General features: G+C 42.2%; 1 protein-coding gene across 1 annotated transcript; it reads right to left on the minus strand.

Moving 5' to 3' along the window:
• Positions 1–15,669: 15,669 nt before the first annotated feature.
• Positions 15,670–54,828, minus strand: tnpo2b (transportin 2b). Its single transcript, XM_080722128.1, has 24 exons — positions 54,666–54,828; positions 53,321–53,420; positions 52,872–52,947; positions 52,567–52,716; positions 51,944–52,050; positions 51,278–51,411; positions 51,067–51,148; positions 50,438–50,560; positions 48,439–48,557; positions 47,293–47,353; positions 45,753–45,927; positions 44,756–44,908; positions 41,967–42,192; positions 35,743–35,914; positions 30,078–30,272; positions 28,531–28,689; positions 27,425–27,512; positions 26,239–26,337; positions 25,474–25,569; positions 23,049–23,124; positions 21,443–21,542; positions 20,101–20,175; positions 17,888–18,012; positions 15,670–15,807 (listed from the first exon to the last, which is right to left on the minus strand). The coding sequence occupies exons 2-23, from the start codon at positions 53,417–53,419 to the stop codon at positions 17,905–17,907; spliced, it is 2,673 nt and encodes an 890-aa protein (XP_080578254.1). The 5' UTR covers position 53,420; positions 54,666–54,828; the 3' UTR covers positions 15,670–15,807; positions 17,888–17,904.
• Between the last annotated feature and the right edge of the window lie 17,261 nt (positions 54,829–72,089).

Here is a 72,089-nt window from a genome sequence, read left to right on the forward strand (position 1 = left end):
AGACGTCATTGGCACACAGGGCTATTGGAAAAAAACCGTCATAAGCAGTCATTGGCACAAAAAAGGCCATAATTATGGGTTTGAGACAAATCAGATACTCCGTGTGCGGGTTGTTGGAGCTCTGGCAGACATATTGCTGCTGGACCACATTGTTTATGTATTCCTGGTCACTATGGAGACTAGAGAGGGAGGTGGAGAGAAGTAGAGTGGGAGCCAATTCAGCCAAACACATTGCACACACACATGTGTGTGTGTGTGTGTGTGTGTGTGTGTGTGTGTGTGTGTGTGTGTGTGTGTGTGTGTGTGTGTGTGTGTGAATATAGCAATATCCCAAAATCTGGATGAATACTGACCATATATATGGTCAGTATTATGGCAGTATCATGTCAGTATCATGGTCAGTATTATGTCAGTATCATGGTCAGTATCATGTCAGTATCATGGTCAGTATTATGGCAGTATCATGTCAGTATCATGGTCAGTATCATGGTCAGTATTATGTCAGTATCATGGTCAGTATTATGGCAGTATCATGTCAGTATCATGGTCAGTATCATGTCAGTATCATGGGCAGTATCATGTCAGTATCATGGTCAGTATTATGTCAGTATCATGTCAGTATCATGGGCAGTATCATGTCAGTATCATGGTCAGTATTATGTCAGTATCATGGTCAGTATCATGTCAGTATCATGGTCAGTATCATGTCAGTATCATGGGCAGTATCATGTCAGTATCATGTCAGTATCATGGGCAGTATCATGTCAGTATCATGGTCAGTATTATGTCAGTATCATGGTCAGTATTATGGCAGTATCATGTCAGTATCATGGTCAGTATCATGTCAGTATCATGTCAGTATCATGGTCAGTATAATTGCAGTAATTTGTGAGCTATAAGTAGATCTGCTATTTTCTGCTTTAGGGTTAGGGTTGAAACAACTGTAACAATGTCATTCATGAAATCGCCATCCTTAAGTCCTAAAATCCATAGATGTCCTCGCAAGTATAGTAATACGTGTGTGTGTGTGTGTGTGAGAGAGAGAGAGAATGTGTGTGTGTGTGTGTGTGTGTGTGTGTGTGTGTGTGCGTGCATGCGTGCGTGCGTGTGTGTGTGTGTGTGTGTACGTACATACTCTGAGTTAAAATTGGATTTTATTGTGTATACACCCACATTACACTGACTGGAACTGGGAGGGGCTGTGTCTTTGACATTATTACTGAAAAGGAATCCCCTTCCCTTGCAGTACGGGCTGCTTGCACACACATAACCACCATGTCAAACCTGCATACAAAAGCCTTCTAAAAGAAAGTTGTTCAGACCAGCCATAAACCTGGAAAAGACTTGTGGGGATACAAAACTATGATGACAACATTTAGATCTGACATATCTTGAACTACTGAACTAGTGGTCTCAGTGGGCCCATCTGCTCAAAATAAGGTAAGCGGATGAGACTAGCATTGATTTTTAAACAATGCTAAAATTATTTATTTTACAGACTTATGCTCGTGGAGAATGATCTTATTTCTACCTGCTAATGGAATAATTCTTGGAATACCACCCTTATTTTGACATAGATAGTGAAATAGATTAGTCCTCGCAATAAAGTAAAAGTAAAAAGATCATTCTAAGCATTACTTTGCAAACAAGTACCTAGAAGTCATTCTAGAGCTTTTTTAATATGAGCAGGACAGTGGAATCATTGTAACTTGTAAAGTACAGTACTTTCATTTACAGCACAAAGTGGTATAATCTTTTCTTGTCTTCAATGAACCAGGATGGTTTATGCATCTTGCCAACTTCATCAAATTCTTCTGAGGATTTCTGTCTCCAGGATTGATTTGTTCATATTATTCAGATTCTTCTCGCTTAGTTCTGCCACTGCAGATTCTATGGAGACAGATGGACTGCTGCCCAGTATAATGCCTCTGCTCTGCTCTCTGTCACAGCTACTTACAGCAGGGGTCTTCAACGTTTTCAGGCCAAGAACCCCTTAGTTGAGAGAGAGATGAAGCAGGGACCCCCCACAACCTCCATATAGTTTCATTGTTTGACAGCACAATCGTCAGTGTATTTTGGATTCATGTCAATTTGTGTATTCAGATATTTAACGAGTTGAACTGTCAATACTTAATAAATTGACCTTTCACTCTGTACTTAGTCTGCTCTTTTCCCCCTCTACATCAAAGCTCTCACAACGCCTCGCGCTGCGAGGCGTTTTGAGCTTGTAGATCAGCTATTTTCGGCTAAAGTTCTCTGAATATGGACAGTAGGGTTAAAGTGGTTAATATAAAAAAGAAGAAAATAACTTTCTATCACTCAAAGATTTGGAGGACCCCCTGTAGTAACTCTGAGGACCCCCTGTTGAAGACCCCTGACTTACAGTGTATGTCAGCTGACATGGAGTTGATATACTGTAGAACACGCGCGCGCACACACACACACACGCACACGCACGCGCACGCGCACACACACACACACACACACACACACACACACACACACACACACACACACACACACACACACACACACACACACACACACACACACACACACACACACACACACACACACCTATATAACCTTGACCTCCAGTGTGTTCGTCTGTTCGTGGGGGTTCCTGGTGAGGTGATTTTGGGATATTGCTGACTCAATCACATTGCCAGGGATTTCCCATGGCTGGAACGGGAGACCACACATCTTGCAGGACTTGGCAACTACGTTTGGGAGAAGATTCAAGAGGTTTTATTTGTCTTTATGCTCATAAATGTGCAGTGAAATCAATGTTAGTGTGGTACGCTACTAACAATGTTCGACATATCATAAAGAACTATGATAATACAAGTACTGTAGGTAATAAGGATATAATACAAGGGTACTAAGCAGTAAAGGGTAAAGCGTATCAAGTGTGGGTGTGCAAAGAATGTTAGCCGCATGGTGCCACTGCCATTAGTAAATGGAGACCCTTTTAAATAATGTAATTATGTAAATATACATATCCAGAGATGTATATCGGACCAGTTACCCATATATGGAGACCCCTGGTGGTACCCATATATGGAGATCCATGTACTGTATATGGTAGGCCTACATCCCTTTTATGCCCATACATGGAGATCCCTGTCCATAATATGGGCATTCCCATATGAAGTCAGAAGTCCTGTTAGATATGGGCTTACTATTGATGACATCAGGGATCTCCATACTGGAACTGAACCAAGCATAATCAAGTAAATACTGGAGATGTGGTGTACGGCATGGATTTCTGCATGCATAGAGAGGGCAGAGAGGGAGAGTTTGGACAAGGCAATTCTCTTGAATGTTGCCTTCAGGTATGGCATGAAAAGAGAGAATTTGCATTTCTTTCACCATAGTAAAAAGTGCATTCATGGTCTGGAGAGGGCAGTTTTTTAAAGATGGGTAAAGGGCAAGGGCTCAAGCCCTCTTTAATGTCTATGTGTGCACGTGCCTGGCCTTGAGGATAGTGCAAGTGGGGGCCCAAACAATTGAAGAAAAAAAAACAAGAAAAAAAACAACCCTAGAAGATTGTAGCTTATATTGATAATATAACATAATATAAAATGCATCACATGTCCTTTTCAGCAGGCATCATGGTTTTTCTGCATGGGCACACTTTTCATTTACTGAATGTCCCCCTTGGGATAATAAAGGTATCTATCTATCATGTCCCAAGAATCCATGGGCACACCAACATAATACGGGGGTGTAAATATCGTCACTGTCGGGAAGAAACCATCTCCAAGTTTCAAATGTGTACGCTTTTTCGCAAAGTAAAGCCCTGCTTCATCATACAAGGCTGTCACACAACAGCAGTGAAAACAGCAGATCTACAAGCACACCGCGAGGCGTTGTGTGCTTGTAGATCGGCTGTTTTCACTAGTTTAAATCATTTTTAAAATGATATATACAATACTGGCTTTCAAGCAGTTTCAAGGGGCACACTTGACCCTTCTCAGGGGCACACCAAAGGTCCCCAGGCACAGTGGTTGAGAAACACTGGTTTAGGACATGGTCCCTGGGTTATGGGACTTAGTCCATGTGTGAACATTGTGTATGTGTTCATCATCATGTTCACAGTGGTTAGGTTCCATTGCCTGAGGGCTTCTGGCTTCTAGAGTCCAAATCCTTATACAGTCATGTGAGTTTCCATGAAGACCAACCAGAATACCTCAGTCTGCTTACCAGAAGCTGTGAAGCATTGGGTTTCAAATAAAGGCTATGTGTTGAATGAACAGTACCACATGATGCATATGATCTCCCTTCCTTGTTATTTCTATATAAATCTTTATTGTGTACTCGTCCTTCCTAATAATCACACACCAAATTTCTGGGCCCTGGGTACAAGGATTCAGTGCAGGCCCCCCATGAACGTTAACTATTGAAAAATAGCAGATATACAAGCTCACAGCGTGGCACCGAGTGCCGCGCTGCGAGCTTGTAGATCTGCTATTTTAGAAAAATCGTGAAAATGTGTGCAAGAAACATATGTTTCCATGTCAGTAATGGTGCTCAAACATTTTCATGTGAAGGACCCCCCAAGATGATATGTATTTGGCCACGGACCCCCATCTCAAAATATTTAGTTCCAGGGACCACCCAGAAGCTAAATTTGAGTTACAAATGTTCGCTTAAAAAATGCATATATTCAAAGATTTTCACACATTTTCACGACTTTTCAAAAATAGCAGATATACAAGCTCACAGCGTGGCACCGAGTGCCGCGCTTAGCTATTTGTCAATAGCTAAAGTTACTAAAGTTACTAGGGCCCCTCCACCTTGGGCCCTAGTAACTCAGTAATCAGTAATTCTGGGTCTCATTCACTTACACATAAGGGAAAAAAATCACTCCCAAAAATATGCTTTAAGTAGCATGTTAGGGGTCTAACTAGGTGTTTTTAATTATTCTGAATCCATTGCAAGCATTTGTTTTGCACGAAAAACATTCATTGGGCCAAAATCAGACGCAAAAAAACGATGGTTTAGTGATGAGTCATCACTTTTCACAAGGTGTATGGGGTCCATTTTTGGCCCAAGGAATGTTTTTCGTGCAAAACAAACGCTTGCAATGGATTCAGAATAATTAAAAACACCTAGTTAGACCCCTCACATCCCACTTAAAGCATATTTTTAGGAGTGATTTTTTTCCCCCTTATAGTACAGTGTATAGTAAGTGAATGAGACCCAGAATTACCCTAGCTGTAAAACATTTTGCTAGGGATGTTGAATTTCAATCTTTGTTAGATATGTTACTAGACACCTTTACAAACACATTGGTGAAGAAATTGTTTGGTAAGGAATTTATTCCCAGATTTGACAGGATTTCTGCTAACTTTCCCTCACTAACATACACACACCTTTATGAAATAACAATAGCTCACACAATAAACTGAAAGTTTTTTATTTTTATTTCCATTCTCGTACTAGAAAATGGAAAGTTTGATTGGCACGAAGTCCACAGAACCTCCCCCCCCCCCCCCCCCAGAAAAGTACCAAAGTACGGCAAAATGCACATGCTCGTTATTACATCAGAACAGAACAAAAGAACAACTTGTTTTATTCTTTCTCACTTTTCATTCCTCTCTTGTTCCCTCTATAAACCAGCCTACTATAAATAGACTCACCCCTTCTGTCACTGATTGCATTACAATAATGAAGGGGTGCAACAGTTAATTGTACTAATCGATTCAATCGATTATGCAAAGATTATCGATAATCACGCATTACAATAATGTAGGGGTGCAACAATTAACCGAATTCATCAATTTAATTGATTGATCTGTTAAAGAAATATGTTAATTGCTATTAAATGTCATTATAGGCTCCAGAAAAATAACAATAGTTCAAATATTCAAGACCACGTGTAGCATTTTCATGAAATATTTTTCACCCTTGTGCGATGAAGTATACAAAATAAAGTGGTTAATCAATTTGTTGATATATAAAAAAGGAAATAAGTTCTTCTCGCTTAGTTCTGCCACTGCAGATTCTATGGAGACAGATGGACTGCTGCCCAGTATAATGCCTCTGCTCTGCTCTCTGTCACAGCTACTTACAGCAGGGGTCTTCAACGTTTTCAGGCCAAGAACCCCTTAGTTGAGAGAGAGATGAAGCAGGGACCCCCCACAACCTCCATATAGTTTCATTGTTTGACAGCACAATCGTCAGTGTATTTTGGATTCATGTCAATTTGTGTATTCAGATATTTAACGAGTTGAACTGTCAATACTTAATAAATTGACCTTTCACTCTGTACTTAGTCTGCTCTTTTCCCCCTCTACATCAAAGCTCTCACAACGCCTCGCGCTGCGAGGCGTTTTGAGCTTGTAGATCAGCTATTTTCGGCTAAAGTTCTCTGAATATGGACAGTAGGGTTAAAGTGGTTAATATAAAAAAGAAGAAAATAACTTTCTATCACTCAAAGATTTGGAGGACCCCCTGTAGTAACTCTGAGGACCCCCTGTTGAAGACCCCTGACTTACAGTGTATGTCAGCTGACATGGAGTTGATATACTGTAGAACACGCGCGCGCACACACACACACGCACACGCACGCACACACACACACACACACACACACACACACACACACACACACACACACACACCTATATAACCTTGACCTCCAGTGTGTTCGTCTGTTCGTGGGGGTTCCTGGTGAGGTGATTTTGGGATATTGCTGACTCAATCACATTGCCAGGGATTTCCCATGGCTGGAACGGGAGACCACACATCTTGCAGGACTTGGCAACTACGTTTGGGAGAAGATTCAAGAGGTTTTATTTGTCTTTATGCTCATAAATGTGCAGTGAAATCAATGTTAGTGTGGTACGCTACTAACAATGTTCGACATATCATAAAGAACTATGATAATACAAGTACTGTAGGTAATAAGGATATAATACAAGGGTACTAAGCAGTAAAGGGTAAAGCGTATCAAGTGTGGGTGTGCAAAGAATGTTAGCCGCATGGTGCCACTGCCATTAGTAAATGGAGACCCTTTTAATGGGTAAAGGGCAAGGGCTCAAGCCCTCTTTAATGTCTATGTGTGCACGTGCCTGGCCTTGAGGATAGTGCAAGTGGGGGCCCAAACAATTGAAGAAAAAAAAACAAGAAAAAAAACAACCCTAGAAGATTGTAGCTTATATTGATAATATAACATAATATAAAATGCATCACATGTCCTTTTCAGCAGGCATCATGGTTTTTCTGCATGGGCACACTTTTCATTTACTGAATGTCCCCCTTGGGATAATAAAGGTATCTATCAGTATCTATCATGTCCCAAGAATCCATGGGCACACCAACATAATACGGGGGTGTAAATATCGTCACTGTCGGGAAGAAACCATCTCCAAGTTTCAAATGTGTACGCTTTTTCGCAAAGTAAAGCCCTGCTTCATCATACAAGGCTGTCACACAACAGCAGTGAAAACAGCAGATCTACAAGCACACCGCGAGGCGTTGTGTGCTTGTAGATCGGCTGTTTTCACTAGTTTAAATCATTTTTAAAATGATATATACAATACTGGCTTTCAAGCAGTTTCAAGGGGCACACTTGACCCTTCTCAGGGGCACACCAAAGGTCCCCAGGCACAGTGGTTGAGAAACACTGGTTTAGGACATGGTCCCTGGGTTATGGGACTTAGTCCATGTGTGAACATTGTGTATGTGTTCATCATCATGTTCACAGTGGTTAGGTTCCATTGCCTGAGGGCTTCTGGCTTCTAGAGTCCAAATCCTTATACAGTCATGTGAGTTTCCATGAAGACCAACCAGAATACCTCAGTCTGCTTACCAGAAGCTGTGAAGCATTGGGTTTCAAATAAAGGCTATGTGTTGAATGAACAGTACCACATGATGCATATGATCTCCCTTCCTTGTTATTTCTAAATCTTTATTGTGTACTCGTCCTTCCTAATAATCACACACCAAATTTCTGGGCCCTGGGTACAAGGATTCAGTGCAGGCCCCCCATGAACGTTAACTATTGAAAAATAGCAGATATACAAGCTCACAGCGTGGCACCGAGTGCCGCGCTGCGAGCTTGTAGATCTGCTATTTTAGAAAAATCGTGAAAATGTGTGCAAGAAACATATGTTTCCATGTCAGTAATGGTGCTCAAACATTTTCATGTGAAGGACCCCCCAAGATGATATGTATTTGGCCACGGACCCCCATCTCAAAATATTTAGTTCCAGGGACCACCCAGAAGCTAAATTTGAGTTACAAATGTTCGCTTAAAAAATGCATATATTCAAAGATTTTCACACATTTTCACGACTTTTCAAAAATAGCAGATATACAAGCTCACAGCGTGGCACCGAGTGCCGCGCTTAGCTATTTGTCAATAGCTAAAGTTACTAAAGTTACTAGGGCCCCTCCACCTTGGGCCCTAGTAACTCAGTAATCAGTAATTCTGGGTCTCATTCACTTACACATAAGGGAAAAAAATCACTCCCAAAAATATGCTTTAAGTAGCATGTTAGGGGTCTAACTAGGTGTTTTTAATTATTCTGAATCCATTGCAAGCATTTGTTTTGCACGAAAAACATTCATTGGGCCAAAATCAGACGCAAAAAAACGATGGTTTAGTGATGAGTCATCACTTTTCACAAGGTGTATGGGGTCCATTTTTGGCCCAAGGAATGTTTTTCGTGCAAAACAAACGCTTGCAATGGATTCAGAATAATTAAAAACACCTAGTTAGACCCCTCACATCCCACTTAAAGCATATTTTTAGGAGTGATTTTTTCCCCCCTTATAGTACAGTGTATAGTAAGTGAATGAGACCCAGAATTACCCTAGCTGTAAAACATTTTGCTAGGGATGTTGAATTTCAATCTTTGTTAGATATGTTACTAGACACCTTTACAAACACATTGGTGAAGAAATTGTTTGGTAAGGAATTTATTCCCAGATTTGACAGGATTTCTGCTAACTTTCCCTCACTAACATACACACACCTTTATGAAATAACAATAGCTCACACAATAAACTGAAAGTTTTTTATTTTTATTTCCATTCTCGTACTAGAAAATGGAAAGTTTGATTGGCACGAAGTCCACAGAACCTCCCCCCCCCCCCCCCCCAGAAAAGTACCAAAGTACGGCAAAATGCACATGCTCGTTATTACATCAGAACAGAACAAAAGAACAACTTGTTTTATTCTTTCTCACTTTTCATTCCTCTCTTGTTCCCTCTATAAACCAGCCTACTATAAATAGACTCACCCCTTCTGTCACTGATTGCATTACAATAATGAAGGGGTGCAACAGTTAATTGTACTAATCGATTCAATCGATTATGCAAAGATTATCGATAATCACGCATTACAATAATGTAGGGGTGCAACAATTAACCGAATTCATCAATTTAATTGATTGATCTGTTAAAGAAATATGTTAATTGCTATTAAATGTCATTATAGGCTCCAGAAAAATAACAATAGTTCAAATATTCAAGACCACGTGTAGCATTTTCATGAAATATTTTTCACCCTTGTGCGATGAAGTATACAAAATAAAGTGGTTAATCAATTTGTTGATATATAAAAAAGGAAATAAGTTGTTTTAAATGTGCTTCTTGATTATTCAATTCATCGGAAACGTAATGTTTAGAATAATCGCTTTCGATAGTTGCAGCCCTACAATAAAGTATCGGTCGCTGGGTTTTGACACAATTCAGGCGGAATAGCAGGAAATTATGTCACCCAAACCAGAGGTCCTTCAAATACAAATAAAGAACAATTGTTACAGCTTTTCATAAAAAAAAAAAAAAAAACTTACAATAAATTTAGTGACTAAAACCATCCAGTTACAAACTTAGAGATTGATGTAGATTGGAATAGTAGATTGTCTGTATTTGATTAAAGGCAGGGTAAGTTTTAGTTTTTTGTTAAAACATTTTCATTGTGTGTGTGAAAAGGTTAGAGCTCTATATTATTATAGTAATAATCATTGCTGTCAGGACCCACTGATCAGTTTAAATTTGAGAGTGTTCCAGATTCAATTTTAAATGGGATATTTCACTTTTGTGACTCACAAAAGCCTGAGAACATTAAAAACTGTCTGGGTGAGCACAGGGTGACAGTTTTTAAAGGTGCTCGATTCAGTATTTAGATACGTTATTCGTTTTGTCAGACATGCCCACTTCCTATACAACAGGGTTCCCCAATAGGCGGCCCACGGGCCATTTGCGGCCCGCGGGGGGCTACTGTCTGGCCCCCACCAACCCCAGTAATAATGGTGGTATAAGAGCAGCAACAACACTAGTATATCGTCGTTGTTGGGTGGAAACCTCGTATCTCCAAATTTGTATGTTCTTTCGCAAAGTAAAGCCCTGCTTCGTCGTGAAAGGCCGTCGCACAAAAGTAGTGAAAACAGAAGATCTACAAGCAAACAACACCTTGCGGTGCGAGGCGTTGTTTGCTTGTAGATCGGCTGTTTTCAGTAGTTTACATTTTTAAAATGATAAATGCAAAACGAACGGTTTTGGACATACAAGATTTTCACCCGACAACGACGATATCTGAACTGTCACTGGAGTAGCGGGAACGCCACCGTCGCCCCCAGCAATGTTGTGGCCCTCGGCTTGGTATCCTAGACATAATTCGGCCCTTGGGGAAAACTAATTGGGGAACCCTGCTATACAAACCCATATTAACTTCAAACTCAATTTTAACCGCGTTAGATTCATCGAAAACACCCGTCCTTGGTTCTGGACTCATACCGCCCTCCTAATACGTGAGGGGACCATATTTTTTTAATGACTTTTTTTCATTTAATTATTTTATTTAAATTTTATGTTTTCATTTCCCCCACCCCAAAAAAAACACGTTTAAAATAATTGAAGGAAAACGGCCCCCTCCCTATTAGGAGGACAGTGGGAGTCACCAGAAACAAGGACGGGTGTTTTCATTGAATCGATAAAAGTTACAATGGGTTTGTATATGAAGGGGGCGTGTCTGATCAAATGAATATCAAATATCTGGGGCATCTGCTGGCCTAGCGGTCCAGGTAGATACCACATATTCTCTGATGCATGACTGCGTGTTGCGGGTTCGAGTCTCGTCCCCGACGACCTTTGCTGCGCGTCACTCCCCATTTCCTATCAGTCTACTATCCCATCAATAAAGGCATAAAAGCCCCAAAAAACTAATCTTTAAAAAAAAAAAAAGAAAAGAATATCAAATATCTAAATACTGAATGGAGCAACTAAAAAACTGTCCGGGGTGTTCACGAAAGCCTGATTAGATCTAAAATGAGCCCCAAATTAACCATTTAAGAGTCATCACTTCCAATTTCACGTGTCCTATAAGTCAGTGGTTCTCAACCTATGGGTCTTAACTTAACGTGCAACATTGTTTTCTCACTAAACCATAAACAAACCAGCACAAAGTGAATTTCCAAAGTGACAATCTAAGGACTTTTGAATACTTCTAAAATGACACATTGGACAAATTGTCAAATATTAGAGGCAGAAATTGTGAAAATAGCCAATCTACATGCTCTGAGCATGTAGATCTGCTATTTTCACAATAGAGCCGTGTTATATAAAATGTAATACCTCAACTCTTAGTGCTCGTAGGAGTTCCCAGTTAAAATATGATTCTTTTGGGGGTCACAGCCTGAACAGGTTGAGAACCACTGCTTTAAATTATGGGTTCTCCCTCCCTAATGGATAAAATTGGTATCCCGACTGGAAAATCCCTTTAATGTTTAGCTACTAAAGAGAGACGGGGAGGACGTTGTTACTGAAAAACGCTCTCAATGATTATCTGAATGTAGAGCTACTGAACACTTATTTTAAACAAAATAACAAAAAATAAATAACTTACTGCACCTTTAATGCAGATGATCAATGGTCACAGTCTAGGTCAGATTATTTGCCAACATTTGTTGTTTCCGAATGTCTTAACTAAACTTAATTCACCAGCAGTGGCAATGGAAATAATACACATCCCTGTAGATGATTTGGCCAGCAAATTGTCATTTTATTTTATTCTATGCCTAAGCCCTAATAGCCTTTTCCCTGACTGCCTGGACTTTTGTTGCAATGTTATCACTATGAAACTATTCACAAGCCAGAAGAAATACTAAAGCAGCAGCTTATTGTGTGTACAAAGTCAAATCCTCAGTTTTAAAGGAGTAGTTCACCCCCAAAATGACTTTTTTTTCTATCGATTACTCACCCCATGGAGACTTGAGTTCAATAATATTTTAGTTTTTGTTGCATTCCTAAGACAATAATTTGATTATAATAAATTGACCCCCACTGATTCCGGATGGAGACCCAAATGCATTTGGTTCTCCATCTGGAATCAATGGGCCTACAAAGAGTTTCCTCAAATTATTGGCTTAGGAATGCCATAAAAACTAAAGAATATTATTGAACTCAAGTCTCTATGCCTGTAGAAGCGAGATCATTTAGCAACCTACAACCTGGTCGCAACCTGGTCGGTAGTTTTCACCGACCGGGTCGCTAAATCTACCAACCGGGCTGCAAAATCACCGACCAGGTCGCTAAATCTACCGACCGGGCTGCAGTTTTAGGTCGGTAGATTTAGCGACCCGGTCGGTAGATTTTGCGCCCCGGTCGGTAGATTTAGCGACCCGGTCGGTAGATTTAGCGACCCGGTCGGTGGATTTAGCGACCCGGTCGGTCGTTTTAGCGGCACGGTCAGTGATTTACCGGCCTGGTCGGTTGTTTTAGCGACCCGGTCGCTGAAAACTACCGACCACGTTGCAACACGGTTGTAGGTCGCTAAATGATCTCGCCCTCTCTCCTCCATGGGGTGAGTAATCGATAGGAAAAAAAGGTCATTTTGGGGGTGAACTACACCTTTAATGTATCCATTTGTAACACAAATGGATAAATGTAACCCTTTAAGGACCACTCCATCCATCGTCACATAATTAGTTCTCACTAATGCTCATTATAAGATGGCACCATTTCTGTCTACTAGCTCAATCTTAATTATATGAAGAAGAGTTCAAAAATGGTGACATGCTCCTTATACTTAGTTGAGCATCAGTGTTGCGCACCAAAAATAGCTGATCTACAAGCTCACAACGCATTGTGGTATGACAGCACGCAACCAAGTATAACTGGGATAATTTGGTTGCATCTGCAGGCTCGAGAGTAAAATTAACATTGATGATTTGAGGCTGTACTAAAGCTCGAGTCTTTTTCAATCGCCATTACTCTTTGGCAGTGTCCTAGCTCTTGGTTTGTAAATTGTGCTCTTCTCATTGAGGTTGATTGTGTAAAGGGCAGTCATATTTTGGAATATGCACCACGCACGCACTAGGGCATTCACGAATAGCGATTTTTAGTATTCGAATTATTCGACCTCAAAGTATTCCAATAGTCGAATATTCGACAGGACTGGCCAAACAAAAGCAAGAGGCGAACATTGTGAAAATAGCAGATCTACATGCTATTTTCACAATATTTATCTGCGGAACCGAGTCACATTAAATGTAATACCTACAATTCCAAGTGCTTGTCAGGGTGGGGGTACCCAGTTCAAATATGTTTATTTTGGGGGTCACGCCCTAAAAAGGTTTGAGAACCCCCGGTATAGAGCATTAACACATTCATCCACCAGGTGACTTCCTATCTAGCCAAGCTTTATAAACTTATATTTTTATATAAGAGAAAACCAAAAATAAAAAAAAGCGAATATTCGACTTCGGTGAACAATGTCGAATAGTGACTTTGATATTCGAATATTCGGTGAATGCCCTAGCACGCACGCACACACACACACACACACACACGCACGCACACACACACACACACCGGAAACAGAGAGCATGCACACAAAGGATGCCGGGGTCACCCCTCTAGCTCTAAACAAAACATTTGCAACCGTATTGTGCACGTGGCTTACGTACACAATCTTACTGTCCAAAACATGCTTGTACTTGTGCACGCCTGATCACATGCAATTTCTCACAGACACACGCACACACACACGCGCATACATCAGCAATATGGCAAGGTTAGTTATTGTAAAAGTGCGGATTAGTCGCAGTTTCACAAAGTTGTTTTTATTTGCCATTTAGTATTGGGATATTTTTTGCCAGTCAAAGACACTTAATTTCACAGTGCAACACAGTATGACAAACACTGACATTAGGGTCGACACATACTCTATGGGTGAGGTTTAAAAAAAAATCCATACAAAAACAAATTTAAAAGTGCAAAAAACAACTTAACAGTCACTGAAAGTAGCATCAATCCAGATATTCTTTTTTTGCGTTAATTGTGCGAATTTAAGTTCACTATGGAAACAAAACAAAAAAAAAATCAGTAGCAGCAAAGAAAAAACATGGACCATTCTCTTTTTTAAAAACGTTATAACAATCACAATGACATTGCCAATCACTGTTCACTTAAGATATCAATATGGCATCAAATGGATATCAGTACAAATGTAGGCAGACAAAGACACATACACACACTTGTGCGTGCACGCAAGCACGCACGCACTCACACACACACAGGTCACAGTTAACAGGTGCAAAAAGGACATTGGGGTAGGAGTCAAGTTTTTAGCATTGTACCATTATCAAAACAATACATTGTTCACACACCGTTAACACAGAATGCCAAAGTAAGGGTAACACAAAGACATGCACACACACACACGCACGCCACGCACATACACAGAAAACCTTAGGGTTTTAATATCTATATATATACTGTATATATATAGATATAAACAATTAAACAGATAGTAGATTCCTCTCCTTTCTGGTAAGGAATCCAACGTTAATAGCCCTAATCCTTGAATGAATGACTCCTGTGAATTATTCATTCCTGAATGAATGATTACTGTGAAGCCTACAAGAAGACGTTTGCCTTTTATAGTTTTTGTTTGTTTGTTTTTTTGATCAGGTAGAAACTGTGATAGGAATATGTCTGACAGATGGACAGGCTCTGTGAAGCAGCACTCTGGTAACCACAAATAAGAAAAAAAGAAAAAAACAGAATGAAATGTAAATAAACATTGATGCGAATAGTGGATAGGATTATCCCACAGTCAGCGAAGAGTTCAGTGATGAAAGGATAAATTCTAATCGAAGCCTTTTTCCCCCCATTAAAGAAAGTTATAGATAATATCTCCCAGAAATAAACAGAGTTTAGACACCTGCCTGTCCCTAACTACATACGTATATAAGGTCTGAAAAAGTCTAAATAACAGTGCCACACACAGTCAGTTCTATGTACTGCATATGCATCTGTATGTGTGTGTATACATTATGTCTGTTTGTGAGTCAAGCTATCAGTTACTCTTTAGTTTTATAGTCCCATTAAAATCTGATCAGTCCCTGGTCCTCCCAACAAACTAACTGACCTCTCTATAAATCTCCCTACATCTCTCTTTCCCTGTCTTTGTTATACAATTGAATACCCACTCTTTCCCTGCCTCTCTCCATTCCCCTCCACTTTTCTGTCCTACTCTCCCTGCACTATTAGCTGTCCCTCCCTTTCTCTCTCTTCTCTCTCTCTCTTTCTGTCCCTCTCTCTATCTGTCCCTATACCTGTTAGTTTTTCTGTGTCGGGTCCCTGCCTAGTTAATCTAAGAGGTGTTCCCCGTCCCTCCCCCCCTCCCGCCCACCCTCCCTCTATGGACAAACACATAGGGCGTGGGGGCCGTCCGTCAGGGGGAGTAGTGGCCAATAGCGTCCCTCTCTCCCCCCTCCCAGATCAGATCAGGGCAGTGCAATACACAGATGGATGAGTTTCCCGTTCACCCTCCTCCAGCTGGCTCACCTGCAGGGACAGACCGGGAGACACAAGAAGAAGAGGGGAGGGCCAAAGAGAGGAGAAGAAGAGTGGTCAGGAATCGTTTCAAAGTGCATGGGGTGCAGTGTTGTTTTTGACAACAAATTTTGATTTAGTTTTAGTCATAGTCTTTTTAATAAAATTTTCATTTAGTTTTAGTCATAATTTAGTCACCTGAAACGTTTTAGTCTAATTTTAGTCGACTGAATATCATAAGATTTTAGTCGACTAAATCTACAGTTGATTTAGTCAACGAAAATGTATTTTGGCAGGCCTTGATGGCATCGTAATGACTGATTTTACACTTGGTTCTGTGCTGAAAATAGCAGATCAACAAGCTCACAACGCGTCGCAGCGTGCAAGTTGTGAGCTTGTAGATCGGCTACTTTCAGCATGCAACACTGGAGAGCAACCAAACATAAAATTACTCTTCTCCACTAGTCTCTCCCTAACGTTTTAGTCTAGTTTTCATTTTGTTGCCGAAATTGTCTGTATATTTAGTCTTAGTTTTAGTCATCACAGCTTAGCTTTTATTTAGTTTTCGTCAGTGAAAAAAACGCAGTCGACAAACATTTTTCGTCATAGTTTTAGTCGACGAAATCAACACCGATGGGGTGAACAGTTCGAAGTTAAAGGTTGTATTTTATTGTTACATCTTTTGTACAGGTACGCAAGTGTAAAACTTGTTTTTGTTTGGAATCCTTCAGACAATGCAGTGGTATATATATCAGTGTTTCTCAAATGGGGTTACGCAGGGGTACTGCGTGAGGAAAACTAGAAAATGGGAACATGTAGTTTACCGTTATGGTTAATGATAAAACATCGACAGTTTGTGTGAACCTTCTCATCTGTCATTTCTTTTTTTAATTACATCAATAACTTGACTAGTAGTAACAGTTATTGAATAGAAAGCAATGTTTAATTGCCATTTTGCGGTTTTATTTCGCTGTGGTCAGGTGAAGGGGTACTTGGCTTTCGGAAAATCAGTATAAGGGGGTAGGTACTCCAGCCAAAAAAGATTGAGAACCACTGGTATATATAATAACAGCAAACAATATAAGAACAGCAAACAACATCTAAAAATCTAATCTTTCTACTATAATAGACAGGCCAGCTCCAGGTGTTGTTTAAGCATGTCATTGATAGACTCTCACACCACTCCTAGAGATTCCTCCTTTCACACATACATCGCTGCATTTCCCCCCTACATTCCTAGCTGCTTTCCCTGAACATATTGTACTTGCACAATGTACAATTAAACAAAACAATAATTTAATGCTATGACGCGAATTACATCATAGTACGTCCATTATAAACCTTCCGGCCGAAACACAGACTTACAAATTGTTCCACGCTGCAGTGTACTGATGAGTGTAGTAGGCCTACTGTGTCCCCTGGTGGCAGGACAGTGTAGTGCAGACATTATGATCTTTCCCAGTACGGGACAGTAGATTATACACTGCTACTTTAAAACAGTTCTGTGTCTTCAATGACTATGATCAAATGTGAGCGCCCGTCAGGGCGCGATTTCTAGATATGAGCGGCCGCGTTAGCGGCCGCGAATTTCTAGTAATAATAAGACGTAGAGAAAACTAAAAGAGCATCCTCAAATGTACATGCAATGTGCATGGGGGTGTGAGGAGTAGGGCTGTCACACTTATTACATAATCGTCTAATCGTGATTATTTGACATTATCGCAATTATTTTGTCATAATCGTCATAATCGTGAATGTTGAAAAATAGTGGAAAATAGTGGAAATAGCCGATCTACAAGCTCACAACGCGTCGCGATGCGACGCGTTGTGAGCTTGTAGATCGGCTATTTCCACTATCAAAGTAATTTTTTAAGTAGTAAGTTGTCAAATATGTCAGTAATTTCTTTGTATATTTAGGTTATGTGTCATATCTACCATGTACAACTTCAAAGCCTAAAAGCCAAACAGAAATGTAATTATCGACGACAAAAACACAATTAAATCGTTAATCGCCAATTATTTGAGTGACAATTAATCGTCATGTAAAATGTCATATCGTGACAGCCCTAGTGAGGTGGGTCTGTGGGGGTACCTCTGAGGTGGGTGGGTCTAAACGCCGTAACAGGCCTGAAGTCTTTCCTTCAACAGCGGCGGGAACTGTTCTGAGAACTGCTGCCAGTTGTCTTCCCCAACCTGCTCCTTGAAACCATGCAGGATCTGGGAGAGGTGAGAGGAAAAACAGCAAGTTAGGGCAGGGGTCTTCATCGTTTTTCAGGCCAAGGACCCCTCAGTTGAGAAAGAGATGAAGCAACTTTTTCAGAGATTCCATATAGTTTTGATTGTTTGACAGCACTATCCTCAGTATATTTTGGATTCATGTAAATTTCAGATATTTAACCCCTTGAACCATCAATACTTAATAAACTTGACCTTTCACTCTGTACTTAGTCTGCTCTTTTTCCCCTCTACACCAAACCTATTTGCCGAAAATAGTCGATCTACAAGCTTGTAGATCTGCTATTTTTGGCTAAAGTTTTCAGAATATGGACACTAGGGTTCAAATGGTTAATATAACAAGGTTTCTATCACCCTGGAGTGACTCTGAGGACCCCCTAGGGGTCCCGGACCCCCTGTTGAAGTTAGGGTTTGTGTGATTGATGCGATTTATTGTGCCCATGGGTGTCTGAAGCCACCATCCATGAATGATTATGCATTTATCGATTGTAAAAACCATCACTCCATAAACATTCAGGGGAGTTGTGACAGTCCGTCTCTCCTTAACTCATTTAATGCCAGCCTATCACCACTAGAGGGCGCCCAGTGACCAGAGAATAATAGAGATATGCTGGTAATGCATGCCCAAGCCCTGGAGCCATGACTTGCCAGAACACTTTCCTTTGTGCATGTACAGGAAGAGGATGAAGTTAGCTTGAAGTTAGCTATTGGCTACCAAGCATTTTAGATTTAGATTCTCGTCAACTTAGCCATGATTAAACCTTGCACACCTCATGCATGGGAGAAAAAACAGAGAAAATGAGCTCTAAAGATCCTGGATTGCATTGGAGTGGATGGTAAATATCAGCAAATATCGGCAAATATCGTCCTCTGTAAACAGAGGACAAAATTTAAAAAAAGAAAAAAACATTTTTTTTTTTTTTTAATTAAAAAGCCGAACTAGTTCGGGATTGGCACTCTGGGATGCGATAATAAAGCCGAACTAGTTCAGGATAGGCACTCAATGAGTTAAAAGTGTTATTGCCGGTTGGAAGCGATTTACTGTATCTCAAACACTGTTGTTGACCGCATCAGGGATTGTATGTGTAGGCCCACATTCTTGACTTCCGTTAGCACCACTTTTAGTTGGTTCTATTGGACTTGAAAATAGAAAGAATCTCCACGTCAGAGAAGTTTCTCTTTTTGGCTGTATTCCACTTCCTTCATGTCATGAACTCTTGGGGCGAGATCTATTGGTATGATATCAGACTCCACACCGGACCATTCTTTGATTGGGGAGATATGACCATTTTATCTCTATATACATTTTGGAACTGACAGAAAAGCGCATTCGATCGACGACCCAAAAAACGAAACGAATGCGCATGAGAGAGCGAGAGAGAGCGAGACACAGCGCGCGCGCGAGAGAGAGCACTGCCTAGCGCAGTGCAGTGTCATTTCCATGACAACGATGTGCTGATTGGCTGGTTACATGGGTCACACACAGTTCACAGCCACGCAACTTTTTGGCAGCAGCAGCCTAATGAAGTGACCACACAGAGGGCCTAATGAAGTGACCACACAGAGTGCCGTGAGTTTTGGATAAGCACAAGAAGCCATTCTCTGATGCTGAAATAATTAAAGAATGCTTGACCTGTTTTATTTGAATATTATTTAAATATTAACATTATTGTTGTCTGTATTTATAGAGAAGCTTTTTTGTATTTTCTTGACAAAAGTTCCACACACATGGATTAGGCGTACTTTTAGCTTTTTCATGGATCCTATAGTAAATCCAGCTACAAGTTTCAAAACATTGTGTGTGTTTGTCAGGCTGCTCCTCGCCTGTCTAGATGTCTCATTCAGAGCTTTTCGCGTTAACAACGAGGCGAGGGGGGCTAGATGGGAGCGGCGCGTAGCGCCACGACATTCTAGTAAATTACATGTGAACCCTGTTGTGTGTGTTTGTCTTGTCATCCCCTCACCTTGTAGAACATGTCCTGTGTGTGTGTGTGTGTGTGTGTGTGTGTGTGTGTGTGTGTGTGTGTGTGTGTGTGTGTGTGTGTGTGTGTGTGTGTGTCACCCCCTCACCTTGTAGAACATGTCCCTCAGGTCATCCTTGGGGCTCACCCACGAGGCCACCGCATCGCAGAAGAAGATGAAGTCCTGGAGCAGAACAAAGATTTAATCCATTTAGGCCAGAATTATTGAATGCGTTAACTATTGACAAATAGCAGATCTACAAGCTCGCAGCGCGCTGTGAGCTTGTATGTCTGCTATTTTTCAACAGTTAAAGCATAAAATAATAACACCCGGTATAAATGGGTTAAAGCGTGTAAGTTTTTCTTTTTCCACATCACTTCCTGCGACGTCCTGCTTCAATCCAAGAAGACTTAAATAAGGAGAAGACACGCCCACACCACGGCTATCTGCCATGACATTTTCGGTGGCAAAACTCGCACTGTCGTTCGATGAATAACATTGGCGTCTATGAGCACCAGCTGGGACAGCGCATGAACAAAACAATATTCTTAACGATAGAGACCTTTGTTGTATAATCGCTCCAGGAATATAAAAGAAGACATATCACAGGTATTTTTACAATCACTTGCTTTTCGATGTGCACGGTACATAATGTTATTGAGGCAGCTAAACAGCGGCAAGTATAGTTTCTGTCTCAGAGATATAGCGAGATTTGGATTCCAGACAGGGAATGGTGAAGAGTCTTGCGATACTAGCTAGTTCAGAAACGTAAATTGTGCTCTTTAGATGCTTCTATAATGTTATACAGTGTACTCACCGAAAAGCAACACAGCAGAAAACAATGTGTGACATGTCTTCTTTTATATTCCTGAGCTGAGTATTTTATAAAGGTCTTTATCGTTCAGATTTATTTTTTTGTTCATGAGCTGCCCCAGCCGGCGCTCAGACTCCAATGTTATTCACCGAACTTCCGGTGCTAGTTTTGCCACCGAGAGTGTCGTGGCGCATTGCCGTGGTGCCTTTCTTGCTGAGACATTTTTTGCTTCAGTCAGACACACTGATTAAAAGAAACAGTGTGTCATGTACCTGCACCACGCCCCCTGGGTTCACACCAATCATCATGCAGTGTGCCATGTACCTGCACCACGCCCCCTGGGTTCACACCAATCATCATGCAGTGTGTCATGTACCTGCACCACGCCCCCTGGGTTCACACCAATCATCATGCAGTGTGTCATGTACCTGCACCACGCCCCCTGGGTTCACACCAATCATCATGCAGTGTGTCATGTACCTGCACCACACCCCCTGGGTTCACACCAATCATCATGCAGTGTGTCATGTACCTGCACCACGCCCCCTGGGTTCACACCAATCATCATGCAGTGTGTCATGTACCTGCACCACGCCCCCTTGGTTCACACCAATCATCATGCAGTGTGTCATGTACCTGCACCACGCCCCCTGGGTTCACACCAATCATCATGCAGATCCCACGGAAGGCAGAGTCCTTCTCCTCGTTGTCTCGGATGTTGCGCAGAGAAGTGCACCTGTCAAGATGATAACAATGACCATTAGTTAACAACCTTCAGCCTAGTCACAGTGTTGTGAGCTTGTACATCTTTGACCGTTTTGAACAGGTCTTTAACTCATACCCCGCCATTTGCAAATACCTTCGTACTCTCATATGCCTCTGTCTCCATAGACTTCCATGTAATTCATAGTGCACTGATAATGTCATGTCCATGTTCATTGCTCACAGCTTTCAAACAAAAAAATCCGAATGGAAATCCGTTCAGGCATTCATGAACTAGCAGCCATTATGTTTTTCTAAAATGTAAACAAAGATGGCTGCCATGTTAGAAAGATGGGGTTGCTATGGGGGTTAAACATGCAATTTCGCGATTGCCATCATGCCTACTACATTTTTTGGGGTCCAATTTTTTGAAAGATTTTTTTTTTTCAAAAACGGGAAATTCTCGGGACTATCGGGCCTGGCGGTGAGAGACATTAGCATATTTCCGTGACTATCAGGCCTAGCAGGGAATGAGTTAAAGGACAACTTTCTTTTTTTTACAACAAGGGTTCATATTTTAGATTGTAAAGTAAAGAAACTGCTTTCTATCATTTTAGCCATTTTAGAGAGTTTGATTTCAGTGCATGGGGGCACGCGTGCAAGTGGCTAAATATGTCTTTTTTAGACACAATGAACCGACACATTCTTTATCATTTACAGCAATAATAAACTACTAGCCCCCATATGTCACTCCTAACCATGAAAGGAAACCATGCGGTGCATGTAGGGGATGGGCTTATCGTGTCTAAAAAGACACTTTGCCACTTGTACGTATGCCCCAAACCACTGAAATCAAACTCGCCAAATTGGTTAAAACGATACAAAGAAGTAAATGAAAATATTTTAACACTCATCTTTTCTTTTCTCTAATTACAATCTAAAATATGAACCCTTGTTGTAAAACCAAAGTTGTCCTTTAAGTGGTTAACTCATTCACTGCCTCTCATGTTTCTCATGCATTATACTTTTTTTGTGTCAAATAAATCCCACGCTGTCAATTGTCTTTTTTTGTTTGTTTTTCATTTCTGCCTGAGTTGTCTCTCAGTTTTCTGCAGTAAGGGCGAGTGCCAAGAGGTAGTACCTCGGACGGCCGCTAGTAAATTCAGACGGCCGGCCGGTACATTCGGCCGACCGGTACATTAGGCCGGCCGGCCGGTAGATTCTGCCGGCCATGAACTATATTAGGCCAGCCAGCCGGTATATGGCCGGCCGGACTTTGGCACTCGCCCTCTCTCGTTTTCTGTCTCTCTACTATCCTATAGTATAGAGCGTCGCAGTAAGGTGCTGGAAGTAAACTGCATTACCCATGCTGCTAAAAATGTACATCCGCTTGCGGTTACCGCGGAAATAGCTACTGCCCCCTGTCAGCATAAAACAATTATGTCCCAATACATTTTAAAGGCTACGGTACATTCCCAATCCCCCCCCACAAAAAAAGAATGGGCGAGATAGAAGAGATAGAACATTGAGAGGCTCTCACCAAGGTCTGATGAACTGCGGTAACAAGGGAGCAACCTCCTGGGGGCACACATAGCCAAGCCGACCAATGGTGATGGCTGAGGAAGGACAGAGACAGAGCGAGAGAGAGAGAGAGAGAGACACACAGACAGACAGACAGACAGAGGAGTCAGGGTTGCTAGATGACAAGAGATGAAGCAGGGACCCCCACAACCTGTTCATGGATTCCATATAGTTTCATTGTTTGACAGCACAATCATCAGTGTATTTTGAATTCATGTCAATGTGGGTTTTCAGATATTTAACCCTCTGAGCCGTCAATACTCAACTTGACCTTTCACTCTGTACTTAGTCTTCTCTTTTTCCCCTCTACACCAAAGCCCTTTGCTAAAGTTCTCTAAATATGGACACTAGGGTTCAAGTGGCTAATATAAAAAAAGTTTCTATCACACAAAGATTTGGAGGACCCCCTCTAGTAACTCTGAGTACCCACTAGGGGTCCCGGACGCCCTGTTGAAGACCCTTGCTGTAGAGAATGTGTCTGCCATTGGTCAAGTTCAAGACAATCAGAGTACAGTTGAATTAGCCAGTAGCTATGCCCCTCCCAAAAAGCTTTTGTCCAATGCTAGCTTAGAATAACTTCCTGCTTGCCAAGGTTTGCCTTGGCAACAGCCTTGGCAAGCTGCCAGTTGCTAAGCTAGCATTGGACAAAAGCTTTTAGGGGAGGGGCATAGCTACTGGCTAATTGTAATCACTATAGGAACAACATTTGATAAAAAAAACAGCATATAAGGGGCGCCCGCTGGCCTGGTGGTCAAGGCGCGTACCATATACTAGGCTATGATGCCTGCTGGCGTCGCCGGTTCGATTCCCGATCCGGACGACCTTTGCCACATGTCATTCCCCATCTCTCTCCCCATTTCCTGTCAGTCTACTGTCTTATCGAATAAAGGCATAAAAAGCCCAAAAACAAATCTTACAAAAAAAAAAAAAAAAACAGCATATAAGTTATTGACCCTACATTCACAAATTAGTACAGCATGCAATGTAATTGGTTGTAATCATTGACAGAGGAAACCACACACACACACACACACACACACACACACACACACACACACACACACACACACACACACACACACACACACACACACACACACACACACACACACACACACACACACACACACACACACACCTGTTTGTCGCAGTTACTATCAAAACCTCCACCGGCTGTCTGTCAGTCAGTCACGTCACACTTTTTCCCTACTCATATCTCCGATTTTGCCCTAAAATCACACAAAGCGGTAGTAGCGGTACACAGTATCGCTACAGTCATGTCATCAACATGGATCTGTCCCACCTAGTGCCACCATCAGGCCGATTTTTTGGACACTGCTCCTACAGATTTGCCCTAAAATCACGCAAAGTGATACACAGTATCTCTAAAGTCAGGTCATCAACATGGATTTCTCACATGCCCCTCTTCTAGCGCCACCATGAGGTTGCTTTTTGCAGACAACATATATCTCCCGATTAGGAGTCTTGCTGGTTCTCTTATATGCCCGCACAGAATGCAAATTCAAGCGAATAAGGAGCCGACCCATCGGCGCAGTAAGTGCACTCTGTCTGAGAGCAGGAACCTTTTGAGGGGATCACTGCCGACCATTGCCGTAGGTGCAGGGTACCCCTGCTGTCAGGGTTCCCACAAATTTTTACCAATTAATTTCCAAAACTTTTCCAGAATATTTAACCCAATTTCCAGGGCTATATAAAAATAATTCAGCTCAATAACAAGTCGCTTACTTCTATGCGCAATGCCCAAAGACAGGTAGTGTATGCCAGTGGTTCTCAACCTTTTCAGGCTGTGACCCCCGCAATAATCATATTTTAACTGGGGACCCGGCACCCTGGCGAGCACTAAGAGTAGAGGAATTTTGTGTAACACGTTTCTATTGTGAAAATAGCAGATCTATATGCTCACAACGCCTCGCGTTGCGAGGCGTTGTGAGCATGTAGATCGGCTATTTTCACAATTTCTGCCTCTAATATTTGACAATTTGGCCAATGTTTAATTTGTCATTTCAGAGGTATTAACAAAATCAATAACCAAAGACAATGCATAGCTATTTTTCCAGGACCTTCCAGGACCCTTGATCAATTCCAAAACCTTTCCAGTACTGGAAAAATATTTCCGTAATTTCAAAATATTTCCAGGAATTTCATGACCGTGGGAACCCTGCCTTTAGAGGGGATCACTGCCGACCATTGCCGCAGGCGCAGGGTACCCCTGCTGTTGTAGAGGGCACGATTCAACATTTCTTATCGTTACATCTCATAGTTTTGGTTCTTAAAGAGTGGAGCAGCCATAACAACAATTACAAAGAACCAGGAGGTGATTGAGTTTGTGTTGGGGTGTGGAAGCTATAGAAGTGTTCACCCACCAGTGTTTTCCAGCAGGGTCTTGGGTGTGTTGGGCCTGTTGATAATCTCCACTAGCTGACTGAGAACCATGGCAACGTACGGCTGCATCTCCACTCCTGAGTAAAACATGACGTAAAGGGGCACAGAGAGAGAGAGAGATGCCATTGAACAGAGAACTTACCTCATTTAGACCAGTGGTTTTCAACCTTTTCAAACCGTGACCCCCAAAATAATCATATTTTAACTGCGGACCCCCCACCCTGACGAGCACTAAGAGTTGAGGCATTACATTTTGTATAACACAGTTCTATTGTATCTACATGTGAGCATGTAAATTAGATCAGCTATTTTCAAAAATTTTGCCACTAATATTTGGCCAATGTTTAATTTGTCATTTTAGAGGTATTAAAAAGTCCTTAAATTGTCACTTTAGAAAAGTGCAGATACCTCTATACACTTAAACTTTATGTTGGTTTGTTTACTATTGAGTGAGAAAACAATGTTGCACATTAAGTTAATCATCTGGGGACACCCCAAAATCATTCGGGGACCCCCCTGGGGATTCTAACTACTGACCCAGGTTTTCTGAAAAAGATAAAAAATTATGTTTCTATATGTATAGCAACAGCTAATGTGACACAGAAGTGTTCCCAGCTTGAAAGGTATAACAACAAATAGGTTTTCAAATACGTTTTTTAAATGTTAAGAGTCATCACAATAAACCCCTCAAGAGCGTGAAAATGTAAAGTGTATCCACACGGAGAGTAGAGAAAGCTAAGACTCACCCATCTGCATGCAGATCTCTCCTATGGCCCAGGTAGCATTGTTGCACACAGAGATGAACTCTGGGTTGAGGTTTGTGCCCAGGATTGGCATGAACTCAGCTGCAACGTACACACACACACACACACACTATATATACGTCACCGCTAGATTGAGAATCAGTTAGATCGAGAACAGGAGCGCTCGTCGTGCGGGGCGGAAACAAGCTGTCGCTTTGATCCACAACAACGACAACGTAGCGTCGGCAGGAATGATAGCGCCTCACCCCACGGAGGTTAGGGTTAGGCATAGTTTTACTGAGGTTAAGGTTAGGGTTAGAGTTAGGCATAGTAAGCTAATGGCTAAACACAGCTGAGCTAGCTAGTAGCTGATAAACAAAGAGAGGGGTCGCAAACGAGTGACGTCAGCGACTACACAAGTGAATGGCTGTTGTCGCCATCTCATGGTGAATACGCAGAATTACACAGGTGCGCTGATAAGAGACTATCAAAGTGAATTGATCCAGGTGGTGGTAGGGGTGTGTGGTGAACGACAAAACGAGTGCTCTTACCACGATCTAACTGAATTACCCAAACTAACTGTAACATATATAAACTAGAAAAGATGCAATTGGAAATTACAAGCGTGGTTGCTGACGGTTGCTGACGTGACTATATTCAACAGTAACAAAACAAGTAGGTCGGGAGTGGCTTATTGTCGGTATCAGCCGGTAACACGCGGGAGTCTGTCCCCGTTACAATGCGCTAGACCCCTGGGAGATGGACTGCTGAGGTGGAGCGCCACACCTACCATCAGCTCCCAGTACTTGCCGCACGACTTGCCAAGCCGTGCTACTCATACGCTGAGTTGGCGGTGCCCGGAATCGAACCCATGACCTTGCGGTACAAAGGCAAGAGCTCTACCGACTGAGCTACCCGGGCACAACAGTAAACTAACTGTTATTTGAAGCTTGACCAATTAATTCCCTACTGATTCCCACTCCCATTGATTCCCTATTGATTCCCTATCCCTGACAGATGTCTGTCTGTCTGTCAATTTCCAATGGCGGCAGAGAAGTTGCCCTAGTAATAAATGAAGTTTCCCCAGAACTACGGTGTGTCGCCCTGTCGGGCAACCACACTAAAGAACACTGGTACATGCAGGCATTTAAAGTGTAGGTGATAAGGAGTGTGGGTGTTGTATTGTTACCAATGCAGGGTTTGACATGAGGGAAGCAGGCCTTCGTCAGATCACCCAGTAGAGCAAATGAGCTCTGTCTTACTTCTGGCATAGTGTCCTAGAGAGAGAAGAGGTGTTAACAACCTGAGCTCTATTATATTGTATTGTTCACCAATTAGATTACCCCCCCGGCTCCACCGAGCGTGTCGAGCGTCGCGTCAACGTCAACGTTGGGAACGAAAATTGCCCCGGTTAAAATTTTTGACGGCGTCCACAACGTCCAGTCATGTACAAATTATGATTAAATGTAATTGCATTGCATATTTAAATGTATATACGTGCCTTTCTGCTGTTGGATATCCATCCACGTCATTCACAAGGGTGAATAGATGTCCCAAAATTCCTAGCATATTTTAATGTAATTACAGTGGTCTTCCCACTTGATAAAATTATGTATAGGAAAATCACAACAGGCTAGGAAACAACTTTCTCAATTCTTCCTCCTGAAAACAGGTCAGCAGTGAGTACAGAAGACAGATTTTTAGGCTATACATTATCGTGTCTGCTTCAATGACGCCGTCAAGACGCAGAGCAACGCGACGCCGCCAGTGGAGCCCTGGAGTAAGATTGCAATACGCAATTACAACTATGCTAACCAATGATAATAACTGTTTGGGGATTGCTTAGAGAGGCATGTACTGTGGGGGGATTAGAGGATTCTGATTACAAAAAGTTGTCTTTTACTTTGGATTGAAAAGATTAAGGAATATCTTTACTCGGAAATTAAGTAAATACTTGCGCAATAAGGCCTATGGTTTCTTTATTTTGTCTTCCAATCAAATCAGATAGTGATCTACACGCTCAACACGCTGCGATATCACCTTATGTGCCCAATTTGTTATTTTTTTTAATGTATACGTTATTTAATGTTTCACAGTAATTTATTTGTAAACGATAATTTCACTGGGCAGATATGACAATTAAAATACAAAGCCTGAAAGGCAGACAGAAATGTAATTTGTATTCATAATGTTCCAATGTTCAATGCCAAAGAAAACACAATCAAATTGTTAATAAGCAATTATTTGCATGACTATTAATGGTCAAGTGAAATGTCCTGAATGTGCCAGCCCTACCTGCATGCACTGGAAGAGCAGGGTCATGATGTTACTGCGAGCCACCAGGGTGTCCACGTGCCCCCCCAGTCCCTCAGCCAGGCCACTCAACAGATCCAGAGCAACGATCATGAAGTCTTTATCTGGTGCCTCGTACTGGTCTGGCTGCTGGCTGTACATCTGGAGGGGGAACGGGACAGGGGGAAAGACAGAGACCATTTTAAAACAGGTTTTGGCAACACACATCTCCAGCGAGAATCTAATCGAACAGACAACGTTGTTTTGGGGTCATATGATCAACACAGTAACACGTCCTGTCAAGTCATCTTTATTCAACTGGCGATCTAAAAGCACACAACGCCTCGCGGTGCGAGGCGTTGTGTGCTTGTAGATCTGCTGTTTTCACTGCTGTTGTGCGACAGCCTTGTATGATGAAGCAGGGCTTTACTTTGCGAAGAAACGTACAAATTTGAAACTTGGAGATACAAGGTTTCTTCCCGACAGTGACGTTATTTACACCCCCGTATTATGTTGGTGTGCCCATGGATTCTTGGGACGTGAAAAGTGTGTCCATGCAGAAAAAAGGTTGAGAAACACTGTAGTAGACAACCCAGTGGGTTATGTCATCATACGCTTGTCACTCATAAGCGAAGTAGGAGTGTGTGTGTGTGTGTGTGTGTGTGTGTGTGTGTGTGTGTAAAGAGAGGAGTCTAAGAAAGGAATGGTTTGCGATATAAAATTGGGAAAGCTGACATTCAAAATAAGGCATTAAACACTACAATTCAAACAAACTTCAAGATCGAAAGAGAGAGAGAAACACAGGGTTCCCACACATTTTTACCAATTCATTTCCAAAACTTTCCCAGAATATTTAACCTGATTTCCAGGACTATATAACAATAATTCAGCTCAATAATGAGTCGCTTACTCCTATGCGCAATGCCCAAAGACAGGTAGTGTATGCCAGTGGTTCAACCTTTTCAGGCCGTGACCCACAAAATAATCATATGTGAACTGGGGACCCCCCACCCTGATGAGCACTAAGAGTTGAGGAATTTTGTATAACACGTTATAAAAAATTCCGTTGCGAGGCGTTGTGAGCATGTAGATCTGCTATTTTCACAATTTCTGCCTCTAATATTTGACACTTTGGCCAATGTTGAATTTGTCATTTCAGAGGTATTAACAAAATCAATAACCAAAGACAATGCATAGCTATTTTTTCCAGGACCTTCCAGGACCCTTGATCAATTCCAAAACTTTTCCAGTACTGGAAAAAAATATTTTTATAATTTCAAAATATTTCCAGGAATTTCATGACCGTGGGAACCCTGAACAAACTTCAAGATCGAGAGAGAGAGAGACAACATTGTCTGTTCGATTGGATTCTCGCTGGAGATGTGTGTTGCCAAAACCTCAGGCCTAGAATTATTGACTGCTTTAACCAGTGAAAAATAGCAGATATACAAGCTCACAGCGCGCGCTGCGAGCTTGTAGATCTGCTATTTTTGAAAACATCGTGAAAATGTGTAAAATGTGTGAGAGGATGAGGACTGACTGCCTCTCACCATGGCCTGGGCTAGTGTCTTCTGGACCAGGGTGACACAGCGCTGGTAGACGGGCTCACAGTACGGCAGGAAGCCACTCTGCAGGGCCGTGGCCACCGAGGACAGACACTCCAGCAGAGGGAACAGGTCCTTGTCCTCGTCCTTCAGCTCGTTCCACTTGGCGATCAGCGGAGGCATCAGCTTCTGGATGTACTCCTGGATATCAATACACACAGACACAAAGCATCATCAGCTTCTGGATGTACTCCTGAATATCAATACACACAGACACAAAGCATCATCAGCTTCTGGATGTACTCCTGAATATCAATACACACAGACACAAAGCATCATCAGCTTCTGGATGTACTCCTGAATATCAATACACACAGACACAAAGCATCATCAGCTTCTGGATGTACTCCTGAATATCAATACACAGACACAAAGCATCATCAGCTTTAGGCCTGTGCAAAAAAATCGATTCACTATATTATCGTGATGTTAATGCTGGCGATTCAATTAATCGATTTTCAAAGTTCAGAATCGATTTTCCTGATTTTATTTATTTATTTATAAAAAAAAAAATAAAAAAATAAAAAAATCCTTTTTTAAGGTGAAATTAACCTGATGGTGAAATAACCACTTTCAGTCAGAGTAAGTATAGGTCCTAAAGGAACAGTTTTAGGATGTCATGTTATGGCTAAAGCTAGCACAGTGCTCTGTAGGCCTGCAGCACAGCGATTTCTTTTTTTTCTTCTTTTTTTATGACTGTTTTGTTCTGTGTTTTCTGGCATCTTGACCAGGAACATGTTGTTGTAATGTTGTACCACTGGCACTTTGGCTGAAATAAATGTCAGAAAGATTGACTGACTTTATTTGGCTGCATTAATTTGAAGTATATGATTCAACTTTTAATGTTTTATATTGTTTCGAATTGTTTTAAAATGTTTCAATATAAAAAAGCTGTAATTTTTGGGGGAAAATCGCAATAATCGTGATTCGAATCGCAAATCGCAGGAAAACGCAATAATTGTGATATAATCGAATCGTCAGCCTATGAATCGAAATCGAATCGAATCGGGAAAAAGTGAATCGTCACAGGCCTAATCAGCTTCTGGATGTACTCCTGAATATCAATACACACAGACACAAAGCATCATCAGCTTCTGGATGTACTCCTGAATATCAATACACACAGACACAAAGCATCATCAGCTTCTGGATGTACTCCTGGATATCAATACACACAGAATCAGCTTCTGGATGTACTCCTGAAGATCAACACACACAGACACAAAGCATCATCAGTTTCTAGATGTACTCCTGAAGATCAATACACACAGACACACAGCATCAGCTTCTGGATGTACTCCTGGATATCAATACACACAGCATCAGTTTCTAGATGTACTCCTGAATATCAATACACACAGACACACAGCGTCAGTTTTTAGATGTACTCCTGAATATGTGACAGTAAACAGACAGCACAGGACAAACAGATAGACCAGGGGTGGGCAACTTTGATGATGGCGAGGGCCACTATATTTCCACCTTCACTCCAGAGGGCCACACTGCATATTGCTATACGTCCTACTTTGTCATATATCATTCAAAAGAAGCAAAATAGCAGATCTACAAGCTCAAAAAACATAGATTTTTGGCTCTTTTGAATTGGAATCCTGAATTATTTTTTGTTATTTTTTAATTGGAATCCTGAAATGTAACATTTTCAAACGTATTTAGTTATATACTTATGTTAACTTCATGAACCTAAATACGAATACATTGGACATTAAAAAAATACATTTTAATACTACAACACTAGTCATTAAGCTACTAATATAGCAGGTCATGTTTGGAATTATAACAGCTGAAATCAATAATACATCAGTATTCCGGTATTAACCTGAGGGCCACATTAAGTGAAGGTGGGGGCCAGTTGCCCATGTATGAGATAGACACACAGGAGATAACAGGAACCCAGGGAATATGATGAATGTTTAAAAAAAGGATCTGAACATGGAGGCATGTCATATTTTACTTAAGACGTTGATAATACCAGTGGTAGAAATTACTATGGCAAAGGTGACCCAAGAACTCCCTGAATGGCCCTATTGAGGGACAAAAACGGCACCCAAGATCGGTTTCAGAGTAGCGTGAGATTGGAGTACTAGTCTCTAAACTAGGGGTGGGCGATATGGAAAAATACAATATCACAATATTTTCCCAAGCTGTATCACGATACATGATTTTATCACAATTCTTTTTCGCGTTTTTTTATGGGTATTTTTCAAGTTACTTGACAAAAACTAGAGTCTCTGGGTTCCTTTTGGGAGGTCTAAATTGAACTTTACAAGTATGTAACTCTGACAGTATACAAATGAAACCAAATACTGTCAGAGTTAAGTGGAGACCTTGACATTTTAAAGTTTAAGCTTAAATTGAATTCTGCAATGAATCTCTGTATTAACGATTAAACAGGATTCAAATGTGTTTATTTTGGGGGTCATGGCCTAAAAAGGTTTGAGAACCCCCTGGTATAGAGCATTAACACATTCATTCACCAGGGGCATTGACAACTCATTCTTATGACTTCCTATCTAGCCAAGCTTTATAAACTATATATATTTTTTAAAGAGAAAACAATAAAAAAAGCGAATATTCGACTTCGGTGAACAACGTCGAATAGTGACTTTAATATTCGAATATTTGGTGAATGCCCTACTATAAGATGAATTTCTCGATTCAAAACCCCAATTGCCCTAATTTGGGGCAGCCATAGCTGTACGGCTAGAGGGTTCCATTCCCAGCCCAGGGAATGTGGTGATGCGTCCCTGAGCAAGACACTTAGCCGCCTAAAGCAGGGGTCTTCAACAGGGGGTCCAGGACCCCTAGGGGGTCCTCAGAGTTACTACAGGGGGTCCTCCAAATCTTTGTGTGATAAACTATATTAACCACTTGAGCCCTAGCTTCTATATTCTGAGAACTTTAGCCAAAAATAGCCGATCGGCTATTTGGCAAAGAGCTTAGGAGAGGGAAAAGAACAGACCGAAAGGTCAAGTTTATAAAGTATTGACGGTTCAAGTAGTTAAATATCTGAAACCCCACATTAACATGAATCCAAAATATACTGACAATCGTGCTGTCAAACAATTAATCTATATGAAATCTATGAACAGGTTGTGGGGGTCCCTGCTTCATCTCTCTCTCAACTAAGGGGTCCTTGGCCTGAAAAAGTTGAAGTCAAAGAACCCTGGCCTAAAGGCTCTGTACTGTGTCTTCTCCCTACTTCAAACGCTACGAACCTTAAGAAACAGTTCAATGATGTGTGGTGATGAGCCGAGCAGACCCTGGCACTATGTGTAATAAATAATCCATCTGGCTGACCAATCAGGCAATCACTAAGGATTTTATGAAGGATAAACCGCAGATATTATGTCTTCAATTTTCTCTGTGCGTCATGACACACAAAAGACTTGCCTAACTTGCTTTGACAAAATGTTGTTTGTTTATACGATGAAGAATTGTCAAATATCACTTCCATGTGGCTGTTCTTCTCAGCAGACATAGCACAGGCCATGAACTTGGCATTCATATTCCTCACAGGCTCAGCTTCATCAAGTTCAGCCAAACTGGCCCAGTTAACCCATTTAGGCCTAGGATTGTTGAACGCTTTAACTATTGAAAAATAGCAGATATTCAAGCTCACAACGCGGCACCGAGTGCCGCACTGCGAGCTTGTAGATCTGCTATTTTTGAAAAAGTCGTGAAAAGGTGTGCAAATCTTTGAATATATTGTATTTTCAAAGCGAACGTTTGTAACTCAAATTTGCTTCTGGGTGGTCCCTGGAACTAAATATTTTAAGATGGGGGTCCGTGGACAAATAAATATCATTTTGGGGGTCCTTCACATGAAAAATTTTGAGAAACACTGACATAGTAGTCTCTCAAGAACAGACTAACTGAGCTCCGGTTAAGTGAAAAGGATCTTTTCTTTGACGATGGCTGGCCAGATTGCTGACATAGAAACATAGGTTTTTAAAAAAACCTTAGAAGGATTCAAAAGACACTTATAGAATCGGGTCAAAATTCTAATTGTCATCATTTTTCAAAAAAAGCAGATCTACAAGCTCGCAGCGTGGCACTCGGTGTCACGCTGTGAGCTTGTATCTGCTATTTTTCAATAGTTAAAGCATAAAATAATGATACACAATAATGTGTACCCGTTCTAAATGGATTAATATTATGTTCATTCTAACATTGAAGAACATTGTGTTTTTTTGATTAAATCATTCTTCATACCACCAAATAATACATTTAAGTGGTTAAGAGGTCATGTTGGGAACCCATAGGAAGGTTAAGGTTATTCATATTTCTCCTTGTATTCAATAAGTACGTAATATTCAATGAGTGATATGATCAATGAGTTTTTGACTGAATGAAAACAGCACCAAACAAGGTACATTTCCAGGATTTCCCAGTATAATGGCTTCACTTCCCTTTCCCGAAAGTGTTCCACTCTGAGCTGACCTCATGAGCAAACACACACACACACACACACAGTGAGAAAAACACACAGCGAGCATCCGTTTCTGGATGGTACTCCTGAACATCAGAACACACACATGAACACAGTGAGCTAAACCAGAGAGCTGTCTGTGATTTCTGAGTATTTTGAGCATACTCTGGGGAGTATGCATGCACTCAGCAAGTTTCATGATAATCTGCTGATCTCGATTTTGAGACATCTTGTGTGGAAGTAGAAATTGTGGCCTAATGGTTTGGAAAGACCATTGTGTCCCTGCCCAACCTCAGTTGTAGCCATCTAAGAATTCTTAAATGGCTTGTTGGTCAGCTGTTAGCTTAGCTAGCTAAAATGTACAGTAGTTAATTATATAGTGAGAGAAAGAAAAAACATTCACGTTAAAAATGTAAAAGCAGGGAATATATTTTGCAGCTGGTCCCTTTCAGGGCTCCGTACTTCTACCCTTCCACTGTTATTGAACTATTCTAATCTTGTGGATGATAGCATAACATAGTTAGTTAGCCTAAGCTATACTACAATATAACCCAACAATCAGCTACCCGGAAGTGTCCAAGGCTTATGGCTCGTTTCCTAGAACAGGGTTCCCACACATTTTTACCAAATAATTTCCAAATCTTTTACAGAATATTTAACCCAATTTCCAGGACTATATAACAATAATTCAGCTCAATAACAAGTCGCTTACTCCTATGCGCAATGCCCAAAGACAGGTAGTGTATGCCAGTGGTTCTCAACCTTTTCAGGCTGTTGCGAGGCGTTGTGAGCATGTAGATCGGCTATTTTCACAATTTCTGCATCCAATATTTGACAATTTGGCCAATGTTTAATTTGTCATTTCAGAGGTATTAACAAAATCAATAACCAAAGACAATGCATAGCTATTTTTTCCAGGACCTTCCAGGACCCTTGATACATTCCAAAACCATTCCAGTACTGGAAAAATATTCTTCTAATTTCAAAATATTTCCAGGAATTTCATGACCGTGGGAGCCCTGCCAGAAACATTTATATCAAATTGGCTGTAGACCAAATACGGACGTCCCGGGCCTCTGGAAGGCCATTTTTGCAGCCCTCACAACGGGAAGTAGCCATTTGCCAGAACGACTATAGCTGTTGCGTGCGGTTGAGGCTTACAGGCTGGTTGAGGTGATGTCCCACAGAGTCGGCCAGCGTTCCTATGGCGTCGTAGAGGATGAGCAGGTTCTTGTGCTGGTACTTCCCGAAGGCAAACACCAGGGTGTCCAGGATGAAGCTCAGGTAGGGCACCAGCTCCGTGCACGCCTCCTCCTCCAGGGTGGCGAACGCACTGAGGAGCGGAGGAGAGAGGAAGGAGTTAAACCCCATTTTAGTCAGAGCGTTTCAGGCAGAAATCGTGCACTTTATGAAGGAAGCATGAAATTTGGCACACAGTTAGAACATGCCATAAGGAACATTTTTGGCTGTATTGGGCCATCGCAGATTTGTCTTGGGAAACTTGTGGGAGCCAATCAAAGTTGGGCTCTCATAGACTTTACTATACAGTAAAATAATACCAGGAATAAATATGCTTTAAGTAGCATGTAAGGGGTCAAAACTAGGTGTTTTTCGGGATTCTGAATCCAATGCAAGCATTTGTTTTGCACAAAAAAACGTTCCTTTCCGAGAAACGGCCGCCACAAAACTGTGAAAAGTGATGACTCATCACTAAACCATAGTTCTATGGGGTCCGTTTTTAGCCCAAGGAATGTTTTTCCTACACACACACACACACACACACACACACACACACACACACACACACACACACACACACACACACACACACACACACACACACACACACACACACACACACACACACACAATTAAATTCAATTTTCAATTCAATTCAAAGGGCTTTATTGGCATGAGAAAACATACGTTTACATTGCCAAAGCAGAAATGTACACAATACAATACAATCAGAACAAAATATATACAGGTGAAAACAGTTTTCATGCATCACGGTAACGTGCAGGCAGAGCAGTGATATATACAATGGTTTTTAAGGTGGTTGGGTTCCATTTGATATCCTTCTCTTATCACAGCAGCTCACGAATCTTGCTGCTGTGTTTGCACATTGTTTTACTTCCCCCAGCAGGTATGGGAGTTTTTCATCATTGGTCATATTTTGAAACTCTCCTTGGGTGGTTATGATCTGTGGGAAGTATGTGTCTCTGATGTCTTGGTACAGCGGACAGGTGGTTAGAAAATGTAGCTCAGTTTCCACTTCATTTTGTGTGCAGTGGGTGCAAAGTCTGTTTTCTCTGGGGAGCCAGGTATGCCTGTGACGTCCTTTCTCGATTGCAAGACTGTGCTCACTGAGTCTGTACCTAGTCAAGATTTTTCTTTGTTTTGGGTCGGCCACCTTGCTCAGGTATTCTGCCATGGTGTATTCTCTGTTTAGGGCCAAATAGCATTCTAGTTTGCTCTGCTTTTGGGTTGCTTCTCTCCAATGTGTCAGGTAGCTTTCTTTCTGCTGTTTTATAATTTGGTTTAGTCCAGTGAATTGTCTGTCTGGTGGCTCTGCTTGTGTTTGTGTACAGAGTTCCCGGACCAGTTGGCTGAGGGGGCATCTCTCTAGGGTTTCTCTGTGTGTGAGTGCCTTGTTATGAAGTGCATCTGGGTCACTTTCTTTTAAGTGGTTATAAAATTTGAATGCTCTCTTTTTTATTTTGATTATGAGAGGGTATCGTCCTAATTCTGCCCTGCATGCATTATTTGGTGTTTTCCGCTGAATTCTGAGAATTGATTTGCAGAATTCTGTGTGCAGGGTCTCTATTTGATGTTTGTCCCATTTTTCAAGGTCTTGGTTTGCGGCTGGTCCCCAGATCTCGCAACCATAGAGGGAAATTGGTTCTATCACAGAGTCCAGTATTTTTAGCCAGGTTTTTATTGGGATGTCTATTTTGATGTTCCTTTTGATGGCATAGAAAGCCCTTCTTGCCTTGTCTCTCAGGTCTTTTACAGCTTGGTTGAAGTTTCCTGTGCTGCTGATGTTTAGGCCAAGGTAGGTGTAGTTTTTTGTTTGTTCTAATGGGATTGTATTTAGAAAGAATTGCTGGTTTTGGCGGCTGGATCTCTTTTGAAATATCATGATTTTAGTTTTGGTTAAGTTTACTGTAAGGGCCCACGTCTGGGAGAATTTGTGTAGGAGATCGAGTTGCTGCTGCAGTCCTTCTTTGGTTGGAGACAGTAGCAGCAGGTCATCTGCAAAGAGTAAGCATTTGACTTCTGTTTTGCCTAGGGTGATGCCTGGTGCTGCAGACTGTTCTAAAGTTTTTGCCAATTCATTTATATATATATTAAAGAGAGTTGGACTCAGGCTGCATCCCTGTCTAACTCCCCGGCTTTGGGGGAAGAAGTCTGTGCGTTTTCCTCCTATTTTAACTGCGCATTCGTTGTTTGTGTACATTGATTTTATGATGTCATAGGTTTTTCCCCCGATACCGCTTTCCAACAGTTTGTACATCAGACCTTTGTGCCAGATTGAATCGAATGCTTTTTTGAAGTCAACAAAGCAGGAGAATAGTTTGCTTTTGTTTTTGTTTATTTGGTTGTCGATAAGGGTGTTGAGGGTGTAGATGTGGTCTCTTGTACGATAGTTTGGTAGGAAGCCAATTTGTGATTTGCTCAGGACGTTGCTTTCTGTGAGGAAATGTAGAATTCTGTGATTGATGATCATGCAGAGAATTTTACCGAGGTTGCTGTTTACACAGATCCCACGGTAGTTATTTGGGTCATATTTGTCACCACTCTTATGGAGTGGTGTTATCAGCCCTTGGTTCCATAAGTTGGGGAAAATCCCAGAGCTGAGCACGATATTAAGGAGTTTTAATATGGCCAGTTGAAATTTGAGGTCAGTGAATTTTATCATTTCATTAAGAATGCCATCAACACCACAGGCCTTCTTACTTTTTATTGTTTTTATTTTGTCTTGTAGTTCTTTTAGGGTGATTTGGGAATCTAATGGATTCTGATAGTCTTTTATGGCTGACTCTAGGTTTTGCAGTTTATCTTGTATCTGTTTTTGCTCTTTGTTTTTCTCCATTGGGCCAAAGAGGCTGGAAAAGTGGTTCACCCATGTGTCTCCGTTTTGGATGGGCAGTTCGTCCTGTTTTAGTTTGTTAAGTTTATTCCAGTTTTCCCAGAAACTGTTTGTTTGTATGGAGTCCTCGATATCTTGTAGTTGGTTTCTGGTGTGTTGATCTCTCTTCTCTCTTACTGTATTCTTGTATTGTTTCAGTGTTTCTCCATATTGGAGACGTGTGTTCTGGTTGTCTGGGTCTCTATGTTTTTGGTTTGATAGTTTCCTTAATTTACTCCTGAGATTCTTACAGTCGTTATCGTACCATTTATCGTTCTCATGTTTTTTCCTGGCTCTCCTATTTGATACCTTTAGGCTTGCTAATGAAGCTGTAAGGTCAAATATATTATTTAGGTCGTCTACTGCCCTGTTTACACTTTCGTTGTTTTCTTGATAGGTTTTTCCTAGGAACTGATCTAGACGTGATTGGACTTGTTTTTGCCTAATAGCATTTTGGAATGCTTCTAAACTATTTTCCTTCCATTTGTAGAGTTTTCTAACATTGTGTAGTTTGTTTGGTTTTTGTTTTTCGTGGCTGTGTGTTGATCTGTTTAGGTAGATTGTGGTTCTGTTGTGGTCTGACAGGGGCGTTTGTGGGCTGACTGTGAAAGCTCTGAGAGATGTCATGTTTATGTCAGTGATAAAGTAATCTACGGTGCTGTTTCCAAGGGATGCGCTGTATGTATATCTGCCGAAGGAGTCCCCTCTGAGCCTACCATTAACTATGTACAGACCCAGTGAGCGACAGAGCTGCAGCAGCTGTGACCCATGTTTATTTGTTACTTTATCGTGATTGTTTCTCGGGGGACATGTTGGGGAGCTGATGTTTTCCCCCCCTGGTAAGTGTTTGTTTCCCTGTGTGCTGAGGGTGTCAGGCTCTTGTCCTGTTCTGGCGTTTAGGTCTCCACAAACCATAATGTGACCTTGTGCCTGAAAATAGCTAATTTCCTCTTCTAGAGTGGAGAACATGTCTTCCTTAAAATAAAGGGATTCTATCGGGGGGATGTAGATAGCACACAGAAATACATTTTTTTCAGTTGTGGTTAGTTCTTTGTTTATTTCTAGCCAGATAGAAAAAGCTCCAGTTTTGACTAGCTTAATTGAGTGGATTAGTTTTGATTTGTACCATACTAGCATACCTCCAGAGTCTCTTCCCTGGGTGACCCCTGCTAGCTTTGTAGATGGTATCACAAGTTCTCTGTAGCCAATAGGACAGCCCGTGGGGCAGTCACCTCTGTGCCATGTCTCTTGTAGAACAATGATGTCCATGTTCGCAATTTCTTTGGAGAAGTCTGGGGTTCTGCTCTTGTTGCCAAGGGCTCTCGACCTCAGTCCTTGTATATTCCAGGATGATATAGTGAGAGATTTGTACTCCATAGTTCACATTGTTAGATTCCATGGGTTCTGCTCTGGGACCATGCGCAGTAGTCCTTCATCATCTGGAAGAGGTGTATGTTGGGGATCTCTCCGGTCACTGCATGTGCGTATGAGTGTGGGAGAGTGGGTGGTGGTGAGGCTGGTGCATGAGTGAATGGGTGGGCCATTGGGGGTGTGAATGGTGCACGGGTGGGGATGGCCATCAGCGGTGTGAGTGGGCTACCCTTGTGTGTGGCACCCTGTTGTCTGGGTGAAGCACGCTGTTGTCTGTGTGAAGCAGGAGGGAATCCAGAGGATCCCCCATGTCTGGGTCCAATGGGTTGTCTGGGGCTGCGGTTGAATAGCGTATCCTTAAGGCTCTTTACGAAAGCTGGGACTTTATGCTTGTAGATGTGTACCTTGTCCTCTAGGCAATTCCCGGTCATCCTTGGGTGTTTTGCAAAGCTAACGTTCTGCTTCGTTGCACAAATGTGGGAAATTTGTGTGTTGATTTTGTTGATGTAGCCAGGTTCGACATCTCGTCTGGGTAGCAGTGCAGAGATGACTACTTTTGCGTCTGGGAATGTTGAGGTGGCCTTCTCCATCATTCTCTTGGCCGACGCAACCATCTGGTAGTTTTCCTGCTTCCATATGTCGTTTGTACCCGTGTGTATTATTATGTGACTGGGAGAACCCAGACAGTCCTTTGTCAGCTGCTCCATTGCCTTTCTGGTGTTGCTGCATCTGATCTTTTTGACTCTGTGCTTCGGGAAGAGCTTTTTTTCATCCACGTGTTTCCCATTTGAGTCCATCAAAAGTATGATTTCCGGGCTTTCTGGCTGGCTGTGTTCTGGCTCTTCAGGTTGGGAGGTTTCTAGGGAAGGTCCTTGACTTATAGGTCCTTCTGGCTGGTTGAGGTTTCCTGTAGGGATGTGAAAAAAAATCGGAAATCGACGCGTCGATCGACTCACGCTCACCGCGACTCAAAAAGTACGAGTCGAAAAGTCGAAGAATACATATATTTTTTTATTTTTCAAAAGTTTTTCCCCCAAAAAAGGTTTTAATCGTTCAAAAACGTTATAAGCGTTAATGTTTTCCATATGTGAGAGGACCGTGTGTGTGTGTGTGTGTGTGTGTGTGTGTGTCTGTCTGTGTCGGAGACGAGTGCATGCCGCCTGCATGTGTTGTGCATTCGCATGCATGCGGCGCTAGTCAGGTCCGCGGACTACTGGTTGAGAAACACTGCTGGACCGTGCTGATGTGCGCGTCATAGCAGTGCGCGCTGACTTGCCTGACTGTATCTCTATGGACTGGATGCTTTTGTTTACCTCCTGCCTCTGCATGCACGCTTGACACGAAAGCTCGCTTGTTAATGGCAGCGTCGCCGTTGTGTGCGATGATCACAAACCACACTACTCGTCGTTAACGTTAATGCGACACACCGGGGATATATGAGAGCGAGCGGTCAGCGCTCCCGCACGTTCCATGGACTTATTGTCACTCCGCTTCTAGTCTCTAGAGAACAGACTCCATGCTAACAAGGAAGAGCAATTATGTATTATATCATTATTATTAGGGCTTTGATGCAAGTTCTGATGGGTGCAGCATACGTTGTGTTGTTTAAAGTAATGCGCCGTTGTGCTGCTCTCCTCTCAGCTGCTGCTTAGCGAAAAAAAAAAGTGAAAAAAGTCGATCGACGCGTCGATTTTCGGCCGCGACGCGTCGATTCGCCAATAATGCGTCGATTAACATCCCTAGTTTCCTGGGATGTTTTCTGTTGGCTCTACTCTTTCCTGTTGAGCGCTAGTTGGAAAACTTTTCTCAGCCTTGAGTTTTTCTATCTCTCTCCAGAGATGTGTTATATCCTTTTCTGACCTTAACACACACACACCCTCACCTGCAGGCAGCCTCCTGCACCCTCTTGTTGCCGTCCAGGATGCGTTTGAGCAGCTCCGTCATGAGGGGTTTGAGGTGGGAGTCAGAGGGCTGGCTGACCACCCAGTGGGCGTAGCGGCTGAGGGTCCAACAGGCGATGGAGCGCACCAGGGCCTTCTTGTCACACAGACACTGGATGAGGTGAGGCATGAGCTCCGGCAGGTAAGGCACCATGCCCTGCATACAGCCTGGATAGAGACATGATGGTTGAATATGGGTTAAAGGCCTAGAATTATTGAATGCTTTAACCAGTGAAAAATAGCAGATATACAAGCTCACAGCGCGGCACCGAGTGCCGCGCTGCGAGCTTGCAGATTTGCTATTTTTGAAAAAAGTCGTCAAAAGTGAACGTTTGTAACTCAAATCTCTGCTTCTGGGGGGTCCCTGGAACTAAATATTTTGAGATGCGGGTTCGTGGCCAAATAAATATCAGTTTGGGGGTCCTTCACAAAGGTTTGAGAACCACTGACATAGCAGTCTCTCAAGAACAGACTAGCTGAGATCCAGTTGAGTGAAAAAGGACCTTTTCTTTGACGATGGCTGGCCAGGTTGCTGACATAGAAACATTGTTTTTTCAAAAAACCTTAGAAGGATTCAAAAGACACTTATAGAATCGGGTCAAAATTCTAATTTTCACGATTTTTCAAAAATAGCAGATCTACAAGCTCGCAGCGCGGCACTTGATGCCGCGTTATGAGCTTGTATATCTGCTATTTTTCAATAGTTAAAGCTATACTGTGTAAGTTGCTCAACTAGTGGTCAGTAGCAGTAGAGCAAACCGCGGTCGCGTCTGCTTTTTTCGGCCGTTTTTCGCAGCGGACCGGGCATTCAGACCACCGCGTCCGCCTCGCCTCACCGAGACCTATCCATAGAGGTCTTTCGTGTCCCTCTACGAGCCTCGGTTGGGGAGTTACATGCTAAACTCCTAGCCCAGTGTAAACACTGCAGTGTACTTCCTGAAGAGCTCAGCAGTGTATGATCTGGGCTTTGATTGGCCGGTAGGGAGACACGTGTACAGAATGATGCATATGACGTAATTTTGCCAGGAAAAACAGCCCCGGTCACGGCCACCAGGGCTCAGTAGAACACATATAAAGAAAAGGCTTTGGGAGCTGAAATTAACAGAGTGGGGGTTCTAAAACTTTAGCGATTTAATAGTTAGGACAATTTTAAGATATGTTTTATAAAAAAAGTTACATAGTATAACTTTAAAGCATAAAATAATGATACACAATACTGTGTACCTGTTCTAAATGGGTTTAAAGTCATGCTGTGCAACATCCATTTCAGTCTAACACAGAGGATGTTTTGGAAAGCAACCAAAATGTTGTCAGAAACTAGAGACAGAGTCAGACAGACAGATTTCACTGATCCCAGAAGGAAATTAAGGTGTCCCATACCTCATACAGACTTGAGTAAAAAAAAAACACTAAAAACATTAAAAAAAAACATAAATAGCATAAAGAGGTGGAATAATCAATTGTTATTGCACATAGCCCATATACTTTATAACTGACGTCTAGTATTCCAGTTCATAAGTCTATCAGCTGGTCATGGTGTTAAAAAGAAATGCTAGGGGACGAAGGTTTTCTTAAACTGATCGTTCTTCCAACACAAACTAAAAGATTGAAAGTTCTATACGGCTGCTGCATGTAGATTTCCAGTACCGGTGTCATTTTGGCACAAGTGATGTCTGCCCCTGACACTCACAGATCAGCTGTTCAGATCAGTTGATGAACAGATACAACCCCACATTAGGGCATTCACGAATAGCAATTTTTAGTATTCGAATGATTCGACCTCAAAGTATTCGAATAGTCGAATATTCGACAGGACTGGCCAAACTGTCAAATATTAAGTAAGCAAGAGGCGAACATTGTGAAAATAGCCGATCTACATGCTCACAACGCCGTTGTGAGCATGTAGATCTGCTATTTTCACAATATTTATCTGCGGAACAGTCACATTAAATGCAATACCTACAATTCCAAGCGCTTGTCAGGGTTCTTATGACTTCCTATCTAGCCAAGCTTTATAAACCATGAATATATATACAGTATGTTTAAAGCTATACTGTGTAAGTTGCTCAACTGGTGGTCTGTAGCAGTATAGCAAACCGCGGTCGCGTTTGCTTTTTTCGTCCGTTTTTCGCTCGCGGACCGGGCCGTCAGACCACCGCGTCCGCCTCGCCTCGCCGAGACGCTTTCAATGAGGTCTCCCGTGTCCTTCTACGAGCAGCGGTTGGGGAGTTACATGCTAGACTCCTCCAGTGTAAACACTGCAGTGTACTTCCTGAAGGCGTGTTTCCTAAACCCACCAGAGAGCCCGGCAGTGTATGTTCTGCGCTGTGATTGGCCGGCAGTGTATAACCCTCGCTGTGATTGGCCGGTAGTGTGATGACGTAATTTTTCCGCGAAAACCGGTCCCGGGCAGGGATCATAGAAAACATATAAAGAGAAGGCTTTAGAAGCTGAAAATAACGGAGTGGGGGTTCTAAAACTTTAGCGATTTAACAGCTAGGACCATTTTAAGATTTGTTTTATAAAAAAAGTTACATGGTACAACTTTAAAGACAAAAATATTCAATTTCGGTGAACAAGGTCGAATAGTGACTTTGATATTCTAATATTCTAATTTAATATTTGGTGAATGCCCTACCCCACATGCAGAAAGCCTTCTCCACATTGTGAGCTGGTTAAGCGTAAATCCTCTAGCTTTTGCAAGGCCCAATGAGCAGCAGCTATGCCTCACCTTCAGCGATGGCCCCGAGCACGAGGATGCCTGACTCCTTGATGACCCAGTCTGGGTGGAAGAGCAGGCCCTTGAGCAGAGGCAGGAGGTGGGGAAGCAGCTCATCACGGAAAACATTGGCCAGCACGTCCAGTGCTGCTGCCGAACACTTCCCTGCAGGGAGGTGGGAGAAGTAATAAGTTAGCGCTGCATAAATAATAAGGGCTGACAAAAGCGTATTGCTACTTAGCCTTCCATAGTTAAAGGAGGAGTTCACCCCCAAAATGACTTTTTTTCTATCGATTAGTCACGCCATGGAGACTTGAGTTCAGTAATACTTTTGTCGCATTCCCAAGACAAAAATAATTATTATAGTAAGTTTACCCCCATTGATTCTGAATGGGGACCCAAATCCATGGGCCAGGATGGGGACTCAAATACAAGGCCCTGGATGGGGACCTAAATGCAGGGCCAGAATCAATGGGGGTAAATTTACTTGACCCTTGACCCTAAATTTACCCCCATTGATTCTGACCCAAATGCATTTAGGTCCCCATCCAGGGTCTTATTTGTGTCCCCGTCCGGGGCCATGCATTTGGATCCCCATTCAGAATCAATGGGGGTAAATTTACTATGATCTTTTTTGTCGCCGAATACAAAAAAAATATATTATTGAACTCAAGTCTCCATGGCGTGACTAATCAAAAGGAAAAAAAAGTCATTTTGGGGGTGAACTACTCCTTTTAATGCCTTGGGAATATGGAAATCTCACATTTCATTTAGAATGTGGACAGTAGTCGACAACTACAATATATAACATATTGATACCAGAGGCAATTCAAAAATGTGTCCCCCAAGCCATCTAGAATAATAGCCTAATAATTGTGAAAAGTTACTACCAGCCATACATATTTCATGATATAGCTTCAGGGCAGGCATTTCTAAAGCATTCCAATATCTTCAAGAAACTTTAAACATTCGCTCAGACGAAATCACTTGTCAAACACAGTTGACTTACGTAGGTTCCAGTCCGAAAGCGTGTCATCGTCATCGTCGTCATCGTCGTCGATGTCCTCCCCCTCCTCACCTTCCCCTCCCTCCCGCTGCAGGGAGACGGTGCGGGACTTATGGAAGCGAGGTTTGATGTCCTGCTCGCTGTCCGGGACCGTCTCATCCTCCTCCTCTACATCCCCCTGAAGGAGAACACATGGATGACAGAGTGAGAACAGGCAAGAGGAGAGAGATAGACAGGGTTCCCACACATTTTTACCAATTCATTTCCAAAACTTTCCCAGAGTATTTAACCCGATTTCCAGGACTATATGACAATAATTCAGCTCAATAACGAGTCGTTTACTCCTATGTGCAATGCCCAAAGACAGGTAGTGTATGCCAGTGGTTCTCAACCTTTTCAGGCCGTGACCCCCGAAATAATCATGTTTTAACTGGGGACCCCGCCACCCTGACGAGCACTAAGAGTAGAGGAATTTTGTATAACACGGTTTGTTGCGAGGCGTTGTGAGCATGTAGATCGGCTATTTTCACAATTTCTGCCTCTAATATTTGGCAATTTAGCCAATGTTTAATTTGTCATTTCAGTATTAACTCATCCAGTGCCAAAACCGAACATGTTCGGTTTTTTAAAACGTATTACATATGCCAAAACCGAACATGTTCGGTTTTTGAAAAAAAAAAAAAAAAAAAAAAATTGAAAATATTTTTTTTGATTTTTTTTTTGGACCCCATCAAATCTAGTGAACATGATTTCAATCGCGATTTTGCATGTTCCACCCCCATACAACCCCATCTAACATACAGGGCGGCCATGTTTGTTTACATAACATGTAAAACATAATGGCGATTATCTCAAGAATGCCTGAACGGATTTCCAATCGGATTTTTTTGTTTGAAAGCTGTGAACAAACTGCACAAATCCACTCCAATGCAATCCAGGATTGCATTGGATTTTTTAGAGCTCATTCTTCTCTGTTTTTTTCCCATGCATGAGGTGTGCAAGGTTTAATCATGGCTAAGTTCACGAAAATAAGGCTTCTAAAATGCTTGGTAGCCAATAGCTAACTTCAAGCTAACTTCATCCTCTTCCTGTACATGCACAAAGGAAAGTGTTCAGGCAAGTCATGGCTGCAGGGCTTCTGCATATACCAGCATATCTCTATGGGATTTTCTATGGCACCTGGGGCGCCCTCTAGTGGTGAACGGGTGGCACTAAAAGAGTTAACAAAATCAATAACGAAAGACAATGCATAGTTATTTTTTCCAGGACCTTCCAGGACCCTTGATAAATTCCAAAACTTTTCCAGTACTGGAAAAATATTTTTTCTAATTTCAAAATATTTCCAGGAATCTCATGACCGTGGGAAACCCTGGAACAGGCAAGAGGAGAGAGATAGAGATAGAGCTCACAGAAGCAGGTAACCCAAAACATCCATATTTGTGGACAATAAAGCTGACAGAGATTTGTGTATGTGGGTGTGGGTGGGTGGGCGAGCATGTGATATTGCCCTGGGCCGCAGACTTCAGCTGAACAAAACTCTCACCTTCAGCAGAATGATGTCAATCTCCGAGTACTTCATGCCATTTACCAAGATGGGGGTCAGTCTGGGAAGAGAAGACATGAAACATTGAGTCACCTCCTCTACTAATCGATGCCTCTACTATCTGATTACTGTCAACTGAAGTCCATTCAACAGGGCTAAACAATTACGGTTGTCACTATCTTGACGTCTTACTTGACGATTAATCGTCACACAATGCGATTTGGGCATTGAACATTGGAACAGAAACGGCTTTTAGGCTTCGTAAAAATAAAATAAAACATCACAGGAAAGATATAACAAATAACTTAAATATGCAAAGAAAAGACTGCCATACATTTCTGCTATTTTTGAAAAGTTATAATCATTTCTCAACATGGAAACGATTATGCGAAATAGATGCGATTATCTGAAATAATCACGATTACCGGTAGGCCATTCAATAGGACTAAAAGCACAGCAGGGTCTTGTGATTGGCCTAGGGCAGGGGTCCTCAACAGGGGGTCCGGAACCCCTAGGGGGTCCTCAGAGTTACTACAGGGGGTCCTCCAAATCTTTGTGTGATAGAAACTTTTTTTTCTCCTTTTTTATAGTAATCACTTGAACCCTAACGTCCGATACTCTGAGAACTTTAGCCAAAAATAGCCGATCTACAGGCTCACAACGCCTCGCGCAAAGAGGTTTGGTGTATAGGGGAAAAAGAGCAGACTAAGTACAGAGTGAAATGTCAAGTTTATTAAAGGGCCACTTTCACCTCTGGGACAACTAGATCTTATTTTATTGTTTGCATTTTGCATCATCATGCTGCATCATATGATGCAAAACGCATCACTAGCACAGCTGAAATACTAAAATATCTCAAAACACAGATTGAATACAAAAAATAACTCAGGATTGTGTTGTTTGTGTCCCAAACAATAAAATAAGATCTGGTTGTACCAGAGGTGAAGTGGCCCTTTAAGTATTGACGGTTCAGGTGGTTACATATCTGATAACACAAATTGACATGAATCCAAAATACCCTGGTGATTGTGCTGTCAAATGATAAAACTATATGGAATCTGGGGGTCCCTGCTTCATCTCTCTCTCTCTCAGCTAAGGGGTCCTTGGCCTGAAAACGTTGAAGACCACTGGCCTTGGGGTACTTACTGCACCAGGTGTCCAGACAGGGCTTCTTTACAGATGGGCTGCTCTGCCAGGGTGAGCCAGAACTCACACGCCTCCAGAGCCACGTTCTCATCTGGGTCCTGGGTCCTCTGCAGCATGTACTGGTGGGTGGGAGACAGACAACAAGTGAACACCAGGGATGGGACGATATGAAAATGTCATATCACGGTTATTGTGTCAAAATAAATCGCGATTTACAATATTATCGCAAGAATCAATTATCCTGGGGTGGAACATTTGCCCCCAAAAAATAACAGATCTACAAGCTCACAACGCATCGCAATGCGCGTTTGGCAACGACATTTGATAGAGTGAAAAAAGTCTGTATCAAGTATGTATTTTATAAGTACCTTTTACCAATTAGAGGGTTTAAGTGGTAGCTTGTCAAATAAAGGGTGAATTGATCCCAGTGCAGGACGGATATCACAATAAATGAAATCTCAGCGATACGTTTGTGAAGTGTTCTTTATCACGATGATTGGATAAACGATAACATCGCTTATCGTCCCATCCCTAGATAACACTATGAAAACAGAGATTGCTGGTGGCTAGAATTATGTTCCCAATATATATATATTTTTTGCTGGACTGCGTTTATTCATTATCAATGACAATTTCTTGGTTGTTATTTGGGGAGCAAGTTTTAATATTTACTTTTAAACAGCTCAACTACTTTCAACTATACAGTAAGTGGGCTTCCTAAATGTAACTAGATGTTTCAAAATGACCAACATGTTAATATTCCAAAAAGTATCAACCACTCTACTTGACATGTTGAACCATTTGTAAAATGTTCACCTATAATAACATGCACAAAATAAGGATGCTGCGTTTAAAGTGTCAAATGTGGTAGAACTCAACAGTGTGGTCTACTGCAGGGTTTCCCAAACTTTTGTCCCATAAATATATTTTTTAATCCGAGGCACCCCTACAATTTTCACTCCCAGCACCGTATATTTATAGCATACTGTTGTTGTCGGGTGGAAACCTTGTATGGCCAAAACCGTTTTGTATTTGTATTTTTTTTCTTGTATGATGATATTGCTTTACCAAAAGACATACACATTTGAAACTTGGAAATACGAGGATTCTGCCCGACAGTGACGTAACATTTTGGTTACAACTGACAGAAAATAACTTTATGACACCAAATATGAAATAGTGTCCAAATAAATTCCATATATCATCAAATTATCTCACGGCATCCCAGGGTGCCCCGTCACCCACTTTGAAAACCCCTGGTCTACTGCATGACTAGGGCTAAAGACATTTGCCACTTATTATTTATTGACACAAGAGTGTCAATAAAGAAAGAACAGCCACCCTGCGGGTTAGTGCAATCAGCATATGGAACTCATTGAGCTGTGTGTGTATACCTGTGGTTCTCAAACTTAATTATTTTGTGGGGTCCCCAGATGAATAGCTTAACCCAGGCCTGACCTAAGTTTTCTGAATAAAGTCAAATGTTATTCAAAAATAGTTGCTACATACTGTACATGTACTGTGTAATACACTAAAATGTGTTCCTGGCCTGAATTGGTTAATGTAATTTGTTTTCTTCTCACTCAATGGTAAACAAACCAACACACAGTATAAGTATATACAGGGTATCTGCACATTTATAAAGTGACAATTTAAGGACTTTCAAGTTTAATACCAAACTAGCCAAACTGTCAAAGTAAGCAAGAGGCGAACATTGTGAAAATAGCCAATCTACATGCATGCTCAAAGGCGTTGTGAGCATGTAGATCTGCTATTTTCACAACATTTATCTGTGGAACCGAGTCACATTAAATGTAATACCTACAATTCCAAGTGCTTGTCAAGGTGGGGGTCCCCAGTTAAAAGATATGTTTATTTTGGGGGGTCACAGCCTAAAAAGGTTTGAGACCCCCTGGTGTATACAGTATCATGTATAACCCTGTAATGTAATTTCACGCTGATGCAGCTCCATCCCAGTTCCCAGTGGGTTTGTCCTCACCTGGATGATGCTGTGCATGTGTGGGATGAGGCGGTCGATGCGGACCTCCAGGAGCATCACCAGAGCCCTGCAGACGTTCTTCCTCACCTCGCAGTCCTCGTCCCCGGCCAGCGCAAACAGGCTCTGCACAGGTACACGGTAGTTAGGTAGGGTGAGATAAAGAGGGATAATGAAGATGGTATCACAGTCAATAAACAGGGATATATATCGTCACTGTCGGGCAGAAACCTTGTATCTAATCTAGTTTCTAATTTTCTAATCTAATTTGGATGTTATTTTCGCAAAGTAAAGCCCCGCTTCATTGCTAGAGACTGTTGCATAAAACTAGTGAAAATAGCAGATCTACAATCACACAACGCCTCGCGGTGCGTGGTGTTGTGTGCTTGTAGATCGGCTAATTTCTCTGGTTTAAATCATTTTTAAAATACAAAACGAACGGTTTTGGACATACAAGGTTTCCACCCGACAGCGACGATAATATGCTTGGTGTCCAGAAAATGGAGCCATGTGTCCGACACACACACACACACACACACACACACACAGAGACCAGCTGAAGAATCTGGCAAATCACTGATGCTCAAACAAGGGGAAGGGGGGAGGAGGGTTGACGGAGGAACACCTCTCACCTCGATGAAGGTATCAATGTTATCCATCAGAGCCTGAGCTCGGCCAATGATAAACTGGTTCACACACGCTATAGCATGAGACCTGAGAGAGGAAGACAAATAAAATGGGATCTAAAAGATGACTTTAAAACAAGGGGGACACATGGGGTGAGGGTTGCTGAGGAGAACAGAGACGCGTAACAACAAGAGCATGAACGAGTCGGTCGCTGACCTGATCTTGGGGCTGCAGTGCTTGAAGAACTGCAGGAACTTGGGGATCATGATGTTGAGGGGCCTGTTGAGAGCGTCGCTGTCCAGCAGCTCCGACGAATCCTCACAGATCTTCTGCAGCGCTCCGAAAGAGCCCTGAGGGACAGACACATGGACGCACACACACACACAAGACCAGTAAGACTCCCTAATCCCGTCACGTCGCATATACAAACTTTAGAAGGCAATCGTAGTCAATCAGGAGGGAATATGGGAAATGGGACAGATCCATGTTGATGACATGACTTTAGAGATACTGTGTACCGCTTTGCGTGATTTTAGGGCAAAATCTGTAGGAGCAGTGGCCAAAAATGTGTTTGGCAAAAATCGGGCCTGATGGTGGCGCTAGAAGAGGGCCATGTGAGAAATCAGGGCAGGAGGTTGTGTGCAAAGTTAGGCATTGATAGGGCCAACGGTGGCGGAGATAAGAGTAGGGACAAAAGTGTGACGTGACGGACAGATGGACGGAGGGACAGCCGATGGAGCTTTTCATAGTAACTTGCAATCTGACGGTCGCAATAAATGTGTCATGTCATACAGTACATACAGTATGGAGGTCAAGAATTGATTTCACATAAGCATTTGAAACTAAAGGCATTGTGCACGCCACATTGCGAACATGTCTGACCTCGCAGGTGTTATAGTCCTCTGAATTGAGAAGGTTACAGAGCTGGGGCAGAAGCTCGGGCCAGGTCTGCAGCTCTCCTTTGGATGCAATCGTCGTGATCAGGATGCCTAGACAGCCAGAGAGAGACAGGGAGGGAACACACAGTCTAATCAGACTATAAAACTAAGGATAAAAAGGTTAGCTTACAAAAACAAAGTGTTTGAGAACTACTGATTTAGAAGGCATATCGTCGTAGTCGGGTGGAAACCTTGTATGTCCAAGACCGTTCGTTTTGTATTTGTCATTTTAAAAATGAACTAAACTAGTGAAAACAGCAGATCTACAAGCACACAACGCCTCGCACCGCGAGGCGTTGTGTGCTTGTAGATCGTCTGTTTTCACTACATTTGTGCGACAGCCTTGTATGATGAAGCAGGGCTTTGCTTGGTGAAAAAAAGTACAAATTTGAAACTTGGGAGATACAAGGTTTCTGCCCGACAGTGACGATATGTAGAATCTGCCTCAGGCCTTAATGGGTTAAATCTCTTGGGAGGAAAAAAAGCATCCCATTACTTCCACAGCCACCTACGTGTTCTGACTCACACTAGCTGAAAATCTCTCTCTCTCTCTCAAAAAGCACGCACCAATTGTGGCTCTGATAAGCGCAGAGGGGTCTCCGATGTTATTGAGGCATTCCCGTTTGATGAACTCAGCCACAGTGGGAGGGAAGTTCTGGTAATGCGCCTTCACGTTGTTTTTCAGTATCAGGCCACTCAAGGAACGTGTGGGCTCATCTAGAGATGGGAACACAGTAGAAGAGACACATTAATAAGAGGAGAGATAAGGAGGCAGACTGATTTAGGGCAACAAATACCAGAGTCAGCAATGGTAAATTGCAATTAGGTTATTTTTTTTTTTATATCTACTACATACAGTATACATTACATACCCTCAGATTTGAGGCATGTGAGGACAAAGATGAGATAGTTGTTGAAGTCCGGAAACTGGTTTAGTTGTTCCAGTTTCTGCAGGGTCTGTTAAGGAATTAAACCAACTACGGGGCAAATGGGCCACATGGCTCGGAATCCAGTTCCCAAGGATACTACTTACTTACTTACTTACAGGGAATTGGCAAAAAACACCAGGCCTACAGCCTACACACCCACACAATGTGTCTCGCGTGCACAGTGAGCGTGGACGAATTATACATTCACAGACAAACGTACACACACCAGCTGGGCTGATATACAAGCCACAAATGGCAACACTCCCAGACCGTTTTTATTATCGTCTTGCGTAATGACACATGCTTTACTCTTAGGCTGGGCACAGTGGGCAGACAAGGACTCTCTGCGAGAGACACTTTGCACCCACGCACAGACACTGCTGAAAAGATACTTCCTGTACGGCTCTCTGTGTTGCGGTGTCTGGGGACTGGGAGTCCTTGAGGAGCTGAAGCACTTGCTGCAGACCCTGTTCATCTGGCTGCCACTCCATCCTAAATAATCACACACACACACACACACACACACACACACACACACACACACACACACACACACACACACACACACACACACACACACACACACACACACACACACACACACACACACACACACGACTACAGTGAAACAGACACAATGGGAACTCTCCTTCAGCTTGAAATGCATTGATTGATTGAATACTTTATTAACAGTTAATACATTGTACAGTGCGTGTACGATTAACACAAAAAGCCCTAATAGCTTGTTTCCACTGTGGACCTGTGTATTTTACAGCAGTGGTTCTCAAAGTGGATTCCAGGGACCCTGTCTGCGGGTTCCTTTATGGGGGTCTAAATTGAACCCATACAAGTCTGTAACTCTGACAGTGTACAAATGGAACCAATGGATTTGGTTCCATTTGTACACTGTCAGAGTTAAGGGGAAGACCTTGAAATGTGAAAGTTTGAGAAACACTGTATAAACAGCGAATACCAGTACATCGTAGCTGTTATTATTGTGTTGCTTTCTGATTGATTGATTGATTGAAGACTTTATTAGAAGTTTGCATAGGAAAAAGTACAGTTTCATGACGGTACAGTTCACTGGTACAAGGTCTACTAAAAGGCGATCCTAGAAAAGACTACGCTTATTTCCACAGGAAACCATCTCATATAACATTGAATGACAGACGAATAGAACACAGTACTATGCAGTACTTTCTACAGTTGTATGTTGTATTGTCATTACAACCTAACAAGCAGAACATCAGCATCAAGTCAGTAGTGTAGACCTTTGTCAACAACTGCACGGGTGTGTAAAGCAGATGCCGCCGCAACTCAACTCAAGCGGACCATAATGAACCAAACCAAAGCCTATCATATGAATGATAGGCTGTTTATGTTTGCTTCTCGGGTCCCTTGATAAGCTGGCTTTACACTAGCTTTAACACAATGCCGACGACGCCAATCAATCTGGGCCCAACCAACACCACCACGGCCTCTTCAAACATGACACAAACAGCTAACACATAGCATTATAGCTACGCTAGTTGAGGGTATAATAGCGCCCACATCAAGACTTAACGGCTGCTGCCTAGGTGATGTTGGCCAACTAGCAGACATGTCACTGTGTTTAAATAAAGCTGGTGATCCAAAATAAGCCAGACAAAGCAACGCCATGACACATTAACATGCACATCACGGATGCCGTTCCCCGTTAGCATGGCTAAATGTTGAAAGTACCGCCAAAGCTTTTACCTGCTCGCACCGATGTGTCAGATGTGTGATCCTGTGCGTTAGATTGTAGTGTAGTTCCGCTGTGGTATATTAGCGACCATTGACTGGATGTAAAATACAGTGTAAATACAGCGGACTGGTCTCAGTTGATTGATGCTAGCGTTATAACAAATGAGCTAGGCTAGGTGCTATGTGTGACAGAGATTGCATGCATTGCGATCGAGCCGGGTGATGGTGGTCATATTCGGCTTCCGTAGTGCCGTTCAGTGGTGGGGGAAAAAAAGATACTCAAATGCTTTACTTGAGTAAAAGTATCAATACTGCAGTGTAGAACTAGAACTACTCTGTTACAAGTAGAAGTCTGGAGTACAAAGGCACACAAGTAAAAGTACAAAAGTATTGGTATCAAAATGTACTTAAAGTACCAAAAGTAAAAGTACTCATTGTGCAGAATGTCCTATAAAATCATATCAAATAATTATGCTATATTGGAGTAAAAGTACAATATTTGCCTCTAGTGGAGTAAAAGTAAAATTATTGGAAATTTGAAATACTCAAGTAAAGTTAAATGTAAATGTACTTACACCACTGTTAACACAATATAGACCTACTCATGCAGTTAACTAAACTGGCTAACACACACACAGGCACGCACGCACACACACGCACGCACGCACGCACGCACGCACGCACGCACGCACACACACACACACACACACACACACACACACACACACACACACACACACACACACACACACACACAGAGTGTGAATCCAAAGTATTTCTTTTAACACAGCTCACAAAAATAATAACATTTGGAATAAGAATGGAGATAAAACAATTTATTTCTTTGGGATATTTTATTTAAATCAAAAATATAAACAACCTTCACTGATGGTCCCCACTAAACAATTTGAACTAGAAGTCTAAGTTTATACAAAAAATGGTTTACCAGAGGTATAGGTATCGGTATATTCACTGATGATTCTGCTGTCAAACGATTAAACTATATGGAATCCATGAACATGGTGTGGGGGTCAGAATCCATGAACAGATTGTGGGGGTCGGAATCCATGAACAGGTTGTGCGGGTCCCTGCTTCATCGCTCTCTCAACTAAGGGGTCCTTGGCCTGAAAACGTCAAAGACCCCTGGTCTAAAGTGCTCATCAGAGTCCATTGTAGAGCGGCCTGCAGCGTGGCTCCAGCTTGTCTTGTCTGGTCCACATACCCAGGGGTCTCCAGTCTCCCACTGCCACTTCTGCAGGCCCTGCCTCAGGCTTTCCAGAACACTGGTGTAGGATGGGTCTAACGCCAGGTTTCTCCTTTCCTCTGGGTCCACCCTGCATTGGTGTGTACATACATTTGTGATTATTTGAAGAGGACTTCTAACCAAAAGAAAAACCTCTCTTCATATACGGGCATACAAGGACACAGACAGACAATATGGATAGATCTCTATATATAAGGAGAAAAAAAGGGAAACGGATAGAGTGACAGAAAGAATCTGAGCGATTGATTTGTGGATTTATAGATATTTCTGATCAACCAACACATCCAGACTCAGGTCTACACACCACGCATGTAGGCCATGCATGTAGTCCATCTCCACTGAAGTCTAACACATATCCAATGAATCTTCCTAGTCATACGAAGCACATTGAAGTCATGAAATGATGGGATTTGCACAGTAATCAACAGCTAAACTGCTTGTCCTTGTGACATGCTCATGTATGCGCACCTGTGTCCCAATACCCCACCAACCATTCAAACTGCACACAATGCAAACTATAATGTATTATAATGGCAACAAAAGTAACAACTTTTGACATAATGACACTCCTGTTACACTCAGATAAAGTCTTCTTTTCACACCTGCTTTGGCACAGTGTAGGGGAAGCATAGGCCTAACCTATAGTTAGGCCTAAATCAGCAACCCATATGGAGATATGCTGTGAGAGCCCAAACATGTATTTGTTATGTGAAAGTCCTATGATGTCTATGACATCTGACATTGTACATACAATCCCTTTTATGCCCATACATGGAGATCCTTGTCTGTAGACCTCGTCTAAACTAGTTATGATGGTGTCATGTTAGACGTTACAAAAAGGAACAGTTTTCTAATTTATGGAATTTCTTAGATTTGTTTTTTTTATCAATGAAATAAATAAAAAATAGGCCTATATAGGCTATTCATGCAAACGCTTTTTGGGGAATGTTCTTTGAACATGTTTTTGAAATAATAATTAAAAACTAAATGTAGGAATAAAACAAATGGGTAGCCTACGTCCGACCCACTGTTTGGGAACCAGTGAAAGGCTGTACGTTTCAATTCTTGAAAAAATATGTTTAAAAGCAAGTAGGCCTACTTCAGTTCAGTAAGCCTTTAGCCTAAAAAGTACAAATGTTACTGTAACTTTCACTTGCAGTTGAGTAGCTTAATATTTGTGTATTAAATCAAATGTGAAGTGGATGATAGATCATTACTCATTAGCCTATTATGCTTAATACTGAGGTAGTGGTATGAAATACATGTAGGCCTATGCATTCATTTGACTACATCATTTTGGGTAAGACATTTTTTTATCTTGCAGTCAAAATATGAGCAACCTGAAAATTAGCCTTGATCTATAAATATGTAGGATCATGAGATATGACACACTAGGACCTAGGAGCAAGCAACCGTGCTGCTGTCAGTGTAGAAGACGGCGTGTAGTCTGTCAGCAGCGTGAAATTGGCGAATATAGGACTTCGGGTGTAAGGGATGGCGAATATAAGGCCTTCAAAATAAGATGTCAGTAATTAAAGTTTGTAAAGAGCATACATTTTATTTTAAAGAATAGTCTACATTTACAATGTATGTATTTCTAAATTACTTCAAAGTGCCCTAACATGTTTTTACCGATTTAAATTGGCTATTGATCCCCAGTAAATGGTTACTTTGATTGATTGATTGAAGACTTTATTAGAAGTTTGCGTAGGAAAAGGTACAGTTTCATGACGGTACAGTTCACTGGTACAAGGTCTACTAAAAGGATATCCATGAAAAGACTAAGCTTATTTCCACAGGAAACCATTAAAGTATCTCATATAACATTGAATGACAGACAAATAGAACACAGTACTATGCAGTAGATATGTAAAGAAAAGAAAATGAGAGAACAACAAAAAAAGAAAAAAAAAAAAAAACAGTAAGTCTAAACTAACAGTAAGTATACAAAGAAGGGGCAGGGGAGGGTAGGGTTGGTCTAGGTTAGTTTTTTTACCAGTTGCGAACGGCTGCTGCCTGTAAGTGGTTTTTCAGGGCAATTTTAAAGGATGCTAGTGATCCACACTCCTTTATGGCCTTCGGTAAGGCTTTCCACATTTTGGTGGTATAGCAGAAAAACGAGTTTGACCCTTTGTTGGTTTTGACTCTGGGTTGAAAGTGATCTGTGGCGCTGCCTCTGGTGTTGTAATTATGTACATCCTTAATGTTTATAAAGTATTTTGACAGGTACTTGGGTATCATAGTGGTGTAGTGTATCTTGTACACCAGGCCCATTGCAAGTTGCTGTACTCTGTCATCTACTCTGAGCCACCCCACTCTTAACTGGTGAGTAGCGGTGAGGTGAGTCTGATAGGGAAGGTTAAGCAGGACCCTAATTAGTTTATAGGTTAGGCTAATTAGCACATTTTCCAGTTATAGCCTACTTTGCAGAGGTCCTTTTTTGTACTTTATCTGCATATCATGTTAATTTGTGTGTTTGTTAGACCTATTGTTTTTGTATGTTTGTCCATTGTTGTAATAATGCTGCCTCTAGGCCAGGTTGTTATGGAAAATTAATGTTATATTTAAGCAAATAAAGAATGAACAACAAAATATGATCCAGATAATAATAGTAGATTGTGCAGGTACCAATAAAAAATTAAAAGCTGGATAGCAGGCAGGTCTTTGTGTCGGCACTTTTGAACCATGCATGCGTTCAGGGAGACCTCCTCTGTCACACCACACTCTTCGCTAAGCGGGAGAGGGGGCATTGCAACTGCTACAGGCCATCCAGTGCAGCTAGGCGCTCAAAAATGCCTCAAAAGGCACCATTTTCTGACTCTAGTGGGCGCTGGAGAGCAGGCGGCTCTTCGTGTCGGCACTTTGGACACATGCACGCGTTCGGGGAGACCTCTTCTGCCACACCACACTCTCCGCTAAGCGGTAGAGGCAGCATTGCAAGTGCTGCAGGCCGTCCAGTGCAGCCAGGCGCTCAAAAGTGCCGACACAAAGAGCTGCCTGCCGTCCAGCGCCCACTAGATTCAGAAAATGGAGCCATTTGAGGCCTTTTTGAGCACCTGGCTGCACTGGACGGCCTGCAGCAGTAGCAATGCCGCCTCTCCCGCTTAGTGGAGAGTGTGGTGTGACAGAGGAGGTCTCCCTGAACACGTGCATGGCCCAAAAGTGCCGACACGAAGAGCCGCCTGCCGTCCAGCGCCCAATAGATTCAGAAAATGGCGCCTTTTGAGGCCTTTTTGAGCACCTGGTTGCACTGGACGGCCTGCAGTAGTTGCAATGCCGCCTCTCCCGGTTAGCGGAGAGTGTGGTGTGACAGAGAGGAGGTCTCCCTGAACACGTGCATGGGTCAAAAGTGCTGACACAAAGAGCCGCCTGCTCTCCAGCGCCCACTAGAGTCGGACATTGGCGCATTTTGAGGCCTTTTTGAGCGCCTGGCTGCACTGGACAGCCTGCAGCAGTAGCAATGCCGCCTCTCTCGCTTAGCGGAGAGTGTGGTGTGACAGAGGAGGTCTCTCTGAACACGTGCATGGGTCAAAAGTGCCGACACGAAGAGTTGTCTCCTGTCCAGTGTCCAATTTGTAAAGGCTATGCACTCTATTGAACAGCATTTATCCATTTATTTTTATTTTTTAAAACTTTTTTATTTTACCCAAAAACATAATGATCATTGTGTGTGTTCGTTTAAATGTTTAATCTATGTTTTGAATGTGCATAGCATGGGTAAATTAATCGTTTTTCAACATTTTTCAATTGGCTGAGGGGTACTAGAGTGGGGTGGCTCAGAGTAGATGACAGAGTACAGCAACTTGCAATGGGCCTGGTGTACAAGATACACTACACCACTATGATACCCAAGTACCTGTCAAAATACTTTAAAAACGTTAAGGATGTCCATAATTACAACACCAGAGGCAGTGCCACAGATCACGTTCAACCCAGAGTCAACTCAAAGAAAGGGTCGAACTCGTTCTTCTGCTACACCACAAAAATGTGGAATGCCTTACCGAAGGCCATAAAGGAGTGTGGATCACTAGCATCCTTTAAAATTGCCCTAAAAAACCACTTACAGGCAGCAGCCGTTCACAACTGGTAAAAACCTAGCCCAACCCTACCCTCCCTGCCCCTTCCTTGTATATACTGTACATACTGATTATTTAGACTTACTGTTACCTGCCCCTTCCTTGTATATATTGTATATACTGTACTTACTGATTGTATAGACCTACTGTTTTCTTTTTTTCTTTACATATCTACTGCATAGTACTGTGTTCTATTTGTCTGTCATTCAATGTTATATGAGATACTTTAATGGTTTCCTGTTGAAATAAGCTTAGTCTTTTCATGGATCTCCTTTTAGTAGACCTTGTACCAGTGAACTGTACCGTCATGAATCTGTACATTTTCCTATGCAAACTTCTAATAAAGCCTTCAATCAATCAATCAATACTCTTGTTCTGAAGAGATCGCCTTATATTCGCCAACTTATATTCGCCAGCTTCACATAGACTAGTCTGTCTGTACGCAGCAGAACAGAAAGACAGACTTGAAGGAGCTTCAGTGAATTTATTTAACACAACAGTCATCAACGGACAGTGTTGAGAGTTGGAGGAAGTAGCCTACAGCAGATAAAGTTAACATTTTCAACTGTCTATCGGTAAGTGTACATGTTTTCTGCTGTTTTCATGTGGATTGGATTGGATGTGCGTTTTCATCTAGGCTACGTTTCAGATCAAAGCCTTTCTTTACAAACAAAAACCAAACTTACTTGGAGTTTATAGTATAGGCTACGTCATTGTTAGATGCCACATGTTGTATATCAATAAATATCCACAAGTTTCCGCGGGAGTTTACTGGAGACTATCAGGACCAAACTTCCGGGTTTAACAGCAGACATACAAGCTCACGTCGCGTCGCAGATGCAACCCGTTGTGAGCTTGTAAATCGGCGGCGGAACCTCGGTGCAGACGTTTGCGCAATGCACTATGGGGCGTAGGAAACTCGTGGATAGATTCCGTTGTCGGAGGGCGGTAACATTGTGAATCTAAATTATGTTGATGAATCCAACAGGATAAAGTTAATATTAAATAAATACAGTACGGTTGATGATGTCACTGATCAGAGCTCACAATCACATCAAAGGCATCGCCCGTTACACATTAGAATGAAGTGTAAATTCATGTTAAATCCAATCTATAACTGCAGTCAGAGTGGCGATACAGAAAAACAGAAGGATCATAACTGCTAGTTGTAAAAAGGAATTGCTCTTCATGAATTGAAAATAATATTAAATAAAGACTGAATGCATTGTTCTGGCCGTCTGCCAACATGGAAGCAAACTCCACTTCCCTGTTGATGTCAGGAAAGGTTCTTTCCTGTATTCAAAGACGATAGTGGTGAACTAGTTATAGGATCACTTTCACAATGATTATGGTCTTGGTGAACATTACTGACAACCAATCAAAATAAAGGTTATGAACCAGACATCAACAGAGAAGCGGAGTTTGCTTCCAGGTTGGCAGACTGGGCACCATCTTTTGGGGAAGACTGTGGGTCCTTTGGAAAAGTGGGCACTGGGAAAACTGGGTATCAAAAAGAGTGGGCACTTAGGAAGAGTGGACACCGCAAAAACTGGGCAAGAGGAAGAGCGGGCATTGGTAAAACTGGGCACCAGGAAGAGTGGGCACTCGGAAAACTGGGTATTAGGAAGAGTGGGCACTGGGAAAACTGGGTATTAGGAAGAGCGGGCACTGGGAAAACTGGGTATTAGGAAGAGCGGGCACTGGGAAAACTTGGCACCAGGAAGAGCGGGTACTAGGAAAACTGGGTATTAGGAAGAGTGGGCACTGGGCACACTTAACCAACAACAAGGACAGTCTCACAGGCAGCACCAGTGCATGTGAAACAACTCAGTGTTTGATGTGTAAATGTCATAATTAACTGCACTTAAGCCCAATAAAATATACAATAAATACCGTCCTTAACACATGCAAAACACTTTCTATAGACACAAATCCTAAGACTTCAGGCGTCCAATGGTGCCCACTCTTCCGGGTGCCCACATTTCCCTAGTGCCCACTCTTCCAAGGTGCCCAGCTTTCCCTAGCGCCGAATGTTTTCGGCGCTTTTGTGTCTGTCTGTCCGTATTATGTTTGTCATTACCATTATATGTACTGCAATATGTCATTGCAGGTTTAATGTAATCATTTAAGAACAACAATTGATACTTTTTATTCTTTATTGTGCAGAAATGGCTTCCGCCAGCATTCTCCCTTCTGAAGAGGAGTTCCTGTGTTCCATCTGTCTGGATGTGTTCACTGATCCAATCACCACTCCATGTGGACACAACTACTGCAACACCTGCATCACACAATACTGGGACGGTACTGATGTGTGTCAGTGTCCTCTTTGTAAAGAAAGCTTCGATAAGAGACCACGATTCTCTGTTAATAAAGTTCTCTCAAAGATGGCTGATCAGTTCAGGAAGTCAAAGCAGCTGAAACAAACTTCCTGCACAAACCAAGTTGCTGCTAAACCACATAAAGTCTCCTGTGACGTCTGTACTGAGAACAAGCTCAAAGCCCTGAAGTCCTGCCTGGTGTGTCTGATCTCCTACTGTGAGACTCACCTGGAACTTCATCAGAGAGTCACAGCGTTAAAACCTCACAATCTCATCAACCCTGTAAAGAACCTGGAAGACTATGTGTGTAAGAAACATGACAAACCTCTGGAGCTGTTCTGTAAGACTGACCACATGTGTGTTTGTCAGTTCTGCACTGAGTCAGACCACAAGGCACATGAAGTTGTATCTATGAAAGAGGAATCTGGGAGAAAGAAGGCTGAGCTGGGAAAGACAGAGGCTGAAGTTCATCAGATGATCCAGGAGAGACAAGAGAAGACTCAGGAGGTCCAACACTCAGTAGATCTCAGCAAGAAAGCTGCAGACCGAGAGATAGCAGACAGTGTGCAGGTCTTCACTGCTATGATCAGCTGTATTGAGAGAAGCCAGGCTGAGCTCATTGATGTGATTGAAAAGAAGCAGAAAACAACAGAGAAACAGGCGGAAGACCTCATTAAAGAGCTGAAAAGGGAAATCACTGAGTTAAAGAAGAGGAGCTCTGAGCTGAAGCAGCTCTCACATACCGAAGACCACCTCCACCTCCTCCAGAACTTCACATCCATCAACACCCTTCCACCCACCAAGGACTGGACAAAGGTCAATGTCCATCAATCGTATGTGGGGACGGTGAGGACAGCTGTGGCTCAGCTGGAGAAGACTCTCAGTCAAGAGATGGAGAAGCTGCGTGATGAGCTGGGGAGGGTACAGCGATATGCAGTGGATGTAACTCTGGACCCTGATAAAGCACACTGCAAACTTGTCCTGTCTGAGGCGTGGTCGAACGCCGGGGCTAAGGTCTTCGGGGCTGCAGCGACGCCGGCGCCAAAGAATGATGGAGAGGAAGAGGGGAGTGACGAAGAGGATGCGTCCAATAACGACATCCACTTTGAGCCCATTGTGTCGCTACCAGAGGTGACCTACTGACACACATACGTCTTTAAAAATCTGTAACTTGGGGGCACAGCGGTGCAGTCAGTAGCACTGGGTTCGATTCCCACCCGGGATGCTGTGGGCATAGGGGAATCTTGGATCTCCTCAAATAATAACTATATTCCAAAAATAAACACCATTTCGATTTTACTCATATGGATATGAAGAGTCGACCAAAGGTGGAAATGTACACATTTACCCAAAGAGTAACACAATAAACGCTGGAAACGAGTCAAACAAAACCCAACCGCTACATTTCCCATGAACGGTGATTTCAAACCTGGAAGTGTCATAAATAAACTATGCAGAGCCACCCACCTGACAGAAACGCCCGGATGATTTGTTTCTTTTTGGAACACGGTTGTTTATATGATCTAAGATTCCCCTATTATATGGAGATATCATACAATAAATAACAATGGGTAATGGCGCCATCTAGCGACAGTGATGTTAGGACTTCAGAGCTCTTTTCAACTTCAATTAGTCAAATATTGGATTATTGACTCAGGAATGTGACCAAAACAAATCACGTATTGAAGGCTTCATGAGGTAACTGGCATTAAATTTGTATTTTTTTGTGACGTATTCCTTTTAAGCAATTGATTATGTTATGTGTTGACTGAAGTGAATATTATTTTATATTAGTACAAAAAAACAAATATGAATAATACCTGAGATGGATGCAATTCTCCCTGTTGTCCCTGAAAATACTAAAAAACACAATTGTCCCTAATATAATATAACTAGAAATTCCATTTCTAGACTTCGCGCCCTGAGGTTAATGTTGTACTTGGATCCATTCCACGCGCAATGTAAGTAGTGGGTTAGCCTACATTCCAGCTCGCTGTCTCCCTCCCTCCCCCTCTCTCTCGATGGAAGGGGGGGGGGGACTCTCGCTGCGTCGCTGCTTGAGGCTTGAAGCAAACTGTAACCTGATACTTTCGTGACGAAAATTGCGTAGGAGAACTTACACATTACTTTTCTACAAAGTGTACATCGTGCAAATACCATAGCTTCAGGAGAAGCAGCTAGGAACATTCGGGTAAAAATGTGCGATTTTTGTGCAAAACGTGGAGTCTTTAGATGCAGTGTAAATGTGATTCTATCGAGCAGGATGCTTTTGAGCTCGGTTGTCAATTAGTAGCGTGGGATAATAATCCATAGTTGCAGCTCTGGGTTTAACGTCGAAGCCTCTCCTCACACCAGAATTCCACACGAATTAAAACCGCCTGTGTCTCATTCTGTCTCACGGATTAAAACCGTCTGTTGTGTTCTCAGGTGGAGACCAAGTCTGGGGAGGAGGAGGAGGAGATCCTCTTCAAGGAAAGGACCAAGCTGTACCGCTGGGACCGGGACCTTAATCAGTGGAAGGAGCGTGGAGTGGGCGACATCAAAATCCTCTTCCACCCTGTCAAACACTTCTACCGCATCGTGATGAGGCGTCAGCAGGTGCTGAGAGTGTGTGCCAACCACACCATTTCCCAGGCCATGGAGCTCAAACCCATGAACTCGTCGGCCAATGCTTTGGTCTGGACCGCTACAGACTACACAGGTTTGATTGAATACTTATTCTAAAACGGCTAGTTCCATTCCTTGATTCTGATTGGCTGGTTGCCATGGTATACCTGAGACTGTAACCCATACCTTGAATCAGTTTATATCAAAGCCAGGTGCGTTATTTCTTTCCACTGTGCCGTGAGGCTGAACTAAAGAAGCGAGCGTTTGATTTCCTCTCAAATCCTGCCGTGCGGGTGCTTCTAAGCACCGCCCGCATGCATAGGACAGTGACTGAATGGCTCCGGGCGGGGCTTGTAAAGGCAACAAGCGCCCTCTATTCTCCAGGCACCACTCGGCTGTTTAGCTTAGGTTGCTATGCTAGCGTTTTGATGTGATGTTCACCCACATAGCAGCTAAATCTGGATGAAAATAAACATGTCTATGGATTGAATATGGTTCTTAACATGAGACTGATCTAACATAAGTGTTGTTTCCCTATCTTTTTTGGCAAAAAGAATGACGTGACTTTGTAAACACTGGCTTCCGTAAGTCCCTTTCCTGTATGTGGCTGGTAAACGCAAGGAAATGTCTCTTCCTGGTGGCGGAGAAGTGTACTTCTTTCTTTAAATGATGCAATGCTATGATTTTCATGTTGCAATATTGTGACCGTTTTAGAAAAGCAATAAGCCACGCGAGGCTTGTGGTTACCGGGGGAGTATACACCGGCTGAGACGGTCGGAAACACTCGGCTGCGCCTCGTGTTTCCCAACGCCTCTCAGCCGGTGTATACTCCCCCGGTAACCACTCGCCTCTTGTGGCTTATTGCTTTAATAAACAGTTTGCAGTACAGCAAGTGCAATTACGCAAGTAATGCTAGTAAAAGCATAACACAAAAAAAGCCTTGATGGCTTGATTCCATTGTAGTTATTTTGTGAAGGAGGGTACAATGTTACTGGGAACAGTGATTCTCAACCCTTTGTTTTTATTTCACTGACCCCCAGTTTGATATGCATTAGGCCAGTGGTTCCCAAACGTTTTAGCTTGTGACTCAAAAAGTAAATTAGACATTTGCCCGGGATCCAAGCTAGTGAAAACATCAGATCTACAAGCTCACAACGTGTCGCTTCGCGCCACGCTGTGAGCTTGTAGATAGGATATTTTCACTATTTCTTAACATTTGTTTTCAACTTTATGGAATTCCTTAGATTTTTCTTTCATTTCTTCATGAAATTACTGAAGAATCATTGAACCTTTTTGGGAATGTTTTTTGAAAATATTTTGAATAATAATAATTAAAAAACAAAATGTAGGAAACAAAAGGGGACCTATAAAAAATCTGTCTGCGACCCACAAATGGGTCCCGACCCACTGTTTGGGAACAAGTGCATTATGCCATGGACTGTGTACTACTGTGGGAATGTGGCTGACTGTTCCCAATGTATGAATGAATGGACCATTGTAAAGCGCTTTGAGTTCTCAACTTGCTTAGAAAAGCGCTATAAAAATGCTACCCATTATTAATATTATGGACCCCCAATTGTTAGTTATGTATCTCTGAGACCCCAATCTACACTGCAAAATCCTGTGTTAATTTAACTCTTTCGCATCTCTTTCCAGAGGGCGACGGCCGAATAGAGCAGCTGGCGGCCAAGTTCAAGACCCCCGAGCTGGCCGAATCCTTCAGGAATACCTTCTGCGAGTGCCAGAAGCGCATGGGCCAGGACACCTCTGACCCGTCCTACAAATACATGTCCCGGGCCTCGCAGCACTCCAGGGAGACCAACCCCCTGGTGTTCCTCACCGTGGCGGCAGACAGCCAGCCTCTGGGCACCGTCACCGTTGAGCTTTTCTCCCACGTCGTCCCCAAGACGGCGGAGAACTTCCGGGCCCTGTGCACCGGCGAGAGGGGCTTTGGATTCCGGGACTCCGTGTTCCACAGAGTCATACCGGACTTCATGTGTCAGGTGAGGAGCGGGACTAAGAACACAGTGGGTGTCTGAGTGAGACCCTAGAGCTGGGTGCTGAGGACAAAATCAAATGTTACAATATTTTTGACCAACTTAAGTCAAGTCACCTTTATTTGTATGCACATTTAAAAACAAAAGGAGTTGAGTCTGGCAATCAATAGAAAACAACATTAAGATCACATTACAGAGTTCAAGAAAAGCTCAAAACACATTAACAGAAACTTGGTAAAAAGGTTAAATTTCATACCGTGGTTATGATGTAAACCTAGACTATCAATCGCCCTCAGACAGCTAAAAGTGAGGGAGAAAAAGTGGGTATTTAGGTTCGATTTTAAACTTTTCAATGGTGGATTGGTGGATCTTGCTGGGCTTGCCACTCTTGGTGCCCAGCGCGATGTTCCAAGTCTGTATGTTTTAGACCTGAATTTGGATATTGAGACGATCTTCTTTTATGTTTGAAAATATAATAAAACGCATCCTACAAAGTATAGGCTCACAGTGTCTAGAATGTAGGCATTTAGCAGACACTAATCCAGTACAAAAAGCGATGAGCTTTTTGACTAATAAAGTATCTAATCAATCAAAACTCTTGTGCTGCGCTGTCGTTTCCACAGGGAGGCGACATCACCAACCACGACGGCACGGGAGGCAAGTCCATCTACGGCGGTGCCTTTGAGGACGAGAACTTTGACGTGCGCCACACGTCCGCCGGCCTGCTGTCCATGGTCAACAAGGGCCGCAACAAGGGCATGGACGTGGTGAAGCAGATGGGCGCGCTGGGCACCAAGACTGGCAAGCCCAGCAAGAGGATTGTGATCACAGACTGTGGGCAGCTCTAGTGGCGGCCGGCTTTTTTAAAGGTGATACACCATGAAATTTCACTTTTCCTATTTTAAAACCTTTTTTTGGGGTCCCACTAGCACCTTCTATCCTCACAAAGTCCCATTTCAGACCGTTGTGTCTTTCTCTGGTTTTGGGAAGGTGGAGGTTAAAAGCATCCCACGGGTTCTCAAAACAGGCTGTCCAGATTTGCTTTTTTGAAGAAAAAAAATCTTTTTTTCAAAAGATTTGTTTTTTTCAAAAAGATTTAAAAAAAAAATCAACCTCACCTTGCTTTAAAAGGATCCCTGACCAATGAGCCTTATATGCCTTAATACATAATTGCCCTCTATCAGGCCACTGAAACGGCAACCTGCCATGAAAGATAGAAAAAAATCAAAAGATTTCCTGCTGACGGCAAGGAGGATGGATGCCAAGTCAGTCAAGATCAAGAAGAACAAGGCCAATGTGAAGTTCAAGTTGCACTGCAGCAGGTACCTGTACAACCCTGGTCATCAACGAGAAGGAGAAGGCTAAGATCAAGCACTACCTGAAATAAATCCTTTATGTACAGAATATAATACAAATATAACTATAATTAAAACATTTAATTAAAAACACATTAAATATTTATATTTAGGGCGTTTTTAATGTATTTATTTTTTGTTATAGTTATTATAATTATAATGCATATAAGGCTTATTAGCCAGGCATCCTTGTAATAACAACGGTGGGTGATGGGGGTGTTCAGCGGGCTGCAGAAAGACATTCCCTGTGCAGTACATGGCTTTTGGTCAAACCCCCCCACAAAAAATGTGAAGCAGGAATAAAAGCTTGGACTGGAGCCGATGATCTGAGATCAAAGTGACTCTGGTTTGTAAAAATGTACTTTGAAGCTGAATTGTTTATTTGGCTAACCTTTTTTGTGGTCTAAAAAGCACTGGTTCCTCATACTTTGTGATGTCATGGTCCCTCAGTTTAGTATGCATCATGCCACAGACCTGTAAGGGTCATTTTGGTTCTCAACTGTCCCCACTTTGAGAACCCATAGGGAGTAGGGTGTACTGTAGTATACTGTACTTGGGGGGTGGGGGTTTAGACCAGTGCTCTGTTGCTGTGTTCAACTTACATCTTCCTTATTCTTCCTCCAAAGGAATGATCCTCAAAACTGTTTATTATTGTGTATAATTGTACTTTCCAGGGCAATAAAAGGACCGTTTGGTTCAGATTCTCGCAAATTCGCCAAATTTGGCACAGATGTTGTCCATAACATACTTTTAATCATTTTAAGATGGGTGCCAAGATGGGAACCCCATGGTACTGCCATATTGCGCAATCCAATTGGTGTCCCATTAACTTCACATTACAGGAACAAAAAGCAAAAAAAGAATCTGCTTTAAGTAGCATATAACTGGTCAAACTATAGGGGGTATTCATGATTCTGAATCCATTGCAAACATCCGTTTTGCATAAAAAAAACATTCATTGGGCTAAAACGGCCACCAAAAAAGTGTGAAAAGTGATGACTCATCACTTTTCATCACTAAACCATAGTCTTGTAGGGCAGTTTTTTAGCCCAAGGAATGTTTTTTGTGCAAAACAGATACAGAATCATGAAAAACCCCTAGTTTGACCAGTTATATCCTACTTAAAGCAGATTCTTTTTTTGCTTTTTTTCCCTGTAATGTAAAGTTAATGGGACACCAATTGCATTGCGCAATATGGCAGTACCATGGGGTGCCCATCTTGGCACCCATCTTAAAATGATTAAGTATGTTATGGACAACATCTGTGCCAAATTTGGCGAATTTGCGAGAATCTGAACCAAAATATCCCTGGGGCCCCCGACTATTGTTTCTTTGTGTTTTTTTGCATGTGTTCCAAAAAAAATTGAAAGCGCTGGTCTAAAACAGACTCCATTTAACGTTGTTTTGTTTGTTTGTTCCCTTTGTGTAAGTCTTATTCAACCTGAAATTGATCGCAGAGAGTATTATTTTATTGAAAGCACCTGTCTGTTTGGAACTGCGTTCCTTCTCCCCTTTCTTCTAAAAGTTCTCCCCTTTCTTCTAAAAGCTGTAATTTTCCTGATGTTTCTTTTCTTCCTCTATGTGCATTCATTAATGTGCAGAGAACAGTGACAGTTTGCACATGCCGACTGAAAAATCTTACAGAGGTCTTTTTTCCCCCCTTTTTGGTAACTGCTGATGTATACTCAATTTGCGTGCTGTGTCGTGCACCAAATATAGCCGCTCTGCAAGCTCACAGTGCCTCACGCTGTCATGCTTTGTGAGCTTGTAGATCGGCTAGGATCAGGTTTCTCTTGTGTGTGTTGTCATGGAAGTAGTTATAGATTGGGATCTGAGATCTCCACCTCCCTTCTCGACTCATGTTCTACACCCTCTTGTTCCATCTAATAAAGTTGTCACAGTCAAAGGAGTGTGACTGCGACAATGATTCCTTACCAGCCCTCTGACATGTCTGCTGTTGGATGGCCCGCCCCCAGCGGTCGACCAATTTCAAACAGTGCTTATTAATGTTGGAAAAGGACAAATAAAGTTGGTTTATAAATAATTACTACTTGTTTTTATCTGTTGTGTGTGTTGTACTACATATTAACCACTTTCACCTGGCATCCCTATTTTGGACTTGTTGATTAGGTGAACTTAAAAACAAACTATACTTAGATCTAGATTTGCAAGCTTGATGCGACATGTTGAGATTGGCTATTTTCACTATTTGTTGTACGAAGTATGATCTTTCACAATAACCACTCAACTTCTCTATTGTCTCTATAGGTAGACTAACAATTTTGCTACAACAATTCTCTCTGTGAGCATCTGTCCCCGACACTCGTGCCAAAATGATGTAGGCACCTGAAATGTACCGGAAATGTATTTATGTATTAAGAAAATATCCTCGGGTGCTTAAGATTACTAAAATGAAAGTTAACGCTACACATTACATAATATGACCTTACGTTTTAATCTATGCTTAAAAGTGTAGCCTCGGCCGGGAGGGACCTATGTATCCAATGGCGTATATGTTACCACTCGGCTAAAGAGCCAGGCTTGCTAGCGAGCAGCAACGCACACGCGTATAGCCTACGAGTACCATGTTACCATGAGATTTTAAAGAGTCTGAAATCTCCGAATCAGAGTTTTATGTCATTAGTTTTACAGGTGTAAAGCAGAGGGTGAAATTCTTCTTTCCATGCTCGCTCCATTTTGTAATATTGGCTATTTGAAAATTGCAGATCTACAAGCTCACATGTCATGATGTGACGTGTAGTAGTCACAATCGTATTATTCATTTGAGGGTCTGCGGACAAATGCATGAAAACTAATTATGAACTCCAAATAAGCAACTACTGTACACTTTAAAAACAAACTCAAAGTCACTTATAATAGACATGGCAACAAGGGAAAACAGGGAACCCCTTGGAATGGGGCTCACAATTACAGACTTGAGTGAGACAAGTTTCTTCGGAAGTTAGAGACAAGACAAGTTTCTTTTCGACAAACAAAGTTTCTTTGTCACACTCCTTTACATAAGTATTTTCTTTGTGTAGGCCTAGTCTGTGATGCAACGGCAGGGCGGCAGTGGCTCAGGGGTAGTTGCCATCTTAGAACACGGAGGGTTCCCGAAGGGTTCCCAGTTCGATCCTGGGCTCCCCCAGAGTTGGTGTCGAAGAGTTCCTTGAGCAAGACTCCCTAGTTGCTCCCGGTGAGCAGGTTGGTGCCTTGCATGTTTTCCTCTGCCATCTGTGTATAAATGTGTGTGAATGGGTGAATATAATGCACAATCTCTGTAAAGCGCCTTGGATAAAGGTGCCACAGTATATAATGTAGATGCACCATTTTCCATGCAACAGTAGAAGTTTGAATAAAAAATTAGATGTTTGTCAAGAATTATGAACTATGAAATGAACTAGTTCATTTTAGAAGTTTTGAACTTGAACTCATTCATTTTGAAAGTGAACTTTCCCAACACTGCAGGGGGCTCTATTTTGATTGAAAGTCGGAAAAGTTTGGAGACAGTATGGACAGGCCTTTAAGTTATCGCAATTATTTGACATAATCACAATTATGTTGTCATAATGGTCATAATTGTTCGCGTGTTGAAAATGCTGCATATAGTCTCAAACATTTTCAAAAATAGTGGAAATAGCAGATCTACAAGCTCACAACGTGTCACGATGCAACGCGTTGTGAGCTTGTAGATCGTCTATTTCCACTATCAATGTAATTTTTTAAGTATAACGTTGTCAAATATATCAGTAATTTCTTTGTACATTTAGGTTATGTGTCATATCTGCCATGTGCAACTTCATAGCCTACAAGCCAAAC

Source organism: Nannobrachium achirus (assembly GCF_963921795.1).
Source record: "Nannobrachium achirus genome assembly, chromosome: 3".
In the NCBI taxonomy this organism is placed as follows: Eukaryota; Metazoa; Chordata; class Actinopteri; order Myctophiformes; family Myctophidae; genus Nannobrachium; species Nannobrachium achirus.

Coding starts and splice junctions, on each gene's coding strand:
- tnpo2b (XM_080722128.1), bottom strand. CDS start 53,419: ATGGAGTGGCAGCCAGATGAACAGGGTCTGCAGCAAGTGCTTCAGCTC. Junction 27,513..28,530: donor TGCTCTTCCAGTGCATGCAG/GTAGGGCTGGCA, acceptor TTCTCTCTCTAG/GACACTATGCCAGAAGTAAG. Junction 25,570..26,238: donor AGAGATCTGCATGCAGATGG/GTGAGTCTTAGC, acceptor TGTTTTACTCAG/GAGTGGAGATGCAGCCGTAC.